The sequence below is a fragment of the Impatiens glandulifera genome, chromosome 1 (assembly GCF_907164915.1).
Source record: "Impatiens glandulifera chromosome 1, dImpGla2.1, whole genome shotgun sequence".
Taxonomy (NCBI): Eukaryota; Viridiplantae; Streptophyta; class Magnoliopsida; order Ericales; family Balsaminaceae; genus Impatiens; species Impatiens glandulifera.
This window is the reverse complement of record NC_061862.1, coordinates 63,422,576-63,494,664: the sequence shown is the minus strand read 5'-3', so window position 1 is coordinate 63,494,664 and position 72,089 is coordinate 63,422,576. Positions and strand designations below refer to the sequence as shown.

The window sequence follows — 72,089 nt, the reverse complement described above, 5'->3', positions numbered from 1 at the left end:
TGTGTTAGACTGCACGTCTAACTCCGTGTGTTAGACTGCACGTCTAACTACGTGTAACTCAATGCATCTAATGCCCAATTAGTCTAATGAATCTCATTAAGACTAAGTCTAATATAACCTGTTTTCGATACACCTCACCAAAAACGATTAGACGACATAGATTGAGTTTTATATACATTCATCATCAAAATTGAAATAGTCAAACTAATTTGACCCAACAATTTCCCCATTTTTGATGTTGATGTTAAAACTTTGCATAGGTAACAAATTAAATACGCATCATATAAAGTGTAGAGTTAAACTTATTCATCCATCTTACACAAACATTTTTCAAAACCAATATTCAAAAACACAATTCAAGAAACAGAGTTCATAAACTAACAGGGGAGAAGAAAGGAAATTATTGTTCTTCCCTTTTTACGCGTGGATCAATTGGATAGGTGAATCCTTCACCGCTCATCCCTTCACAGTCAAAAGATTTTGAAATGGAGGAAGAGGGCGACCGACACGACCAGTTTTGCCACTTCTGCCACCATGAGCGGCTCCATCACTTCGGCCACCACGAGTGCAGCTAGTGCTTCTACCACCGCGATCACTATTGCGACCTTTGCCTCTTTTAATCGGTTTGCCGCTATCATCACTAGTTTGCTTTCGCTTAGATCTGGTGCCGGTTGAAACACCATCACCTCTTCTATCTCTATCGCCTTCACCTTGAGAGATCATATTCTTTTCTTTCTCAGCAACCGCCTTGGCGTCTTCTTCTGCCTGAAACTTCCTTGCAACAGAATCAACATACTCTAATCTTTCAGCATCTGCTCTTCCCATATTTCCTTGAACTTCAATCATCTGATTTTGAATCAATCATATTCCTTCTATAACCTCACATTGAAGATCAACATTGATTGTTCTTTCAATGTCATGCAAATCGGATTGTCGCTTGAAGAGGTTCTTTTCAAATTTGGAATATGTCTTGTTAACCATATAAACTTCATACGTGTTCTTCTTTAGAGTCAACTCCATTTCCTTGTGAGATTTAAGAAGATCAGCAAATTCCTTCTTGTCTTCTTTCGGAGTCTTCATGATTTTCACCATATTAGAGTTCATTTATGCCACATTCTTCTAAAGAGTTGCCATCAACGCAGTCATGGACTTTATGAGCTTTGTACTTTCAGCCGAAGATCCTTCATTGGAAGATATTTCTTGTGAGTCTGCTTGAACAGTCTAAAGAGGACTGATTTGGGTATGAACTTGCATGGACTGCTCGGGTTCATCCTTCTCTGATTCACTTTCAGTTTTTTCTTATTCTTCTTCTAAAACATCTTCACATGCCTTGTGAACTATATCAGACAGTTTTCCTGAATCATGAAACGGGTTTAGAATATTTTCATGAATATTTGCAGCATTGATGCCAGAAAACGGTGTAGGCTTTGAAGATCTATCTTTAAATTGTTCCCCTTCAGATGAGGAACTCTTCTCCGATTCTTCGTTTCTTGAGGGTTCCCCCTCAGATCTGGCAACATCAGGCTGACTAATTTCAGCCTATTTCTCTTGCGATGCCTCTGTTTAAAGAACATGGGACTTCAACACTTCTTCTTCTTTTCGGGAAATAAGAGCTTGAACTGGCTCTTCAATCACTTCCTTTTCTTGAGCAAAAAGAGCTTGAACCGACTCTTTAACTCTTTCTTCTACGATAGACGAATTTGCTTGAATGGGTTCCACTACTTTCTCCATTACAGGTTGAGCCATTAGACGTTTTTCTTCTATTGAAAAATTTCCCATTTCAATCAAAAGAGCAACAGCTTGCTCATCTTCTTCAATATTGCAATCATCTGACAAGTCCATGATCTCATCTTCATCTGAAGAGCTTTCAAAAGGACTAGCTCCTGAGCAATTTGCTCCATGAACATAACGGGTAACAATCGAAATGTAATCCTCCATGATCATGTCCAACCTTTTCAAGACTTTCTCTTCAGCTTTAGCACTCTTCTCTAAAGGGTTGAAATTGGCTCTTCTAACCTGCAGAATAGGAAAGAGAGCTCTTCCTCTCAGGTTTGCTTCAACTAGCTCTTTTCTCTTAAGAGCTTCATACACCTCTGAAGTCTTGGCCCACTTCAAGAATCTCTTCTCATTTTTAACGAGCTTTAACCATTGACTGGTTATGTCTTTGCCTTTGATGACCCCGGTGTACTTGATAGACATTATATTCAGAACCCAAGTATCGAAGATCTCTATCTTTTCAGCAGCAGCTGCCTTGGCCTGATTCATCATAAGGTCAACAATACACGTTGCCTTAGAAATTTCCTCATCATGATCAATAACAACATCTTTCCCTTTTCCAATCACTTCTACGGGATTTGGAGAGGGTCTTGGTTCCCCCAAAACGATTTCAGCAGATTGTCTTTTGGAATGCATGATTTTATGGTAGACAGGGGTATGACAAAGAGTCTTGGCGAGGGTTCGGCTGGAACAATCTTGCCAGTCACCAAAGATTCCGTTGGGACAATATTTGGAACGTGAGGCATTTCTATTAACATAGAAGTAGCCTTCTCAGATTCACCACCAGCAGCAGAGGTAAGAGCAACACCTTGCTCTAGTTCAACAAACATTGTAGCACCCGCTACCACAAGATCAGGTTGATGAACAAGAGACGCAACCCTGTCAAAGTTTTCAGAGGTTGGACCAACTGGCTCAACAGTTGGCCCGGTAGCAGATTCCTCAATAGGAATAAGATCAGACTTATCTTGTTCCATCTCAGGAACATTGAATTTGGGCACTCCGGCTAGAGATTGAGGAGATGTTACTTTCGATGACGCTTTCATTAATTTAGACGCACGGGGCGCCTTTGATTTTTCTCTTCTCGAAACATAGGACCTTGATGATTTTCGCAACTGACTCGCCACCAGAGACAAGGGAGACATGGGTATGGTGGCAAGTTCGATTGGACCTTGCCTGACTTTGGAATCAACTATTCCAGAATCCTTCTTCGAGGAGCTCTTAAGGCTGGTAGAACTAGCCTCAGACTCGTTGACAGTTTTGGACCGTTTGGCTCTTGTAGACAAGATAGAAGCTGATGGATGTTTGGATTGAGTAACAGACCTTCCTGCTGTCTGTTGGCTTGAGGCTCCCGAGAGCGACTCTTTGTTGTTCTTCATTTTGACGAGGGTGTTAGCAACTGTGAAGACAATATACACCCTGGTCGAGTTGATCGGTTTTGAATCCTCCATCGGGACCTCCAAATGATCCAACAATCGACTTAGCTGAGCAGCAAAGTTTATGCTCTCCTTGTTCTCTTAATTGATTGCAAAACAGAGATTTTAGAACAACGTTGAGGCCCAGTTGACCTGAATTCCTTTTGAAATGGCAGACATATAGTCAAATCGATCTTGACTATATAAGTGGAAGGACCCCGCCTTCCCTTGAAGAGCTTTAGGCACAACATCATTTAACAGAATAAATTGAGGTTTGAGAGCCTTCTTGCTCCCGTTGATTCGAATCGCCGAATCATCGGCTGAGAAAAACTTTTTCATTTCTCCTGTCACCTCCGATGGCAGATGCAGGTTGAAAGTATGCCCTTTTGATGGAAGTTCAAAGAACTCCGCATAGACCGCTTTGTTGAAGGAGATTTCGGTTCCATTCACGGTTGCTACAATAGATTCGCCCACCATTGTTGCAGATTTGAAGAACTCCCTCACTTCTTTTTCGTGGAAGATGAACTCCCCCCCAAGATACTTTCCCAGACCGGAATATTCAAGGGATCTGAAATTTTCGACAGCATCTTGCTGGTCGAACGTATAAATAGAAGGAAAATCCACATGTATAGTACAATGACCAAGCGTGATTCTCTTGTTTCCCATTTTTCAGAAGAATACGAACAGTCACACAGAGAACAAAGATTTTTGAGAGAGAAGATCAAAGAAATCTAGGGTTCTTAGAAAGTTTGAGTGAGAAAAAGTTTTCAATCTCATGCAAAACTATCATTATATAGACTACCAAGAGTCATATAGGATAACCGTCGTTTTTATTAGGGGTTTGGCCCATCAATTAATATTAGACGTTCTTTCCAAAGAGTCATCATTATATTGAGGGTATATTAGTCAATCTCTTAACTTTGAAAGACACGTGTCTTCATGTTATGCGTAGATGGCTGTTTTTATGTTTTAGCAGGAAAAATAGATATCTCATCACGTGGGACAACTGTCCTTGATCAATCTAGTACACACGTAGTTAGACGTTTTTCTTACTGCATCCATCTATGAAATCTAAACGTATATTAGACATATGGGTCTATTAGACGCAAACATCTAATCACGTGTCTTCTATACGTGTAACGTCTATTAGACGTGTACATCTAATTACGCATGAACAACACGCATTAGACGTGTGTTTGGTTAGACGTGAGCATCCACTTGCTCTTGACGTAAGAACGTCTAACGTCTATTAGACCTGTATGTCTAACCGCGCAGGTTATAAACTAAGACACATAGACATAGATGCATAGAGTGTGAGAAAAAATACGTCTAAGTACACACTTTTTCTTTTAGACGACCTCATCTAATAGACCGATTAAGGCCTTTCGTCTGAGTGTATCTTTATTTTCAAAATAATTTCTCCCTCTCATTTTGTGCATGTACAAAATGAATAAACAAATATTTTGAGGTCCATAGGACCAAAATTATTTTTAATACAGAAACAAAGAAAAAACATTTAGTCTTCTGGAATTGCAAAGGCCATTGTTGATCTTCTAAGATGTATACTCAAAAGAGTATTCTCCACGCTTCTTTCCTGCAGCCCTCCTCAATTTCTTGAGTCTCTTCTTCATCTTCTCTTTCCATGAAGCAAGCCACTTCTTCTTCATCACTATCACTTGTTGAGAAGTAAGAATCACAGTGGTTTCATCTGTTCTTCTCGTCTCTTTCCATGAGAGCCTTCAGCTTTTTTTCTTTATCCTTCTTATCTTCACACTTAGGCTTTCGACATTCCGATTGCTAATGACCTGCAATGCCATAGTTATAACATTTAACATTAGATTTGAATTTCTTATTGTCATTGAAATTTGAAGAGCTTGAGTTAGAGTTGCTCTTCTTCATGAAGTCACCAAACTTCTTCACGAAGAGAGACATGGCATCGCTGCTCAGTTGCTGAGCCGCCGTCTTCACATCAGTAGCGACTGGTGACTCTTCAACAGTCACCAACACTTTGGCAATGATAAAGAATGTGGATTGATCTTCTTAAATCCTACAGTTCAGCTCGAACTCGTAGGCCTTGAAATCAGCGAACAGGTCGAATAGCGAGATCTTGTTGAGGTCTTTGGATTCTCTCATAGCCATCGTCTTTATGTCCCATTCCCTCGGAAGAGCATGCATGACCTTAATAGCAAGCTCCATGTTGCTATAGGTCTTGCCAAGGATAGATAAAGAGGAGACAATCTGGCTGAATCTGGTGTCGAACTCGTTCATTGTTTCACCGGGACTATCTACGTATTCTATGCATGGGTGAATGCAAGGCTGGAGGTGAGTTTCAACGAGGTTCTCCCTAATGTTCCAAAAGAGAATAAATGGTCTTCTCTTCTGGACCTAGAACAAGTGATATTATCTTAAACAAAAAACCATATTGGTACCTGAAGCATTGACAATGGGCAATCTGGTTGAAGCAAATGCCAGAAGGTAAGTGTTGTTGTCAATGGTCGAGCAACGGGAAGTGGATCTCAATCTAAACGACGATACGACAAGAGTGGATAGAAATGTTCTTGAACTACTAAAGGTTGTTATAGAGGAACTTCTTGCCACCATCTCTAAGCTTGAAGGAATGTCTGTCACGAATGAAGGATCACCAAAATCTGTACTAGTCGAAGAAGAGCACACTACCCAGGATGAAACTCAAACTGTTGGAATATTGAAGCCAACTTTTGAGAAGGGTCAATCGTCCAAGCCTACATGGACCCCCTCCGAGGAACGAGAACTTTTTGACAGTTATGATGTTTAGGGTCCGTGTGCTAAAGAAAATTACCTTGGACTGGGCAAACAGAGGTATAATGAAATAGCCGAACATTGCAGTATCGAATCAGAGGAAGAACATGCCTCCGAATCAACTAATAATGAATCCAAGGATGAAGACGAGAAGGATACTGCCAATTCCAACTCATCACTTACCGGAAATAAAACTGCCAAATATCCACCGGGTAAGTCTTCTGACCACAACAAAACAAGAGATAACAACATTGAAAGACCAGCTTGCACAAAAATATCTCTTCATGTCAGTTCTCATGGGGCACTTCCTCTTCAATCCCGCGCTCTAGGTTCATCCTGATCCTCTTCTGAAGAATTCATAAGGGTGAACATGGAGCAGGTTATCCAAAAGGCTCTAGCCCCATGGCAATCATCCATGGAAGCCCGAATAAATGAAGCACTCAGAGAAAGCGCATCTTCATCAAAGTCCCACGATCAAAAATTGGCACAAGTATGGGAGGAAGTAGGACGGATACAGCATACTGTCTCTAAAATGCTGTCATCCGTTGAACTCATATCATCACATCTCCATGAACTGGTTAAGTCTCATAGTGCTGTCGATGCTGAAAAGTTGAGGGAGCATGAAGAGGCTGTTCGTCAAATTCAAGAAGAGGAAAATGAGAATGTGAAGGCCGCTGAAAGGGCCAATGAAGAAGCTGCACGAAAACTCTAGAAGGAAATCAATAAAGAAACGGTCGTGCAAGTACCTACCGCCAATAAGCCTAGAGCGGCTAAACGAAAAAGAACCAAAAATTATGTGGCAGCGGAAACTGAACAAACGGTGAATGCACAACCGGAGACTGAAAATCTGGAGACTGAAAAACCGAACGATGATGAAGAAGATGAAATACCGCTGATTCGAAGGAGAGGACCCACTATATCTCAACCTCAAGTAGAGGCACCACCACAAGAAGCTGTTCCTCGAAGTGCCCAGTCAAACCAGAGAATTCGTAGAGGTGGTGGAAGCTCTGTTGACAATGATCATCCAAATGAAAGAAATGTCGAAACCAACATTGCTAGTCAACCGGTTATGGGCTTCTTAAAAAGTGGATGGCAAAAGACCTCTCACAACCGATCTCAAAAATGAAAAGAGGGAGACACTAAATCTTAATATTTTATATATCTTTTACTCACTATGTCGTTACTTTCTGAGTTTTTGGAACTGAAACAATCTGGTTTATGTTTTCGTAACTCTTTCTATTATATCGATTAAACATGAGTTCATCATGATTAATCTGTTTTTAAAATACTGATTTTGATAATCTTAAAAGTTAAGACAATTAAAAAGGGAGAAATTGAAAGAAACATTTTTCATAAAACAATATTAATTTGATAATTTATTCTAAAATATCAAAAAAGAAGAAATTGTTAGAAAGTAAAATAACTTAAGTGGCCAACTATTACAAGGTTTTGAATATTTAACTTAAATAATCAAAAATAGAGATATTGTTAGATAAATTAGATAAATAATTAGTAAGTAATTATTTATTTAAAAGAACTTAATCAAATCCATCGTTTGTGCAGGATAAAAGGAATTCAGAAAGCCAAAGAAGTTTGGTTTTTATCAAAACCGGAAATATAGAATCGGTAAAACCAAAACTGGTATTCTATTCCTTCGGTTTTACAAATCGGTATCATGTTCGGATATCTATCAAAGAAGAACAACCAGTTATATGTTCGATTCGGTAATGAGAAATTAGTTTTACCGTTCAATCAACTGACCGGTAAAACTGGTCAGTTATACGCTATAAAACGGAATCGGTAAACCGACCAGTGGTTTAACTAGTAATATCTCTGGTTTCATAAAAGTTGCGTAATCGGTCTTTCAATCGGCTATATGATCGGTTAGGTAGAAGAATTAGGTTTTACCTCTTAGTAAGATCGGTAAAACTGATCAGTTACTCTCAAAGAAGAACCGGTAATTCTTTCGGTAAAATCTTTGTTTGGTAAATTATTTCAGTAATTTGTCTAGTAATTTATTTGGTAAAATCTTCGGTTCTTATACAAGACACGATGGGGTAAAATCCACGCAACGGCAACTTCATCGGTTATTTACAGAAAGGGTAGATCGATAAAATGATCAGTACTTTAATCCGTCAAATCCTAGAAACAGAACCGATTTTACGCTAAGAAAGATTTATACTAAGAATATCCGACAGTTTCCCTTTTAGTGCAACATAAAACATTTTCGGTAATTAGAAAAGGAAGCCTACACATGATCAGATTGTTCCATTGCCATTTTAATATATGTCTAATGAAACCCTTTTGGGAAGTAGAAGCCTGCTAAAGAAGATCAGATTACCATTTTGGTATAAGTCCAACACAACCTTTTTAGGAGCAGATATCCCTCACACTATCCCAGATATCCAAATCATTAAACGACAAATCTGCATGATGATCTGCTCCTCGGAAATCATTAACTCAATTAATGGCTACGTTGACTTCTTATCAAACAAGATCAGAGGATATCCCAAGAATGTACTACAATGATCTTCAACCAATCAGATCCAAGAGACAATGTACTATCAAGGATAAATATCCGTTGAAGAAGAAGAATATGACCGTTGTCATATTCCTATTTAAGAGAACTCAGCTCAACCGGATGAACCACCTTTTCATAACGATACAACCTTTATGATAACATTTGTTCAAACTTTCAAACCTGCTCATGTTCACATATTGCTCAAGCATTTAAATTAGTGTGTGTTAGAATTTCACGTGTATTACAAGTTCATCTATTCTGGGTGAGTAGTGAGTGTTGTAAGTTGACATAGTCTGTTTCTGTTTAACAGAGTGAGCGTAATGAGAAGTCGAAAATGAGCAATAAATAAGCCTTGGGTGTTCGACACATGTACTGTAAACTATTTGAATATTTTGAGTGAATATCCTTCTCAAAGTTTGAGAAGAATGGGTAACGTAGGAGCTTTATCTCCAAACATCCATAAATCATGTGTTGTGTTTCTCTTTTACTTTGTGTCTTCCTGTTGCTGGCTAAACCGTGCATGTGTTGCTTCAACTTGAAACGAACAGTTCTGCACTTGAACTCGGTTCAAGAGTTTGTGACAACTTTCAAAGTACTGAGACCGATATTAACCTCTAATAGGGTTAGTATCAACCGACGTATTGTGTAAGCGTTCACCCTAGAGAGACCACCAGTCTCCTTCGGCGATCCCGATCCTAACAAGTGGTATCAAATCAGGTAATCTATATACTCAAGCAACCAGACGTCAACATGTCTTACAACGAAAAGGATCCACTTCTTGAAAGCGAAGACTTCGTTGATTGGAAGCTACACATGCAACTGCCTCTAACCACCATGGACGATGAAATGATGTTCATCCTCTCTAATGGACAATAAAGATTGACAAAGAAAGGAGCGAATGGACAACTGATGACAGAAGAAGGAACAACCTTGACAATATCTGTAGAAATGTCATCTACAAACCCTTGGACACAAACACATTTGCCAAGATCAGAGGATGCACTACTGCAAAAGAAGTATGGGAGACAGTCATCCAACTTCACAAAGGAAATGAGCGAACTAAGGAAAACAAGATCATGGTGGTCACCCAAAAGTTTTAAAATATCAAGATGCTCCATGGAGAAACAATGAAGGATATTGGTGATCGTTTCACAAGTGTTGTGAATGAACTCTCACTTCTTGGAAAGAAATACGACAACAAAGAAACGATTGTCAAAGCTCTAAGATCGCTTCCTATTTCTTAGGATATCAAAACCATGGTGATGAGAGAATAAAAAGGTCTTCACAAGATGAAGCTACATGATGTTTTCAAAGATCTGAAAGCATATGAGTTCGAGATGAACGCAAGAAATAAAGATGAAGCCTCAACATCAACAGTTACCAAAGCTCTAGTGACCTCCGTGGAACCGACAACTTCTGTACCTGTCAAATCGGCTGAACAATTCAGCGATGATGCGATGGCCAAGCTAGCAAGGAAGTTCGGAAATTTAATGAAGAAGAACCAACCCACCAACTCCTACAACTACAACTACTCTAACGGTAATAAAGCTAATGTTCGCTGTTTTAATTGTAATGATTTAGGTCACTACAGGTCAGAATGCCGGAAACCAAGAAGGGACAACCGATCAGAACCAAAGGGAAGATCACTAGTCAAATAGTCAAGGGAAGGAGATCCAAAAGGCACTATTAGCTGATGATGGTGGAAGTTAGTGGGCACATAGCGACTCGGACAGTGACGATGAAGGAATTAGATGTCTCATGGAAAACGAAGAAGAGGTATTCGACTTTACCCCTGAGGAGTATATTCGAGAAGAATTGATCATACTTGTGTTTTGATCGTGTCGTCTCATACTTGTGATCGTGTCCAACCCACGACCCAAGTGAGATAATATCGTAGCGTATCGTTTCGTACTAATATTGTGTTTGTTCGTGTTAATCCAACTCATTGTCCAACTTTAGTTATGTCTCAAGTTTGGTGTTGACTAGTTTAACTCCAAAATTAGGGTGGAAAAAAAGAGCATGAATTGTTATTTTAATTGGCATTACGTGATTTAGACCCTAGTCTCTCTAGTTTGGGAACCATTGACATTATAGAAATTTAGGACACTAATAATTGGATCTGGGGTGTCATTTTATCTTCTTTCTTAATGTTTGTATCAATAATATTTTTCTTAAGGTAAGAAAAATACTATTTACATACAAAAACAAAGAGAAATCATCTTTTTGTAAGATATCCAAGCATTATGGACGGTTTAGAATAAACATATATTCAAAATTCTTCCTACCACTAACTACTATGATCTGCCCATTGAGTCGTCATCACATAGACTTAGGTAATATCAAGTTAATTAATTAATTATATATATATATATATTATATATATATATATATACTTTGAGACTGAATTAGAGATGGATATCATGCATAAACGATCGTATTCGACTCGGGCAAGTTCTGTTAAACTTTTGATCATGTCGTGTAGTGTTTCAATCTTATGCGTGTCGTGTCTTGACTCACTCAAAATATTATGATCAACGGTCTCTTTCACGTCGTGTTAATTCGTGTCTACGAGTTTATTTGTGTCGTGCTAACTCGTGTTTAAATTCGTGTTTCGAGTTATTCCGAATATAGATGGTCATCGTTTCAACTTAATCGTGTAGTGTCATGTCCATTTTTATGTGTGTCATGTCATGTCTTGACAACCATGTTAATTATTTATATATATATATTAAATTATATTGTTTGTAAACATTATATAATATGATTAATAATTAATTTATTAAACTTAAATTAATTTAATAAGTTATAAAATAAATTATTAATATAAATCACAATATAATTTATAGATTATTATTTAATATATAATTTTCAAAAAGAAATTTAATTAATTTATAATATAATATATATTATAAATCACACTATAATTTAGATTAATATTTTAAAAAATTAATCATATTCTAATTTTGATGATTTATTTTAGTTTATTAAGCTTAAATTAATTTAGAAAGTTATAAAAATGAATCAAATTTTGATTATTTATTTTAATTTATTAAACTCAAATTAATGTAATTTATTAAACTAACAAATACACTCTAATCTTAATTTTAACAATTATTTTTAATAAAATCATCATTTAAAATAAATAAGTTTAAAGAATATATAAATGTATGTAAGTAAGTATAAAGTTGCATCAATTTGTAGGCCAATTATGCATTTCAATAATTGTTATAATAGATAATAACTAAACTAATTGTCTCTTAACTCAAAATAAGCAACTAAATGATTTTGGAATGTAATGTAATCATATATCATTTTAAGGAAGAATGATCACAAAGGTGACAGTAATAAAATAAACATCATTTATAATAGATTGTTTGAAAATTTCTTACGAACTATCGATAAAAGTTTGATTTACTATCATATTACAAAATCTCCAAGTTGTTTTACTTGCAAGAGAAGAGAAGTTGATTTTTTTCTATTTGTAATATCCTTCAGTCATAAGCTCCTGCTGGGATTGTTTTTAAATATGATGTTTGGTATAACCACACAGCTTCTTTCTCATCCTTTCATCACAAAGTACAAGGATACAAAGATTTACTTGGCTGCATTTGTTCGGAACATTGTTGATCCTGTTCAGAAAATGAAGGCACTAGCGGATGTGAGTTTTTTCTCTTTGCATTTTATTTATGTGAGCTACCGAGGAATGTCCCAAATGAATCATGTAACCAAATTGGTTAGCAACAAAATAGAAAAAAAAAATACCACTTAAAGTTTCGTGTGTACCTTGCTACTAATGCTGTGGATTGTTTTTTGTTTTCAGATGCTAACGATTCATTATTACTCGCTCTTCAATGGACCAGATAGTCTCTGGGCGGTATATGAAAACCTTGTACAGTGAATAATCAGTTCTCAGGTATTTATTTAAAAAGTCCATGCTTTTCAAGTTTTGGTGGTAAGCAGCAGCCATTTGGAAACATGTTGGTTTTGTATATCTTGATCTAATACAAAGATTGTCAATAATTTAATTTGACTAGCTTTGCTGGCAAAGAATATGTTGGCCCGAATGAGATCTTCGCAAGTTTGACGGATTTAAGGAGTACATTGGCTGGAGATTGGCCTCCGGAGAAGCTAGTGCATGTTGTGGAAAAGCTTCAGTGCAAAGGTCATGGGCAAGATGGAATTGCAATCCGTGCATCTGGGTCATTTATAATTGGTAATCTGTTTCTCATTTGTGGGGATGCAAAGTACGCGAATGGGAAGGTTTAAAGAGCTATTAATTATGGAACAAAATGATATTATTGGTTGCTACTTGCTACTTTATATCTAAGCAAGAGATTTATATTTTACAATAACTGTATAGTTTTTTTAAAAAATTCATACGAATAAATATCTATTGCTGGAAACTCTGTGTCTTTCACCAATTTTTGAGACTTCAATTTCTTCATTTTGGAAACAATCCATTTTTCTTATACATGTATTTAGAAGTAAAATTGTCAGAAATTTAATCGTTTTATTCGAGAATTTACAAGTATTTTTCTTTTTCTTATTTTTAATTTTAACTTTTTCTTTTCATATTTTGTCTTTTTCTTTAAACAATTTTTTCATTTTTAATATATATAAACATTTAAAAAATAAATAAATAAATTGCTACTTTTGTAATGTAAGCCCAATTTGTGTAATGTAAGCCCAAGCCAATGTCCTAGTAAAAAAGAAATACTAAAGTCTATCTAGATTCTAGACTCTTAAGGTAATTATTGGGCCAAATTTAATACATTTTTTTTTTATTAAAATAGATAAAAAATAAATTCAATATAAATAGGACTCTTATTAATAACATATGTTTAGTTGACGTAAAATCAATATTTATTTTTAAACTCCAATAATCTAGAGTTTAGTTTAATTTGAAAAATATAATAGTTATATATTATTATTAATTATATATAATTAAGTATTTTATACTTAGTAAATTAAAAAATTATATATTTAAATATAAAATTAATTAAAAATATTAAGGAGTTAATAATATTATAAAAAATTATATTTACAAAATTAATTATATTAATTTATTTAAATAAATAATATTTTTAATTTTTAATTTTTAAATATAAATTTGTTTTTTTAAAAGTAAAATCGTATAAAATCGGAAAATTGAAATTATTTTTAAACTTGTAAAATCTTATTATTGTAAATTTAAAAATTTATATATTTAAGAGTTTACTTAAAATCAGACTTATTAATTTTATGTAAAATCATAATTTTAAGAATCAATTCGAGATTTTAATCGATTTAATTAAAACATAATAATTTTATTAAGAAATGACATTAATAGGATTTTAATTTTCAACCATTTCTATATCTTTCTTTGATTATTGTATTATAAAATGAATGAACAACTGCTTAGAGAAAAATAATATTTCCTTTTCTTAATGGAAAAATAATTATATTTCTATCTTAATTAATATCTAATAAATCCTTCAAATCATTGTTCTAATAATAGTGATTTTAAAGGTTTTTTTTATAGAAAGTTTTATTTTTTGATATTATATATAAATATATATATTAAGGAAATCTATCATTTCACATTTAATTTTAAAAATATAAATAAATAAGTTTATTAAATTCAAATATTTAGTTACAATACATTGGGTACTTAGGATATTTTTTTGATATATATTGTAGTTGTTTGTTCTAAATTTGTGTTCACTTAGTTGCAATATTTATATTGAGTAATAAAATATTTTACATTTTCAAAAAACATTATCAAAATTTTTTATGTAATAAACATCTTATTCATAACTTAACCTAATATATTGAATAACAATTCTTACACACAAAATATATAATAATAATTAGTTGACTTCAAATATTGCAATTACCATTGTTAATTTTAAAAAATAATATATTTATTTTTAATTTAATATAAGATACTACATTACAACTAAAATTTGGATTGTAAATACAAAAGTGATTTTTATTTTTTAAACCAGATTTACCATCTAAAGAACTCACTAAGATATCTAAAGTAGTAAAAGTGATTTCTAAAAAAAATGAAAGATTATTTGATTCTAACTTAGAACAACGTAAAGAAAATAATAATAATAAAAACGCTAAAATATTAATAATAAGACGCCTTTAAAATAATAATAATAAAAACGTCTTAATTAATTAATAATAATAATAATAATAATAGTAGCTTACCCTACCTTATTAATTAAGATTATGTACTTAATTATGATTTTTAAAATTATATATTTATTACATTTTTAATATATATTTAATCATTTTGATTATTCATAAAATAATCTTTAATTAATTTTAAGTATAAACATTGTAATTTAAATTATCTATAATAAACTATGATTTTCAAAAATAAATTTAATTTATTTATATGATAATATATATTATAAATCACACTATAATTTAGATTATTATTTTAAAAATTAATCATATTCTAAAAATTAATGTACCAATTATAAAAAAAACTAACAAATACACTAATATTATTTTTTAATAAAATCATCATTTAAAATAAATAAGTTTAAAGAATATATATATATATATATATATATATATATATATATATATATATATATATATATATATATATATATATAATAATGTAAGGAAGTATAAAGTTGCATCAATTTGTAGGCTACATATGCATTACAATCATTATTAACTAAACTAATAGTCTTTTAACTCAAAATTAGCAACTAAATGATTTTGTAATTTAATTATGTAACCATATATCATTTTAAAGAAAAATGATGATCAAAGGTGATAGTAATAAAAAAGAACATCATTTATAATAGAATATACTATATAATCTCTAATCATGGTTATTTGAAAGATATAGTTAGTTATTAATGTGCTAATAACAATCATATTCTTGTAGTATATAACATTATAGTAAAAACTTTTAAAAAATATTTTATTAATTCACTTAGTATGTAGTCTTTGATCATTGTTACTTGAATATATATGATTATCTATTAATATGTTAATAACAATCACATTTTATCGTTTATATAATTTGTGATCACAGTTCTTGAATGATATATATGGTTAGTTATTAATTTGCTAATAATTATAATATTTTTGTCGTTTATAACATTATAGTAAGGACTTTTTAAATAATCTATTTGAATTATATATGATTAGTTACTAATTTGCTAACAACAATCATATTTTTGCGGTTTATAACATTATAATAAGATTTTTTCAAATAATCTTTTATTACGTCACTTATTATGTAGTTTTTTATCATTGATTTGTCGTTTATAACATTATAACAAGAACTTTTCAGAAAATTAATATTAGGCAACTTACTAATTAGTTGTTATTATTGTTCCTTCAATGCTATATGACATAAACATTATAACAAGAACTTTTCAGAAAATTTAATATTAGGCAACTTACTAATTAGTTGTTGTTGGGAGTGAATGCGATTGAAGTTTGGCTCAGTCCTTTTGTTTATCGATTATGTTGCACCACTATTTCACACAAAGGAGACAACCCTCTCTAGTATCCAAACACCACAAAGGAATTTGACCTGTGCCTCCCACCAAGAGAGTAATATCTATTTATATTATTAGGTCAAGTCCAATAAACGGGGTTACTAGAGATTGGGCCACAATGTTGGGCCAACTAATACCCAACCGTTGTTATTATTGTTCCTTGAATGCTATATGACTATAAATATTCTAGTAACAATCATATTTTTATCGTTAGTTAGTATATAACAACTTTTAAAATAATATATGTGACTTAATAAAAGAAATATGAACTAACCGAAATATGATTGTTATTAGCACATTAATAAGTAATCTATATGATTGAAGCTACCTAGTAGGTGACTTAATTAGTTATTAAAGGGATATTATTTATAATAGATTATTTAAAAGTTCTTATTATAAACACAAATATGATTGTTATCAAATTAATAACTAATTATATATTATTCAAATAACCATGATGAGAATCTATATAGCATGTGACTTATGATTAATAATAGATTATTTGAAAAGTTCTGACTATAATATTATAAACACAAAAATATAGTTGTTATATAGTTGTTATTAGCAAATTAATAATTAATCCATATAAATCAAGCTACCTAGTAGATGAGTTGTTGAATAAACATATTTATAATAAATTATTTAAAAGTTCTTATTATAAACAAAAAAAAAAAATATGATTGTTATAACTTATTACCACATTAATTACTAATCGTGTATCATTCAAGGAACCATTATCACAAGCTACATAGACACTGAAGTAATAAATTAGCATTATTTATAATAGATTATTTGAAAGTTCTTATTATAAACACAAAATATAATTGTTATAACTTACTAGAAAGATAGCATGTTACCACATTAATTACTAATCATGTATCATTCAAGGAACAACTATCACAAGCTACATAGACACTGAAGTAATAAATTAGCATTATTTATAATAGGTTATTTGAAAGTTTTTATTATAAACACAAAATATAATTGTTATAACTTACTAGAAAGATCCCTGTGTGATGCACACGGATAAAAATATATTGTTACAATGTCCCGCGCACATCAAATTTAGTGTTGAATTTAAAATATAAAGTGTTATTAGCCTAGTTGGTTAAAGAGTTGTATTTTTTTTTGTTAGGTTGTGACTTCGATACATACCGATAGCATTTTTTATTTTATTTTTAACCGTTTTAAGTTTATGGGCGGGTCAACCCATAATCCGACCCAAATATCCATTTACTATCATATATATATCCAAATTAACCACAATTCTCGACCCGACAATCCGAACACTTTAAAAATTAAGCATCATTATATATATATAAATTACCACATTAATAACTAACCATGTATTATTTAAGAAACAATTATCACAAACTACACTGTAATTGAAGTAATAAAATTAGCATTATTTATAATATATTATTTGAAATGTTCTAACTAAACTATTATAAAACAACACAAATATGATTGTTATTAGCACATTAATAACTAATTAGAAAACTAAAAATATAATTAAAATAAATTTAATAATAATAAAAAATAAGAATATGTATTTAATATTTAAAATTCTTAATAAATCACGTATAAAAATAGAACGCTCACATTCCACATTTTATTTACTTCGGTAAAACAACTTATTTTCTCACATATTTTTTCTGAATGAACCTCTCATCTCGTGACCTTACACTTTTACTTTGGTCAATCAAATATTTGATTCATATTATACATTAGTTAGTTAAAAAGTGGAACTTATATTGTTAAAATGTCTCGCGTTCATCAAATTTGGTGTTGAATTTAAAATATAAAGTATTATTAGTCTAGTTGGTTAAAAGGTTGTATTTGTTTTGTTAGGTTGCAAGTTCGAAACACACATATATCATTTTAAATTTTATTTTTAATCGTTTTAAATATATATAGGAGGGTCAACCCACAATCCGATCAAAGTATCCATTTACTCTCACATATATATCTAAATTAACCATATCTCTCGACCTGGCAATCCAATTTTTTTAAAAATTAAGCATCATTAGTTAGTTAAAAAGTTTAACTTATATTGTTAAAATGTCCCGCGTTCATAAAATTTGGTGTTGAATTTAAAATATAAAGTGTTATTAGTCTAGTTGGTTAAAGGGTTGTATTTGTTTTGTTATGTTATAAGTTCGAAAACACATATAACATTTAAATTTTATTTTTAACCATTTTAAGTATATATGGGCGGGTCAACCCACAATCCGAACCAAATATCCATTACTCTTACATATATTTCCAAATTAACTAGCTCTCGACCCGGTAATCCGGATACTTTAAAAACTAAGCATCATTATCTATATATATATAATGATGCTTAATTTTTAAAGTGTCCGGATTGCCGAATCGTGAGCTGTGGTTAATTTGGATATATATGTGAGATTAATGGATACTTGGGTTGGATTGTGGGTTGACCCGCCTATAAACTGAAAACGTTTAAAAATAAAATTAAAAATGCTATAGGTATGGTTCTAACTTGCAACCTAACAAAACAAGTACAACCCTTTAACCAACTAGACTAATAACACTATATATTTTAAATTCAACACCAAATTTGATGAACGCGGTGGTTTATCAATAGTTTTTAATCAGTCATAATTCTCTTTTGACTCTGTGCTATATATTTCACTATTATTAGAGAGCAATAATGGAAGAATTTCGTCATATGTATAGAGATAGGGGACATAGTTCATATGGATATAGTAAGTCTTGCCTGGGCTATTTTAATGGTAGTCTTTATATTTTCCCTTACACTCGTAGTATTGTAAAGAAGTGGACTCTAGAGGTCAAACTAATTGAGTTGAGGAATCATAAACTGTATCAATTGTTTTAGAGATCGTTCTACAATGTAAGAGTAAATAGATAATTGAGTCGGATAGTGGGTTGATCCGCTCATAAACTTAAAACGGTTAAAAATAAAATTAAAAATATTATCACATTTTTATCGTAATATTTTTTTCACGATTTTTTATATAATTACTCGTACAAATGCACGAGATACATTCAAAGGAACAATGATCAATAGCTAAATAATAGTAAGTGAAGTAATATGAGAATTAATTATAAAAAATTATTTGAAAAGTACTTAATATAATGTTATAAACGATAAAAATATGATTGTAATTAACACATTAATAGCTATATATATATATATATATATAATTCAAAGAACATAGTATATAACTTAGTAAAACAAACATTATTTAGTAACACATCAGAAGACGAAGACATATAATTATACATGAACTAGCAACTAAATAAACTTAATTATAGTGAATTGTATTAGTCAATTGTTCATCAAAATACTCATTCATTAAATGAAGCCGAACCAATTAATATCATATAACCGAATTATCATCCCAATTTTTATACAGTGCACAAGTCATTCATGCCTGTATGTTTGAACTTTTCTAAAATTCTCTCTTTTTTTTTTTTGCTAAGATTTTATAAAAAAAAAATTAATGTTGCTTATACTAACTATTTTGTAAAGATGGACTTTTGTCTTAAAAAAGAAGAAGATAGTATAATCATATTTAGTGTCAACACAAAATTCCGGACCCTCACAAGATTTTTGTAATCTAATTTATGTCAAAGTCCATTCAAAATAACAAGTTGTTAAGCACAACAAGTAAAATTTAAAAATAATAAAAAAATTACAATAAATTTTTTTAAAAGTATCAAAACTCATGTTCGGTGAGATATAAAAATATATTTATGATTAAATCCAAATTGAATTTAATTCACAACCACCTTAAAGGATAAAACAGTTAATACACAAACTTTTATTAAGCATCGGTCCTTCTAAAGTAAAAGGTGGTCAAACCCACTTGATCCATTCTTCTGACTGTGCAACATCATCTGATAAGGCAACAGAGATTTTTCCGAAAAGGAAATCCGATTTCGATAAGACTGGATATTAATCGTAGTTCAGATTCAAGTCGGTTCAGTGAGGGCGACCGCGAAAGTCACCGAATGGGCCCTATTGATAAATCGGCTTTTCCTCCTGTTTTTCCCTTGAGAAGGAAAAAACAAGGTTCACTCACTGAGTCTTTTTGCATCCGGTTAAAGCATTTTTTTCTTATAAAGTCATGATTATAACAATCTAAGAAAATTAAAATAAGTAAAAGAACATGTTGAAAATTGCATTTATTTTGTATTCCACCAAGCATAGATATATATAAACTTGTCCTGGTTTAACAATATTCACATGTATTCACTCTCTGCTAAGTCATATTATTTTCTTATCTCCCATTTATAACCTATCAATCGACTCCTTAATTCTTCTTCTAGATCTATATAGAAATCTCTTGCTCTTTTCGATATGGTGGTGCATATTCCAACTGTGCCGCCAACTTACCACCACATCAATGTAAGCGTTCAGTACGGGGATAACAGTACCTCTATGGGTAATGAATTACCCAAGTACAGCGTGCTTGTTTGTTTGGTAAACATGAGGGGAGATTTTAGTCGTTCAATAGGAGGCGAATTGATTACTGATGGGGTTGAGATTGGCCCAAAAGTTTGGATTTATTTTGAACACATTATTCAAAATGATGTGCCATCTTATGTTAATGAATGGTTCAAAATATCATACGTTCAATTGGATGCAAGGGCAGAGGTAGAGAACCGAATTAACAACTTTTTTAGGCAAAGTTGGATCAAGTGTCGCTTCTCCATGCATTGTTGGATATCATACGATATATGCAAGATCATGCATGACACTAATTCAAGGCGTCAAAAAGTGAAAGGAGAGAAACATGTGTGGTTTGTTTGGAGAAATTTAATGTTGGAGTCGAGATTAATAAGATGTTGCATTGAAACCATGTCTTTCACCATCGTTGTATTATCAATTGGATGACTAGGAGCCGTTCTTGTCCTTTGTGTCGTACACCAGTTATTTCACATTTGTATTAGCTTGCTAAAATCAAAGAGATAAATAAATCTCCTCTCATTGAATTATGTTCATTGTAATCTCTTAATTATAAATCTTTTTATTTTCAATTATCTTTGTTTGAGCAATTAATGATTATAATATTTTATCAAAAAGTTGTTTATTTATTTATGGGAAGATAAATGTATTAATAAAAAATATATATGGACTATATTTGTAAATATTTAAATACAATAAATTATGTATTAAGGAGATGCCTTTTGAACACATACCTTCATTTAATATCTCTGTAGTCTTGTTAATTTATTTAAAATTTATTTTATCTTTCGATAAAAATGATTTTTTTCTACACTAAGCCAAATATATTGGTACTGGCTTCTAATATCATCTTTTACTCAATAATGTAGTGACATCCACACATTGACATCTCTCTCCATCTAAGTTCTCTTCAAATTTTATGGTATTATTTGACATATATGAGTTACATTGGCATTTATTATGAGATAAATGATCAATGTAACAATATCAAAAGATTTTGTGAATTAAGTATCTTGTTCATAACTACATTTAGCATATTGCTTAATAATATCTTAAGAAAATAGTTTATGTAAATTTAGTTTCATTCGTAATCATTATTATTAATTAAACTTATATATATATATATATATATATATATATATATATATATATAATTCTGCAAGTAACTCAAGGTTACATAAATTGTAAGTCCAAAGTTGCATTTTATTCATTATTCAGTTAAAAGGCTCCCAACAAGTCTCATTTGTATTACGGGAGTGACCATAATGTTCTAAACAATTGTCGTCTAACTAAAAATTGTCATCTAAATGATTGTAGAAAACTTCTTACTATAATATTATAAACGACAAAATCATTTTAGTGTTATTAAGACATTAATAACTAACTGTATCTTATTAAAGGAACAAATCATCCAAAATAGCATAAAAAATAACATAATAAAATCAATACTGAAATTAGTAATTAGTGATATATGCAACGACAAGGACAATCAAACAAATTATTTTAAGTCACACGTAACTCAATTTTGGCTTAATGACAATAGTAGTTCTTAAGAGGAAAAAAATAATAAGAGTTCAAAAATTGAAGTGATTGCGAGGGTATGCAGATAGGTTAATCAACATAACAAATAATAATAATGATAATAATAATGAAACTCAATTATGGCTTATAACCATAAGCTATACTGAATTTTAATTATTCTAATTTATATATTTAAAATGTCACATAAATCTGATCAGAGTCGGCCCATGTGCAGAGTTCGACCCAACTCAACCAACACGACCAACCCGACCAACCCAACCCAAATCAACCCAACCCAACCCAACCCAACCCAACCCAACCCAACCCTTAAGCAGCCCAATTTTTAAAAAAAAGTTTTTTTTGTTCAAATATAAAATGATAAATTAGTATTAGACTTGTTTAACTAAGGCCGTTAAAATTGAAAGTTTACGTAAAATCGTTAGCTAGTTGTAACTTGTAAAATCAAGAGTTACGTGAAATCGTAAGAGTAAGAGTTTAATTTGAAAAAATAATAGTTATATATTATTATTATTATTTATATATATAATTAAGTATTTTGTTCTTAACAATTTAAAAAATTTATATATTTAAATATAAAATTAATTAAAAAATAATAATAAGTAAATAATATTATAAAAAAAATTTACTTAAAAAAATATTATATTAACTAATTTATTTGAATAAAAAATAAATTTATTTGTTTAATTTTAAAAATAATTTATTTTTTAAACGTAAAATCGTAAAATTAAAATTATTTATAAACTTGTAAAATCGTAAAATCTTATTATCGTAAATTTAAAATCGTAAAATTTACCTATTTAAGAGTTTACTTAAAATCAAACTCGTTAACCTGATGTGAAATCGTAAAATAATAAGATTTTAAGAGTTAATTCGAGATTTTTACAGCCTTGTACCAAATTTTCTAATGAGCCTGATCACTCCCAACCCAATTCAATGAAATATTATGTGCTTTACTCAAATTACTTAAATCTTGAATTTTGTTACACGTTAACGAAGAGTTTATCAATTAAATTTATTTATATATATATTAAATTATATTGTTAGTATAAATTATAAATATGATTATTAATTTATTTTAATTTAGAAAATTTAAATTAATTTAATAAGCTAAATATGTTATTTAAAAAACTAATTTGTATGTTAATATGTAAAATGTGTAGATATAAACTTTAATATATAGTTTGATAAATAATAATTTGAATGTCAATTATTTAAAATGTGTTTTAAAACTTATAAATAATTATAAAAAATAATTAATAATTTATAAAATTAAATAATTTATTAATTAAATGAGAATATAAATAGATTTAGAGAGAATTTGATAGTTTAAAAATGTTAATGTAAATGTGATTAGTTTGGAGAAAGGAATGAGAAAAATTGATAAAAATTTATTAGGTTTGTAAATGACATATTTATAAATAAATATTATTTTATAATCAAAATTAAATTATTATCATATTTATTATTTAATGTATTAATAATAATTGAAATCATAAAAATAAATAAATAAAATCAGGCATGAGATTCACATTTTTATTTATATAATTTATTTTTATTTTTATTTTAATTTATATTATTTAAGTTAATATTTTATTTTAATATGTTAGTTTTAATTATATGTATTATATTTATAAAATTAAATAATTTATAAATAATTTAATAAAAAAGTGGGTATAAATTATAAATATATATTATTATATTATCAAAAATTATTATCATACTTTTCTTATTTAATGTATTAATAATAATTAAAATTATAAAATAATTTTAAATTTCAAAAATAAATAAATAAATAAATTAAAATAGTATGTGAAATTATTAGGAGACTTATATTTATATTCATATAATTTATTTATTTTATTATATTTTATTTTAATTTATATTATTTAAGTTTATTTTAATTTAGTATGTTTTGTTTTAATTATATATTCTATTAGATAAATAATTAGTAAGTAATTATTCATTTAAAAGAACTTAATCAAATCCATCGTATCTGTAGAATAAGGAATTCGGAAAGTTAAAGAAATTTGGAAAGCTAAAGAAATTCGATTTTCATCAAAATCGGAAATATAGAATTGGTAAAACTAAAATCGGTATTCTATTCCTTCGGGTTTACAAATCGGTATTATGCTCGGATATCTATCAAAGAGGAACAACCAGTTATATGTTCGGTTCGGTAATGAGAAATTGGTTTTACCGCTCAATCAACTGACCAATAAAACTGATATGTTATACGCTATAAAACGAAATCGATAAACCGACCAGCAGTTTAACCGGTAATATCTTCGGTTTCATAAAAGGTGCACAATCGGTCTTTCAATCGGCTATATGATCGGTTCAGTAGAAGAATTTGGTTTTACCGCTCAGTAAGATCGGTAAAATTAACCAGTTACTCTCAAAGTAGAACCGATAATTCTTTCGGTAAAATCTTTGTCCGGTAAATTATTTCGGTGATTTGTCCGGTAATTTATTCGGTAAAATCTTCGGTTCTTATACAAGACACGAAATCAATAACTTCACTGGTTATTGAAAAAAAGGGTAGATCGATAAAATGATCGGTACTTTAATCGGTCAGATCAAGAAGCGAAACCGATTTTATGTTAAGAAAGATTTATATTGAGAATAACCAGTAGTTTCCCTTTTAGTGCAACATAAAAAAATTTCGGTAATTATCAAAGGGAGCCTTCACATGATCAGATTGTTCCATTGCTATTTTAATATAAGTCTGATGAAACCCTTTTGGGAAGCAGAAGCCTGCTGAAGAAGATCAGATTGCCATTTTAGTATAAGTCCAACACAGCCTTTTTAGGAGCAGATATCCCTCACACTATCCTAGATATCCAAATCATTAGAAGACAAATTTGCATGATGATCTACTCCTCGGAAATCATTAACTCAATTAATGGCTATGTTGACTTCTTATCAAACAAGATCAGAGGATATCCCAAGAATATACTACAACGATCTTCAACGAATCAGATTCAAGAGACAATGTACTATCAAGGATATATATATCCGTTGAAGAAGAAGAATATGACCATTGTCATATTCCTATTTAAGAGAACTCAACCAACTGGATAAACCACCTTTTCATAACGATACAACCTTTGCGATAACATTTGTTCAAATTTTCAAACCTGCTCACGTTCACATATTTCTCAAGCTTCCAAATCAGTGTGAGTTAGAATTTCACGTGTATTACAAGTTCATCTATTCTGTGTGAGTAGTGAGTGTTGTAAGTTGACATAGTCTATTTTTGTTCAATAGAGTGAGCGTAGTGAGAAGTCGAAAACGAGCAGTAAATAAGACTTGGGTGTTGGATACATATACTATAAACTGTTTGAATATTCTAAGTGAATATCCTTATCAAAGTTTGAGAAGAAGATGTGACGTAAGAGCTTTATCTCCGAACATCCATAAATCATGTGCTGTGTTTTTCTTTTACTTTGTGTCTTCCTATTGCTGACTAAACCGTGCAGGTGTTGCTTCAAGTTGAAACGAATAGTTCCGCACTTGAACTCGGTTAAAGAGTTTGTAACAAATTGCGAAGTATTGAGATCGATATTAACCTCTAATAGGGTTAGTATCAACTGATGTATTGTGTAAGCATTCACCCTAGAGAGACCCCTAGTCTCCTTCGGCGATCCCAATCCTAACAAGTGGTATTAGAACAACTAATCTCTATACTCAAGCAACCAGACGTCAGCATGCCTTACAGCGAAAAGACTCAACTTCTCGAAAGCGAAGACTTCGTTGATTGGAAGTTACGCATGCAACTGCACCTAACCACCATGGACGATGAAATGATGTTCATCCTCTCTGATGGACCAATAAAGATTGACAAGAAAAGGAGCGAATGGACAACTGAGGAAAGAAGAAGGAACAACCTTGAGAATATCTGCAGAATTGTCATCTACAAACCCTTGGACACAAACACATTTGCCAAGATCAGAGGATGCACTACTGCAAAAGAATCATGGGAGACAGTCATCCAACTTCACGAAAGAAACAAGAGAACCAAGGAAAACAAGATCATGGTGGCCACCCAAAAGTTTTAAAATATCAAGATGCTCCCCGGAGAAACAATGAAGGAATTTGGTGATCGTTTCACAAGTGTTGTGAATGAACTCTCACTTATTAGAAAGAAATACGACAACAAAGAAACGATTGTCAAAGCTCTAAGATCGCTTCCTAGCGCTTGGGATATCAAAACCATGGTGATGAGAGAATCAAAAGGTCTTCACAAGATGAAACTACATGATGTTTTCGAAGATTTGAAAGCATATGAGTTCGAGATGAACACAAGAAATGAAGATGAAGCCTCAGAATCTACATCTACCAATGCTCTATTGACCTCTGTGGAACCGACATCTCATGTACCTGTTAAATCGGCTGAACGATTCAGCGATGATGCGATGGCTAAGCTAGAAAGGAAGTTCAGAGAGTTCTTGAAGAAGAACCAACCCACCAACTCCTACAACTACAACTACTATAACGATAACAAACTAATGTTCTCTGTTTTAATTGTAATTTTTTAGGTTACTACATGTTAGAATGTCGGAAACCAAGAAGGGACGACCGGAAGCCAACCGATTAGAACTAAAGGGAAGATCACCAGTCAAACAGTCAAGACAAGGAGATCCAAAAAGCACTATTAGCTGATGTTGGTGGAAGTTAGTGGGCACATAGCGACTCGGACAGTGACGATGAAGGAATTAGATGTCTCATGGAAAACGAAGAAGAGGTATTCGACTTTACCCCTGAGGAGTATATTCGAGAAGACTTGATCATACTTGTGTTTTGATCATGTCGTCTCATACTTGTGATCGTGTCCAACCCACAACCCGAACGAGATAATATCGTAGCGTATTGTTTCGTAATAATATTGTGTTGGTTCGTGTTAATCCAACCCATTTTCCAACTTTAATTATGTCTCAAGTTTGGTGTTGACCAATTTAATTCCAAAATTAGGCTTGGAAAAAAAGAGCATGAATTGTTATTTTAATTGGCATTACGTGATTTAGACCCTAGTCTCTCTAGTTTGGGAATCATTGACATTATAGAAATTTTGGCCACTAATAATTGGATCTGGGATTTCATTTTACATTTTTTCTTAATTTTTGTATCAATAATATTTTTCTTAAGGTAAGAGAAATACTATTTACATACATAAACAAAAACAAAGAGAAATCATCTTTTTCTAAGATATCCAAGTATTATGGACGGTTTAAAATAAACATAAATTAAAAATTCTTCTGACCACTAACTACTATGATCTCTGCCCATTGAGTCGTCATCACATGGACTTACCTATCATTTAAGGTAATATAAAGTTAATTAATTAATTATATATATATTCTATATATACAAAATTTGAGACTAAATTAGAGAGGGATATCGTGCATAAACGATCGTATTCGACTCGGGCAAGCTGTGTTAAACTCTCGATCGTGTCGTGTAGTGTCTCAATCTTATACGTGTCGTGTCTTGACTCACTCAAAATATTATGATCAACGGTCTTTTTCACGTCGTGTTAATTCGTGTCTATGAGTTTATTTGTGTCGTGCTAACTCATATTTAAATTCGTGTTTCGAGTTATTCCGAATATAGATGGTTATCATTTCGACTCAATCGTGTAGTGTCATGTCCATTTTTATGCATGTCATGTCTTGACACTCATGTTAATTATATATATATATATATATTAAATTATACTTTTTTTTTTAAATTATATAATATAATTATTAATTAATTTATTAAACTTAAATTAATTTAATAAGTTATAAAATAAATTATTATTATAACTCACAATATAATTTATAGATTATTATTTAATATATGATTTAAAAAAAATTAATTAATCTATGATATACTATATATTATAAATCACACTATAATTTAGATTATTATTTTAAAAAATTAATCATATTCTAATTTTAATTATTTATTTTAGTTTATTAAACTTAAATTAATTTAACAAGTTATAAAAATGAATAAAATTTAGATTATTTATTTTAATTTATTAAACTTAATTAAATAACTTATAAAATAAACTATTATTATAAATCACACTATAATTTAGATTATTATTTAATATATAATTTTCAAAAAAAAATTAATTTATTTATAAAATAATATATGTTATAAATTACAATATAATTTAGATTATTATTTTAAAAAATGGATCATATTCTAAAAATTAATGTACCAACTATCAAATCAAACTAACAAATACACTCTAATCTTAATTTTAACAATTTTTTTTAATAAAATCATCATTTAAAATAAATAAGTTTAAAGAAAATACATATATGTATGTAAGTATAAAGTTGCATCAATTTGTAGGGCAATTATGCATTTCAATAATTGTTACAATAGATAATAACTAAACTAATTGTCCCTTAACTCAAAATTAGCAACTAAATGATTTGGGAATGTAATGTAATCGTATATCATTTTAAGGAAGAATGATCACAAAGGTGACAGTAATAAAATAAGCATCATTTATAATAAATTGTTTGAAAATTTCTTAGGAATTATCTAACGATAAAAATTTGATTTACTGTCATATTAATAACTAGCCGTATATCAAACAAAACCTCCAAGTTGTTTTACTTGCAAGAGAAGTTGATTTTTTCTATTTGTAATATCCTTCAAGTGAAAAGCTCCTGCTGGGATTTTTTTTTAAATATGATGTTTGGTATAACCACACAGCTTCTTTCGCATCCTTTCATCACAAAGTACAAGGATACAAAGATGGACTTGGCTGCATTTGTTCGGAACATTGTTGATCCTGTTCAGAAAATGAAGGAACTAGCGGATGTGAGTTTTTTCTCTTTGCATTTTATTTATGTGAGCTAACCAATAAAATAGAAAAAAAAAAAATACCACTTAAAGTTCCATATTTACCTTGCTACTAATGCTGTGTATTGTTTTTTCTTTCCAGATGCTAACGATTCATTATTACTCTCTCTTCAATGGACCAGATAGTCTCTGGCCGTATATGAAGATCTTGTACAGTGAACAATTAGTTCTCATGTATATATTTTTTTAATGTCCATGTTTTTTAAGTTTTTTTTGGTAAGAAGCATACGTTTGGAAACATGTTGGTTTCGTATATCTTGATCTAATACAAAGATTGTCAATAATTTAATTTGACTAGCTTTGCTGGCAAAGAATATGTTGGCCCGAATGAGATCTTCGCAAGTTTGACGGATTTAAGGAGTACATTGGCTAGAGATTGGCCTCCAGAGAAGCTAGCATGTTGTGGAAAAGCTTCAGTGCAAAGGTCATGGGCAAGATGGAATTGCAATCCGTGCATCTGGATCATTTATAATTGGTAATCAGTTTCTCATTTGTGGGGATGGAGTTCAAGCTGAGGGCTTGCCCAATTTCAAAGATCAATCTGCTATTGATTTAGAAAGTAGGAAGGTTTAAAGAGCTATTAATCATGGAACATAATGACTTTATTGGTTGCTACTTTATAACTAAGCAAGAGATTTATATTTTACAATAACTGTATAGTTTTTAAAAAAAATTCATACGAATAAATATATATTGCTGGAAACTCTGTGTCTTTCACCAGTTTGACTTCCATTTCTTTATTTTGGAAACAATATGCATCCATTATGTGTATACATTTTGTATAATTTATTTAGTCATTTAAATTTGTCGGAAAGTTAATAGTTTTTTTTTCGAAAATTTACAAAATCTTAATAAGTATAAAGTACTTTTTTATTTTAATTTTTTTTTTATCTAAAATTTTTGTTTGTTCTTAGACAATTTTTCCATTTTTAATGTACATAGACATTTTTTAAAAATAAATAAATATATTGTTACTGGTACAATCTAGTAAAAAAATATTAATAAAGTCTATCTAGACTCTTGAGACAATTATTGGGCCAAATTTAATACATTTTCATATTAAGTTAGATACAAATTAAATTCAATATACCTAGGGCAGGCCCAAACGTTAAGGTGTTCCTCCCTATTGGACTGAAATAAAGGTATTATTGTCGTAAGTCATCAAATCAATATTTGAATCACCATTGATTAAAGAAAGCGCGATAGGCACATGCGACACATCACGATCAGCACGGGCGGCACGATAGGCAAATGCGACACAACACGATCGACACTTGCGACACGCTATAGTCTTATGTCGTAAGTTAGTTATTAAGTGTTTCTAATCTAGGGTTTCTTGTGCATTGCGCCACTGGAATTTGCCCTCGATTGTAGTTTATTTGTGATCATCTCTTAGGGTTTCTGTAATTACTTATTCTATTACTCTATTTATGCGATCATGGGGGAAGGGGAAGAAAGTAATAAATCTAAAGAAGTAAGAGAGTTTATTCTAGGAGAAATTAAGAATGTTGCAGGTAAAGAGATTGAGAGGATAGTTGATGAAGTTATCTAAGAAAAGAAGGAGGAAAGAAATATTAAATCAACAGATCTTGCAGAAATTTTTGTAGATAAGAATGCAAGAAAACAGGGCAACACAGAGGGAGTATGGAAGGTTGGTTATAATGAAAGAGTCAACCTACTTGATCTTAAAACTAGATTACCAAACTCATTATACATGCTAAGAAGGGAGAAATCACAATCAGTAAAGAGAATACTCAACAAATAACTGTCCTACTCAATATTCATTATCTATAGGACTGGAAGTTGCTGAAGGAAGAATAATATGAGGAGATAGTTAAATGGTCAGTTGATGCAATGAAAGAGCTGATGAAGGCTCCCAAATCCAAGTCCACACTATCAAGAGTAATTCAACATGGAAAGTCAACGAGGTATGGAAGAATAAAGCAGAAAAGAAATATGAAGACCATGCCTACAAAGGAAAACTCTACTTGGGGGATATCTAAACCAAGGTAGAGGTACTCAACTCTCTTTTTGAATTCAAACCGCCTTCTAAAGTAGAGGAGAAATATATTGAAGACAGGAAGTTTGTAGTGGTTGGAAACTTCATTGGGAAAAACAGAGTATCATTCCCAACTACCAAAGAAGCTCTAATTAAATAGCGGGGAGAAAAGGGGTTTGAAAATTTTTCTGCAAACATACATGATCTCTACTTCCTACAATTCAAAAAGGGCTCAAATCTGAGAGAAATCTTAGAGAAAGGAAATACTTACATAGAATCAAATTGATGAAGCTGGAAAAGTGGTCAGAAGAGATGAATCTACAAAGAAAACCAAAGGAAACATCTCAAATTTGGTTCAAGTTTTGGAACATTCCAGCCCACATGTAAAATGCTGAAGCAATTAGTCATTTTGCAAGTACAATTGGGAAACCATTATATATGGACCCAATAAATGAAGGAGGAGGACACTTGTCATTTGCTAGAATTAGCATTGAAGTGCATCCTAGGAGTGTCCTGCCAATGAAAATGACAATTGTTGACATAAAAGGAAAGCACAATGTCATGGAGATCTCTTATGAATGGAAACCAAAGAGGTGTACTTTCTGTAATATTTTCCTGCATAATAAATATGACAAAGCTAAAGAAGAAGAGAAGAAAAATTAGAAAACTCAGGAAGTAGAAAAGAAAAAGAAGGAAACAGAGGAGGCTAAACTCAAAATTCAAATAATTGTAGAAGAAAGTAAGAAGCATTTTGGAAAAAATAAAAACGGTGAAGGAAAGAAAGTAAAAGGTATCAAGGTGAAGAGAAAAATAGAATTTTATGTAATGCGAAGGATTAAGATGGAAATGGAAGATGAACCTCAAGTTGTTGTTGATCAACAATCTCATTTCATCGTTAAAGTTAAAGGTTATTTGATTCTCACTTAGAACAACCTAAAATAAATAATAAAAAAATACCTTTAAGTTATAGTTATAATAATATGGTATATTCAAATATTTTGTTGAGAATGGATTTACAAATATTACAAATATGATATATTCATGATACGCAATCTTAGTACAAGGAAAGGGTATATTCAACAAAAGGAACTATATCTTTTGGTGTATAATCTTGATATTAGAAAATAATATTAACACAAAAGGAAAGTAGATCTTTTGTTATGGAAATATAATTAGGAAATATGGTAAGAATATTTTGGAAGCTCTTTGAGAGATTTTCACAAGATATTGATATTGACCTAATTGAGGCTTATTTAAAGGTGCAGTTGAGAACTTTAGAAAGCCAAGTCTTTGCCTTGAGAGCATCGCTTCCTTGTGAGTTGTGTGTAAGATTTCATTATAGAGAATCATTGTAATAATCATATAACATTCTTCAACTACTTTCTCTTCACTACTTTCTCTTCACTCCTTAGATACCTAGGTTTAGGTATTTCCACCATTGGTGGAGATACATTTTACATGTATGTACCATCTTTGATGATGATGATGTTTTTTAAGGGTTATGTAATCTGTTAGATTATAAATCTTAATTTGCAAAAACATTGTGTAACCCTTTATATGTGATATAGTGGATGATTTAAGCGGCCTAAGGGTCCCGTGGCTTTACTCTTGTCGAAGGGGTTTTCCATGCAAAATCTTGATGTGGGGTTATACATCGAGAGGATCATAATCGAGCAAAAAGAAGCTGTTACCAAGAAGGTGACAATGTTGATGAGATGATGACGGTTCCTGGATTTGGGAGTTATGAAGACTTTGCTTGTTGACAAAGCAAAATGATGGAAGACAAGACGGAGATAACTTGTAAATCAAGGTGGAGTGTTGAGAATGGATTTACAAATATTACAAATATGGTATATTCATGATACACAATCTTAGTACAAAGAAAGGGTATATTCAACAAAAGGAAACTATATCTTTTGGTGTATAATCTTGATATTAGGAAATCAGATTAACACAAAAGGAAAGTAGATCTTTTGTTATGGAAATATAATTAGAAAATATGGTAAGAATATTTTGGAAGCTCTTTGAGAGATTTGCACAAGATATTGACCTAATTGAGGCTTATTTAAAGGTGCAGTCGGGCACTTTAGAAAGTCAAGTCTTTGCCTTGAGAGCATCGCTTTCTTGTGAGTTGTGTGTAAGATTTCATTATAGAGAATCATTGTAATACTCATATAACATTCTTGATAATAAAGTTGAGAGCCTCTTGTGCTTCAAAGTGGACGTAGACCTGTTTTGGCCGAACCACTATAAATATTGTGTATGCGTTATTTAGTTTGCTTTCTTACGTTTCTGCAATTGTTCGATGTTGTTATTGTTCTTGAATTAAGGGATACTTCATCTCCTAGTATCCCAACAATGTAATGCGAAGGATCAAGATGGAAATGGAAGATGAACCTCAAGTTGTTGTTGATCAATACAATCTCCTTTTATCGTTAAAGTTAAAGGTTATTTGATTCTCACTTAGAACACCCTAAAATAAATAATAAAAAAAATACTTTTAAGTTATAGTTATAATAATAATAATAATAATAAATGCCTTAACTTATAATAATAATAATAATAATATCTTCTCTTCTAGCCTAATGATAATAAGGGAGGAATATTAACTCTAAGTTTTTGGATTTGAGTTCGTCAAACGGCGACAAATTCTGTGTGCGTCGGTTCATTCGTTCATTCGTTGTTCCATTTTTTCCTAAAAATAATAATAATAACAGCTTACCTTGCCTACCTATTGGAAAGGAATAACATAATAATCCATGGACTTAATTTTGATTTAAAAGTTACATATATATAAATAACAGCTTACCCTGCCAACCTATATTGGAAAGGACTAACATAACAATCCATGGACTTAATTTTGATTTTAAAATTACACATATATATATATATATTTAGTTATAAATATGTTAATAACAATCACATCCTTATCATTTATAAAGTTTTTGTGATCAGAATTCTTAAATAATATATATGGTTAGTTATTAATTTGCTAATAATCATAATATTTTTTTATCGTTTATAACATTATAACTAGAACTTTTTAAATAATCTATTTGAATGATATATGATTAGTTATTAATTTGCTAACAACAATCATACTTTTTATCGTTTATAACATTATAGTAATAAATTTTCAAATAATCTTTTATTACGTCACTATATAGTTTTTTATCATTGATTTGTCGTTTATTACATTATAGCAAGAACTTTTCAGATAATCTATTATTAGGCCACTTACGTAGTTGTGATTATTGTTCCTTCAATGCTATATGACTATTAATATGCTAGTAACAATCATACTTTTATTTAGTTAGTACGTAATAAATTTTCAAATAATTTATTATAAATGATGTTCTGTCACTTTTGTGATCATTTTTCCTTAAAATGATATATGGTTACATTATAAAATGATCATTTAGTTGCTAATTTTGAGTAAAAAGACTATTAGTTTAGTTATTATATGTTGTTTATAATAATGATTGCAATGCATATGTTGCCCTACAAATTGATGCAACTTTATACTTACTTACTTATATATTTTTTTTAAACTTATTTATTTTAAATGTTGATTTTATTAAAAATTAAGATTAGAGTGTATTTGTTAGTTGGTACATTAAATTTTAGAATATGATTCATTTTTTAAATAATAAAATAAATTATAGTGTGATTTATAATATATATATATTATTTTATAACTAAATTAAATTTCTGTTTGAAAATCATGGTTTATTATAGATAATTTAAATTACAATGTTGGTACTTAAAATTAATTAAAGATTATTTTATGAATTATAATCAAAATGGTGTTATATATATATATATATATATATATATATATATATATATATATATATATATTCAAGTAATTAACATTATAATGTTATATACTACAAGAATATTATTAGCACAAAATTATGATTGTTATTAAATTAATAACTAACTATATATCTTTCAAATAACCATGATGAATCTATATATAACGAACTATATATCATTCAAATAACCATGATGAATCTATATAGTATGTGACTTATGATTAATAATAAATTATTTAAAATGTTCTTACTATAATGTTTAAACAAAAATATACTTGTTATTAGCAAATTAATAATTAATCCATATAAATTGAATAAACATAATTTCTAATAGATGATTAGAAAGTTCTTATTATAAACACAAAATATGATTGTTATAACTTATTATCACATTAATAACTAACCATGCATGTATCGTTCAAGGAACAATTGTCACAAATTACACAATATCTGAATTAATAAAATTAGAATTATTTATGATAGATTATTGGAAATGTTCCTACTAAAATATAATAAAAGATCACAAAATCATATTTGTTATTATCATTTTAATAACTAATTATATATACATTTTCAAGGAACAGTGATCACAAACTACAAAGTAAGTGAAGTAATACAAGATAATTATTTATAACAAATTATTTGAAAAGTACTTAATATAATGTTATAAACGATCAAAATATAAATTAGCACATTAATAACTAAACATATATTATTCAAAGAACAATGATGACAATTTAAATATTATATGAGTTAGTAAAACAAACATTATTTAGTAACACATCGAAACGACAAAAACAATTATACATGAAGTAAATCAACTTAATTATAGTGAATTGTATTAGTCAAATTTTCATCAAAATACTCATTGATTAAATGAAGCCAACCCAATTAATAATCATATAACTGAATTTTAATCTCATTTTTTAAAGGTTACACGGGTCATTCATGCCTGTATAATATCCTAATTTTTCTAAAAATTTTCTCTTAGTTTTTGCTAAGACTTTCTAAAATAATAAATGTTGCTTAAACTAACTATTTTGTAAATATAGAATTTTGTCTAAAAAATGAAGAAGATAGTATCATCATATTTAATGTAAATACAAAATTCCGGACCCTCACAAGATTATTGTAATCTAATTTAAGTCAAAGTTCATTCACACAAAAAAAAGAGAGATAAAAAGTTAAACAATCAATATTTTAAAAAGTATCAAAACTCATGTTAGGTGAGATATAAAAATATATTTATGAATAAATCCAAATTTAATTTAATTCACAACCACCTTAAAGGGTAAAACAATTGATAAACAAACTTTTTTTAATATATTTTTTTGTATAAAGTCTTAGATTATAACAATCTAAGCAAATAAAAGTAAAATAAAATAGAACAGATTGAAAATTGCATTTATTTTGTATTCCACTAAGCATAGATATAAATAACTTGTCCTGGTTGAACAATCACATGTATTCACTCTCTGCTAAGTCATATTATTTTCTCCTCTCCCATTTATAACCTATCAATCCTCAATTGTTCTTCTAGATCTATATAGAAATCTCTTGCTCTTTTCGATATGGCGCTACATATTCCAGTTGCACCGCCAACTTACCACCACATCTATGTAAGCGTTCAGTACGAGGATAACACATCTATGGGTAATGAATTACCCAAGTACAGAGTGCTTGTTTGTTTGGTAAACATAAGGGGAGAGTTTAGCCGTTCTTTAAGAGGCGAATTGATCACTGATGGGGTTGAGATTGGCCCAAAAGTTTCGATTTATTTCGAACACGTTCTTCGACATGAAGTGCCATCATATGTCAATGAATGGCTTAAAAAATCAGACGTTCAATTGGATGCAAGGACAGAGGTAGAAAACTGCATTAACAACTTTTTTCGGCAAAGTTGGACCAAGTGTCGCTTTTCCATGCATTGTTGGGTAAAATACGATATATGCAAGATCATGCATGACACTAAGTCATCGGCGTCAGAAAGGGAAAGGAGTGAAACATGTGTGGTTTGTTTGGAGAAATTTAATGTTGGAGTTGAGATTAATAAGATGTTGCATTGCAACCATGTCTTTCATCATCGTTGTATTATCAATTGGATGACTAGGAGCAGTTCTTGTCCTTTGTGTCGTACACCAGTGATTTCACATTTGTATTAGCTTGTTAGAATAAAAAAAAGATAAATAAATCTCATGCCATTGAGTTATGTTCATTGTAATCTCTTAATTATAAACTTTTTTATTTTCAATTATTTTTGTTTGAGGAAATAATGATTATAATATTTTATCAGAAAGTTATTTATTTATTTATTTATTGGAAGATAATTAACGTATTAATAAGAAAATATATATGCACTATATTTGTAAATATTTAGATACAATGAATTATATATTAAGGAGATGTCTTTTGAACAACACGTACCATCATTTAATATCTCTATATGCTTGTTAGTTTATTCAACATTTATTCTATCTTTCTATAAAACTATTTTTTTTACACTAAGCAAAATATATTAGTACTGACTTCTAATATCATCTTTTACTCAATAATGTATTGACATTCACACATTGACATCTCTCTCCATCTAAGCTCTCTTCAAATTTTATGGTATTTACATTGGTATTTGTTATGAGATAAATGATCAATGTAACAATAACAAAAGATTTTATGAACTAAGCATCTGGTTCATAACTACATTTAGAATATTGTTTAATAATATCTTAAGAAAATAGTGATGTAAATTTAGTTGCATTTGTAATCATTATTATTAAACTTTTATGTATGTAAGTCTTCAAGTAACTCAAGGTTACATAAATTGTAGGTCCAAAGTTGCATTTTATTCATTATTCGAAAGGATAATAATCTAAATAATTGCCGTCTAACTAAAAATTGGCACCTAAATGATGGTAGAAACCTTTTTACTATAATATTATAAACGACAAAATCATTATAGTGCTATTAAGACATTAATAACTAATTGTATCTTATTAAAGGAACAAATCATCCCAAATACCAAATAGCGTAGTAAATAACATAAAAAAATCAATACTGAAATTAGTAATTAGTAATATATGTGACGATAAGTAGGGGTGGCCAAAAAATCAGATTCGAAAGACTCGATCCATTGATCTGGCCGATCCGATCCGAAAAAATCTGTATCCGATGGATCGGATTCGGATGTCGATCCGATCCGATATTTTTACCGGATTTCCGGATCGGATACGGATCGGGCAAAAAAGATTTCGGATATCCGAAGCCGATCCGGTGATTTTTAAAATTTATTAAATAAACAAACCCAAACGAAAATATAATTAAATAAATACAAACCCAACCAAAAATCTCTCTCTTCCTATATTTTCCTTCATGATTCTCTTTACAGACTCAAATAAAAATATTATTAAACAATTACAAACTAAACAAAAATCTATCTCTTCCTTTCTTTTCTTTACAAACCCAAATAAAAATACAAAATCTCCCTATTTCTTATGTTTTCTCCCATTTTCCTTTACAAATCCAAACAAAAATATGTCTCTTTAATTTGTTTTTTTTCCCATTTTCCTTTAGATCTTTTCTCAAATCGTCATTATTTATAATTGAAATCCTTAATAGAACAATTTCAATTTTCTAGCATATGAAAAAAATTAAAATATGAAAAAAATCGGATCAGCGGGTATCCGGCTGGCCGATCCGATCTGATCCGGTATTTTCGAATCGGATAGTGGTCGGATACCGAATCGGATACGGATCACAATTTTTGAAAAAATAAAGGCGGATATCTGATCCGAAATACCGGATCGTATCCGATCCGTAGGTTTGTCCACCCCTAACGACAAGGACAATCATACATATTATTTTAAGCCGCACAAATACGGTGTCCCTCTGAGAATTTGAAGCCCAATGCAAATTTAAATTTTGGGACCCTAAAATAGTAAAAAAAAAATATATGTAGATATATATATTAAATTTTAATAATATAAACTAAGATTTAAATGGTTAATATATTATAATACGGAAATAAGAGATTAAAAAGGAGATAAAAAAGTTATATATATATATTCCATCATATATATTTAATATTAAAGTAGAGAAATAAAATAAAAAATAAGATTAATAATATAATATTATTAAATATTAAAAAATTAGGGTCCTATAAAGGTGAGGACCTATGCGAGTGCATTGATTGATTTAGCGAGCTCTGCCCACAAATGTAACTCGATTATGGCTTAATGTCAATAGTGGTTCTTAAGAGAAAATAATAAGACTTCAAATCTCACCTAAAATGCTTAATTAAATTGAAGCATAATAATAATAAAACTCAATTATGGCTTATAACTATAGTGTATACTGCATTTTAATTATTCTAATTTATATATTTAAAATTTCACATGTATCTGATTAGGGTCGGCCCATGTGCAGAGTCAGAGTCAGACCCAACCCAACCTAAGCAGCCCAATCTTAAACAAAAAAAAAAGGTTTTTTTTTCAAATATAAAATGATAAATTAGTATTAGATCTGCCAAACTGTCTGAAGGGCCTGATCACTCCCAACCCCATTCAATTAAATATTAAATGTTTTATTTAAATAATAAATGTGTAAAATTAAAATTTTATTCAAAATTATAAAAAATTATTTAAATAAATAAGTGGAGATTCATTATTCATAACGTTGTCACTCATGCTTATGAGCTTAAGCCTTCACACATGAACTATTAAAAAAAAATAGTTTAAAAATATATATTAATTATATATTACTATTATATATATATATAATTAAATTAATTAAATAAAAACAAATAAATGACATTAAAAAATATTTAAAAAATTAATTACATTTATTTGAGTAAACAATATTTTTTTTTAATGAAAGATACTAATTACACACTTCATCATTACATTCACTACTAGACATTTAGTCTCCTTGCCCAAGGTCGGGCCCTAAGTTTAGGGAGCTATGAGAAAAAAAATCTTTCTTACTTATATTTAATTTGTATTTTTTTTAATGTTATATGTCAATATTAATAATTTTGTATTATATTTAATATAAGTAATTTAGTTTAGTTAAAGATATAATACTTTCTAATAGGTTTAGGTTCAAATCTTGTTAAGGTATTTTTTTTATAAATTTGTTGGGTCCTAAGATTGAGGGGTCCTATGCGGCTCTATTCGTTGCCTTATCATATAGTTGGTCCTAACTAGAGTTGGGCACTGTTCATAAACAGTCATATTTGACTCGGGCAAGTCGTGTTAGACATTCAATTGTGTCGTGTTATGACTAAATCTTATGCGCGTTGTATTGTGTCTTGACTCACTCAAAACATTATAATCCACAGGCTCTTTCGTTTCGTGTTAATTCGTGTTCACGAGTTTATTCATATTGTACTAACTCGTGTTTAAATTCGTGTTTCGTGTTATTCCAACTATAGATGATAATTGTTTTGACTCAATCGTGTTGTATCAATGCTCATTTTCCTGTGTGACATGTCGTGTCTTGACTACTCATGTTAATAATTTATATATATATATATTAAATTTTATTATTAGTAAAAATTATAAAATATGATTATTTATTTATTTTAATTTATAAAACTTAAATTAATTTAATAAGTTAAATGTATTATTTAAAAACCTAATTAATATGTTAATATATAATATGTGTCGATATAAATTTTAATATATAATTTTATAAATAATAATTTGAATGTCTATTATTTAAAATGTGTTATAAAACTTATAAATAATTATCCAAAAAAATAGTTAATAATTTATAAAATTAAATAATTTATTAATTAAATGAGAATATAAATAAATTTAGGGAGAACATGGTGGTTTATAAATGTTAATGTAAATTTGATTAGTTTGAAGAAGGGAATGATAAAAATTGATAGCAATTTAATGGATTTTTAGTTGACATATTTATAAATATATATTATTATATAATCAAAATTAAATTATTATCATATATTTATTATTTAATTTATTATTTAATGTATTGATAATAATTTAAATGATAAAATAATTTAAAATTGTAAAAATAAATAAATTAATTAATTAATGAAAAAATATAGAGAGAATAAGTATAAGACTCACATTTTTATTTATATAATTTATTTTTTATATTTATATTTTATTTTAATTTATATTATTTAAGTTAATATATTATTTTGATATTTTAATTTAATATGTTTAGTTTTAATTATATTATATATATATATATATAATTTATAAAATTAAATAATTTATTAATAATTTAATGCAAAAGTGGGTATTAATTATAAATATATATTATTATATCATCAAAAAATCATTATTATACATTTATTATTAAATGTATTTATAATAATTAAAATTATAAAATTATTTTAAATTTTAAAAATAAATTAATTAATTATTTAACAAAAATAATATGAGAGAACTAGTAGGAGACTCTCATTTATATTCATATAATTTATTTATTTTTATTATATTTTATTTTAATTTATATTATTTAAGTTTATTTTAATTTAGTATGTTTAGTTTTAATTATATATACATTTATAAAATTAAATAATTTATTAATTGAATGATAATATAAATAGATTTAGAGAAAATGTTAATGTAAAATTGAGTAGCTTAGGTTATGTGACTAATTGTGTTTATGTCGTTTTGTGTGCATACTCGTGCTCGTGTCATGTTTACACTCGTGTTGTGTTTGTGTCGACTCGTGACTGTGTTACAATCGTATAAACTCATAATCGTGTTGTGATTGTGTCGTCTCGTACTTGTGTTATGTCCAACCTACAACCCGAACGAGATAATATCGTATTGTATCGTTTCGTACTAATATTACGTGTTAATCTAACCCATTTTCCAACTTTAGTTATGTCTAATATTTGGTGTTGTCTAGTTTAATTCCAAAATTATGTGGAAAAAAAGAGCGTGAATTGTTATTTTAATTGGCATTACATGATTTGGACCTTAGTTTTTAGTTTGAGAATCATTGATATTATAGAAATTCAGGACACTAATATTTGGGTATGGGTTTCATTTTACCTTTTTTCTTAATGTTTAGATCAACAATATTTTTTTTAAGGGGAGAAAAATAATATTTACCTACAAAAACAAAGAGAAAACATATTTTTTTAAGATATCAAAGTATTATGGGCGGCTTAAATTAAACGTAAATTAAAATATCTTCCGACCACTTGCTACTATGATCCGCCCATTGAAAACACTATGTCGTCGTCACATAGACTGACATATCATTTAAGGTAATATCAAGTTAATTAATTAATTATATATATATATATTCTATATATACAAAATTTGAGACTGAATTAGAGCTGGTTATCGTGCATATATGATCGTATTCGACTCGGGCAAGTTGTGTTAAACTCTCAATCATGTCATGTAGTGTCTCAATCTTATTCATGTGGTATCGTGTATTGACTCACTCAAAATAGATGAGTGGTAGGAGGAGAGAATTTGGAAAAGGAAATGAGGGAGGGAATGACGTGTCACCACATCACTGACTGTAAAAATGATAAAAGATGTATATATATATATAGAGAGAGAAAATTTATTGTTTTTTTTTTCAGCGAATCAGATTGTGGCACAAAATTCCCTCTCAAATTCCTTCTCCTAAATTCCTTTCTCCCAATCATTTATCCTCAAAATATTATGATGGTCTCTTTCACGTCGTGTTAATTTGTGTCCACGAGTTTATTTGTGTCGTGTTAACTCGTGTTTAAATTCGTGTTTCGAGTTATTCCGAATATAGATGGTCGTCGTTTCGACTCAATCGTGTAATGTCATGCCCATTTTCATGTGTGTCATGTCATGTCTTGACACACCCATGTTAATTATTTATATATATATATATATATATATATATTAAATTATATTATTTGTGAAAATTATATAATAGGATTATTACTTAATTTATTAAACTTAAATTAATTTAAGAAGTTATAAAATAAATTATTATTATTATTATTATTATATATCACACTATAATTTATAGAATATTATTTAATATATGATTTTTAAAAAATTTAATTTATTTATAAAATAATATATATTATAAATCACACTATAATTTAGATTATTATTTTAAAAATTGAATCATATTCTAATTTATATTATTTATTTTAATTTATTAAACTTAAATTAATTTAACAAGTTATAAAAATGAATCACACTATAATTTAAATTATTTATTTTAATTTATTAAACTTAAATTAATTTAATAATTTATAAAATAAATTATTATTATAAATCACAATATAATTTAGATTATTATTTAATATATAATTTTCAAAAAGAAATTAAATTTATTTATAAAATTATATATATTATAAATCACACTATAATTTAGATTATTATTTTAAAAAATAAATCATATTCTATAAATTAATCTACCAATTATCAAATTAAACTAACAAATTCACTCTAATCTTAATTTTAACAGTATTTTTTAATAAAATCATCATTTAAAATAAATAAGTTTAAAGAAAATATATATATATACAAGGAATATGAATGTAGATATTATATAATTGTATATATAGTAAATTAAATTGACTGTTTGGTTGTATAGTTTTTATATTTGCAATAATATTTAGTAATAATTTATATATTGGATGCGTACAATGTTGTACCTATATATATATATATATAAAAGCTTTTATAAAATTTAATTTCTTTTTATCCCTCTAATTTTAAAAAATTATTAAAATTATAATTTTTTTATTATATATTAAAATATAATAATACAGAATTATAATTAAATATTTATTTATATTTATCTAGGTTTAATTTTATAATTTAAATAATAATAATAATTAATCAATTACTTATTTTTAAATGATTGTTAAATTTTTATATATATTTTATCTCTGTAAACATAAATTATATTAAAAAAAATTAAATGTTACAATTTTATATCTAATAAAATATAATAATTCTTTTATAAAACAAATAATGTTAATTAAAAAAATAATAGTCATATATACAATTAATTTATAAAATTTTATTTTATTACATTATTAATAAATGGTATTTGGAATTAATTACATAAATCAGTGATATTATTATTATTAATTAATATAACTTATATCTATATAAATTATTTTTGAAACTAATTTATAATTATACCATTTAATTACAAATATTATTTTTTTTTATAAAATTATTATTATTATTATTATTTTATTTTATACAAACAATTACTATTTTTCAATTACACAAATATTTTAATAATACATAAAATTTAAAACTTTTTATTAAATATTAATTAAAATATATAAATAAGTTTTATTTATATAATTATATAAATTAAATTATAATAAATTATATATAAACCATATAATATTATTTTTATTTTAAATATACATTATTATATATATTTTTTTATTATTTTCAATATAAATAATATTACGAACTACCTATAAAATAAATATTAAAAAAAATAATTTATATAAATATAAGGATAAAATAGTCTTTTACTCTTTTTACTATTTTCTTATACCACCAATCAAACACAAAAAATAAATCTATATAATTTATACCCCTACCCAAAAACAAATAATATATATAATTTATACCTTATAATACTTACTTACAATTTATATCTCTTTACAACTTATATCTATATAATTAGTAACTTGTACCAAATACTACCTCATAGTACACAATCTTACTGTAAGAAAGGGTATATTCAATAAAAAAGAATATATATATTTTTTTATGTATAATATTAATATTAAGAAATAAAATTATTACAAAAAGAAATTAGAATTTTTTATGGAAATAAAATTAGGAAATATGGTAAGAATATTTTGGTAAGTCTCTTTTAAGAGTTTTAGACAAGATATTGATATTGACCTAATTGAGATTTATTTAAAGGTGCAACCAGGCACTTTAGAAAGCTAAGTATTTCCTTAAGAGCATCGCTTCCTTGAGAGCATCGCTTCCTTGAGAATTGTGTGTGAGATCTCATTATGAGAGAAACATTGTAACATTCTTGATAATAAAGTTGAGAGCCTCTTGTGCTTCGAAAGTGGATTTAAGACTGTTTTGGACGAACCACTATAAATCTTGCATATGTGTTCTTTAGTTGATTTCTTTCTTTTACGCAATTGTTTGATGCTTTTATTGTTCTTGCATTAAGGGATACTTCATCTCATGTATCTCAACAAGTGTTATCAGAGTGAGGATGTTCGAGAGGAGAGGAAACTGTAGAGCTTGCATGATATTTCGAGAGTTCTTGACAAGCTCTAGGGAGGTTTCCAAAATATGTCCAAGTTGTAGTTCTTGTTGTTATGAATGTGTTACGGTTTAGTTGTAACTTTGAATTTATGGGTTCTTGATTTCAAGAATCGAGTTCTTCATCTCTAGGACCGGGTGAGAAATATATAAACAAAGGGCAGCGGAAGAGTTTTGTAGTGGAGAATTTGAGATGAAGGAAAAAGAAAAATCAATGGTGAGAAAAGAATATTGCTGGTCTATACCAAACAGTCCAAAACAAAGGTTCAAAACATAAAATAAAATAGGGGTGAAGAAATTTCACAAGAGAATTCAAATATTCATTTTCATGACGCCTTGGGGAAGAGATATCAGCCTTATATAGTTGTTGTCTTACCCCCACAATATTAAGGATTATTGTTTTAACAACTAACAAAATTCAGTTTGAGAAATAACTAAAAATATAATTAAAACTGAATATTAAACAAAAAACAGAAATTCAAGCCCAAGTGTTCCATAGGACCGATGGAGGGTGCTAGAATTATTCTAGGACCGTAGCATTAATTGGAGACCGCAACATTATCTCCTCCTTCAAAGTTTGTCTCCCTCGACGATAAGACCGTGGCCTGGTCAGCCTCTAATTCGTAGCCCCCTTCAAAGAGAACTATTTTCTCTTGCTTCGGTCGGATTTCAGTAGGTCCAGCAAGGGTCAGAGCATAGGACCGCAATCATTTATAATCATTTGATAACATCTTTTCAGTAGTGGAGCTGGTCGGATCCTTGTCGTCTTTAGTACTGCCAGGTTAGTCGCCACTCCGCCCATGTTGGAAATTCCTGTGCACCTAAAGTTGAGTTTTCTGTTGTTGAGAGCTGACCCTTGTTGCTGTAATGTCGCCAAGACATGGAGCAGATATATAAAAAACTTCTTCCAGCTCCGATTATACTCTATAGTATCTTCAAAAACCCAGGCCAAGTCATTTTTCCGAACCAGCATCACAGGAGCAACAAAAGAACCATAACTTCTAATTATTCTCCTAACTTGTGGTCGGTCTTCAGGTTGGTGGAATAGAGTATTGAAGACTTCAAATAATTGCTGGAGATCTTCAGGAATTTATTCCAACGTCACTGTCGCAAGTGAAATAGTTTGGCCTTCATGCTGACTTTTTATTTGCACCCTAGCAGCAATACTACATTTTCCAAGGTCTTTTCCAGCCGGTTATCCTGCATTATATTGACTTGTGCCCAAGGGATACCCTACAAAACCGTGGTTTTTTCTTGCTTCTCATAAGAGAGTCAGCTTTTTGAAATTCCAAGATGAGGGACCTAAAGTAATCATCCATTCAATGCCCAACACAATATCATATCCTTCCATGGAAATTACCTTCATTTGTGTTTGGTAGTCATTGCCTTCCATCGACCATTTCAATTTTTTACAAATGCTAGAGCATAAACAATTGGATCCATTAACCACTCTAACTGATTGAGCCTGGGTTGCCATGCTTTTGTGGCATATTTTCTCCAAAATCCTGCTATTGATAAATTTATGTGTGTTTCCTGTATCAATCAAGATCACCACCGACAGGTTCCCGATCTTGCCAAGAATCTGGAGCGTTTGAAAAGTTTTAGAACTGGTCAATGCATGTAAGAATATGACTGGTTCATCCCCTTCCCTAAGAAACAAAGGTAGATCATCAAAAATAGGTTCTTGAAGGGGTTCTTGGACTTCTTGATGATTAGCTGAGACCATGAATAATTTGGATTTGCACCTATGGTTGGGCTCCCACCTTTCATTGCAAGTGTAGCATAGGCCTTTCTTCCTTTTCTCGTCCATTACAGTCGGGTCTAATTGCTTAATTTGGCCCTAGTTTATTCTTGAAGAAGACGCATGGGGAGAATTCTTGATGTCGGTATTCCGGTTGGTGCTCGACCATGCTGTGTTAATATTGGATGGCTTGGGCAGCAGCGACGATACAACGTTGTACAAGTTCCTGCTGCTCATTAGGGACTTGTACATTTCATCTTGGACCTTGTCCATGGCTTCGTTTATGGACCCAGGAAATCGCAGCCGAATGCAGTACACAATCTCCTCTCTCAAGCCGGACAAGTAGCAATCTATTAAGTAGCAATCTCGTATAATTTTTGAGAAATCGACATGTATTGCAAATTGTATTCTTGAACAGAACCAACCTGTTTTAGATTCATTAATTGTCTCATTGGAGTGTCATGTATAGAGGGCCCGAATTGCGTCATAAGGTCTCTCTTGAACACATCCCATATCATGACTTCCATATGGTTGCGATTTTGGAGATAAGACACATACCACATTCTTGCTTCGCAAGAAATGTGAATGGGGGCGATTTCTAGTTTAATGACATCCCTAGTCTTGTCCATCCTAAAGAATTGCTCGACGAATATTAGCCAGCCCTCCACATCGGACCCATCAAATCGAGGGAAGTCGACCTTGGTTAGCCGGGTTGGAGGAACATAGTGTGGGTAGCAATTCTGGCCAGGGTGGTGTGACCTATATGGGGAAGGACCGTGGCAAGAAGGATCATCATAGGGCCTGGTGTGGGGATCTTGGCCATTTCCAGATGCACCACTTTCAATGGCTACCAATCTTTCTTCAACGTCCATTGAAACTTGCATAGTAGTCGTTTGTTGGGATAAGCCTTCGATTAGGGTCTTAAGAGCATCCATTTCTTCCTATTGGCGGGTTTCTACAATTTGGAGAATCATCTAACTCTGATACCAAGATGTTATGGTTTATTTGTAACTTAGAATTTATGGGTTCTTAATTTCAAGAATCGAGTTCTTGATCTCTAGGACCGGGTGGGAAATATACAAACAAAGGGAAGTAGAAGGGTTTTGTAGTGGAAAATTTGAGATGAGGGTAAAAGAAGAATTAAGGGTGATAAAAAAATATTGTTGATCTATACCAAACAGTCCAAAACAAAGGTTCAAAACCTAAAATAAAATAGGGGTGAAGAACTTTCAAAAGAGAATTCAAATATTCATTTTCATGCCCCCTTGGAGAAGAGAGATCAGCCTTATATAGTTGTTGTCTTGCCCCAGAATGTTTAGGATTATTGTTGTAATAACTAACTGAATTCAGTTTGAGAAATAACATAAAATAAAATCAAAACCGAATATTAAACAAAAAAAGAAATTCAAGTCCAAGTATTCCATATGATCGATGGAGGGTGCTGGAATTATTTTAGGACCGCAACATTAATTTGGAGACTACAACAGAATGATTTTCAAATTTGAGGTGGAAGAAGTACGAGTTACTTGATGTCAAAGGAACAAATAAAAATTGAAGATTGTAGACAAGAAGACAATATATAATATATATATATGTAATAGGTAAACAATATCATGAGAAAGAAGGCAAAGTAGTAAAATTTCTAAGTCTATGTTGAAGAATAAAAAAAAGGTGAAGTGCTTTCGGTGTTAATAAGGACACCTCAGAAAAAACTGTCTAAAACTAAAAAAGTATAATAGAAAAGATTGTGTTTAGAAGGCAAGAGATGGACCATTGCTGGTGAGTAGAGATATGAGAGAAAATTGTTTCTCTTCTTTTTTTTTTTGTTAATTAATGAAATGCCCTAATGGGCTTTATTTTTAGTCAAACCCAAAACCATTTGAGCTGACCCCAACAAGTATAAAGTTTGACTAGAAGAAGGTAGAGATAATGTTATGCTAGGTCAATATGTGAAGTTTGACAAAGTTGAAGTACACACAATGAAGACACAGATAGTGATTCTAGAGGAATCACAACTCTAGGTGGAAATATGTCATCAAAAGAGCACACTGCAAAGGGAGAATTTTCATGGGATCATTGAGATTTCTTCTAATGTTGGGGAGCAAGATGACCTTGGTGAAGAGGTATCTTTGGCCATAGATGAAGAAAAGAATGGTACACAACAAATCTTATTAAAGAGGCGTTTATTGATGACGATATTGTCGACGTGTTGACAAGGAAATCCTTCGGGCCAAAATTACTAGATTGCATTAAGTTGGAAGGTGATTAAGGATTGTCATATTTCTAGTTAACATGCAATATTAATGAAAGACCTAGAAGAGGAAGACCAATGAAAGACACTTATAAATTTAGGTGGAGACATCATGAAGCAAATCTCAAATGAACCAAGAAGAAATCATTGCATTATCTTTCAATGTGAGAAGATGAATAATAAGACCTTGAGTGAGATTCCTAGTCATGAAAAAAAAGAGTTAGATGGGAGGCTCGGTCAATTCAAAAATGATGATTTGGATACTTCTTTTGCTCTATCTTAATTGTTCATGCATTGTGGATCAAAATTAAGATTAATGAGATGATTGATTTGTCATCTTATTAAGAAGAGGATTTAGACCTTGAATGAGATTCTTAGTCACGAAAAGGGCTAGATGAGAGGCTCGGTTAATTCGAAGGAGAATGAGATCATTGAATTGTCATCTGAAGCGAGAAGATGAATGAGACCTTGAATGTGATTCCTAGTCACGAAAAAGGGACTAGATGAGAGGCTTGATCAATTCAAATGGAAGAACATAGACGATGTAAATTTGTTTTGCATCTTCTTAGTTTTCGATCGATATCTAACTTTGAGAAAATAGATGATGGATGTTCGTTTGGGATGTCCTCAATTTTTGATAGATGTCTGAATTTGAAAATGTAGACGATGGCGTCTTCTCGGTTTCAGTTAATATCTTATTTTGAGGAAGTAGATGATGAATGTTTATCTTGGGTGTCCTCGGTTTCAATAGATATCTAATTTTGAAGATGTAGACAATGAAAGTTTATCTTGGGTCTTCTCGGCTTTCAATTAGAATCATATTTTGAGGAAGTATGCGATGGAAGTTTGTTTTGGGTGTCCTTAGTTTTGATAGATGTCTAATTTTAAAAAATAAGAAAAGAGAGGGAGTGAATCAAGACGAATGCAGGTGTTAGGAAGAAAATCTATGTTTCTTCAACTACTTTCTCTTCACTCCCTAGATGCCTATGATTAGGTATTTCTACAATTTGTGAAGATACATTCCATATGTATGTAAAATATTTAATGATGATGTTGTTCTTGATCTATGAGATTGTAAACTCTAAAGATAAGAACAAGACAAAGAGAGGAAGACGAATCAAGATGAAGGTATGTGTTAAGAAGAAATATTTCATTTTTTCAACTACTTTCTCTTCACTCTCTAGATACCTAGGCTTGGGTATTTATACCATTGGTGAAGATACATTTTATATGTATGTACCATTTTTTATGAGATGATGTTTTTGAAGATTTATATAAACTGTTAGATTATAAATCTTAATTTGCAAAAATATTGTGTAACCTATTATATGTGATATAATGGATTATTTAAGCAGCCTAAAGGTCCCGTTGTTTTATTCTTGTCAAAGATGTTTCCCACGTTAAAGTTCGATGTGGGGTTGTACATTGAGAGGAGAATAATCGAGCAAGAGAAGCTGTTACCAAGAAGGTGACAATGTTGTTGATATGCTGGCAGTTCTTGGATTTAGGAGTTATGGGACTTTACTTGTTGACAAAGCAAATGATGGAAGATAAGACAAAGATAACTTGTAAATCAAGATGGAGTGTTGAGAATGGATTTAAAATATTACAAATATGGTATATTCATGGTACACAATATTACTTCAAGAAAAGGGTATATTCAATAAAAAGAAACTACATTGTATAATTTGATATTAAGAAATAAGATTATCACAAAAGGAAATTAGATATTTTATTATGGAAATACAATTAGGAAATATGGTAAAAAGATTTTGGAAAGTCTCTTTGAGAGTGCTAGACAAAATATTGATATTGACCTAATTGAGGCTTATTTAAAGGTGTAGTCGGGCATTTTAGAAAGCCAAGTCTTTGCCTTGAGAGCATCGTTTCCTTGAGAATTTTGTGTGAGAATTGAGATATCATTATGAGAGAAACATTGTAATACTCCTGTATCATTCTTGATAATAAAGTTGAGAGCCTCTTGTGCTTCGAAAGTGGATGTAGGCCTGTTTTGGCGAACCACTATAAATCTTGTTAATGCATTCTTTAATTGCTTTATTTCGTTTCCGCAATTGTTCAGTATTATTAATGTTCTTAAATTAAGGGATATTTCATCTCCTGGTATCCCAACCGTAAGTAAGTATAAAGTTGCATCAATTTGTAGGCCAATTATGCACTTCAATCATTATTATAACAGATAATAACTAAAATAATTGTCCTTTAACTCTGTTAATGTATATAATATAATAATATATTATATTGATATATTATTATATTATATTCTATAGTATATTATATTATATTTTTCTTATATTGTTAATGTAACTAAAGTATAAATACTTTTATTATATTGAATAAATATGCACACTATTATTCTCTTTTTCTTAATCTTCTAACATGGTATCAGAGTTTAAGCTCTAGGTTTTATGACCGTTTAAAGTTTGTATATTTATTTCTGAATATTGGTGTTCCCATTAATTCAATTTAAATGAATATGTCTTCTAAGTTTGCATTCTCTACTAGTTCTGTTGTCACAGGTACTTCATTAGAGAACATTTTCCCCAAATTTTCTCTTACAGACATTCAATCACTCTTACAAAAACTTCAATCAAATCATGGTACTACACTTCAATCAAATCATGGTACTACATCTTCTCCATTTCTATCTTCTTTAGTGTTATCCACACCAGGTACTTCTACCTCATGATTTTTTTATTCAAGATGTTATAACCATATGACTTCTGAATCATCTTTTCTCATATCCACTAGAAAGCCTATTATTCTGTATGTTGTTCATACTGCTGATAATACTACTTTGAATGTTCAAACTATTGATACTGCTCAAACTTCTATATTGTCCTTACCTAAAACAATTTTGTTCTAAAACTTTCGTTAAATCTTATTTCTGTTGGACAACTATGTAATCTCAGTTTTAACATAACTTTTTCGAGTAATATTTGTGTTGTGCAAGATCCTCAAACAAATAAAATCATTAGAACGAGACGTAAGGTTGGACGATTGTTTTAAATCATTTCTCTATCTCTTCCATCACAATATTTTGTTAGAGCTATCACTTCTCAAATTTGGCACTCTCGATTAGGTCACCCTTCTATAGATCGTTTGAGTTCTTTAATTTCTAGTGGTTCTTTAGACCATATTAAGACTGATACTTTTGATTTTGTTTCTTGTGAGTTTTCTAAAGGACACACTTTACCTTTCTTTCCTAATGATTCTAATTTCTTAGCACCTTTGAATATGATTCACTTTGATATTTAGGGTCCTGCACCATATAATACTAGGGGTGATTTAAAATATTATGTGATATTTATTGACGAATTTTCTCGTTATACATGGATCTATTTGATGCATAATAGGTCTGAATTATCCTCAATTTACATTCGGTTTGCTGATATGATTCAGACTCAATTTTCCTCCAAAATTAAAATCTTTCGCACTGATAAAGCCTTGGAATACAAAGACACAAAATTTATAGAATTTCTAGCACAAGAGGGAACAATTATTCAAAGATCTTGTCCTGGAACTTCTCAACAAAATGGTCGGGCAAAACGAAAACATAGACACATTCTTAATGTTGTTCGAGCCATTCTCATCTCATCTTCTTTTCCCGATAACTTTTGGGGAGAAGTAGCTTTCACCGTTGTTTATACTATCAATTGAATTCTTTCTCTTGTCATAGGTAACATCTCTCCTTTTGAACGTCTTTTTAATCGAGCATCGAATTATCAAACTCTCAAAGTTTTTGGATGTGTTTGTTTTGTTTTATTACAACCTCATGGATACAACAAATTAGAACATCGAATTCGATTATTTTGATTATTAGGTTATGGAATCGAACACAAATGATACAAGTGTTGGGATTTATTGTCTCAACGTCTTCGTATCTCTCGTCATGTATCATTTTGGGAACATAAGATGTTTCAACTATATTTAAATTTAAATTCAATGAACCTACTAATTAATTTTTTCTTTATCCTACCACACCTCTGTTTCCTGACATTTCTTGTGTAGGACCATTTAACAACTCATGTGACTCAACTCCATCTGCATTTCCTACATCGACATCTTCTTCATCTCAAAATCCGGCACATGCCTCATCTGATCATATCATTAAAGAATCTTCTTATTTTCCACCACTACCACCACCTCCTTGTCGTACCAATCGTGTAAGTCAACCTTTTGTTCGTCTTCATAACTTTCATGTGTACTCAATTATTGTCTCTCTCTATGAACCTCGTACTTTTCGTGAGGCCAACTCTAACCCTTTATGGAAGCAAGCAATGAAAGAAGAATTGCAAGCACTTACCAAGACAAAAACTTGGGACTTGGTATATTTACCTTCTCATAAGTCGGTCGTTGGTTGTAAATAGGTTTTTAAAATTAAGACACGAGTAGATGGTTCAGTTGAATGATATAAAGCTCGCCTTGTTGCTAAGGGATATACTCAGGAATATGATGATGATTATGAGAAAACGTTTGCTTTTGTCGCTCTATTGACCTCGGTTCGTAGCCTCATTGTAGTAGCTTCTAACAAAAGATGGAATCTATTTCAAATGAATGTCAAAAATGCATTCCTTAATGGTGAATAACAGAAGAAGTGTATATGCAACCTCCATCTGGGTATGATCATCCTCAAAACAAAGTTTGCAGACTCAGCAAAGCTCTTTATGGTCTCAAACAAGCTCCTAGGGAGTGGTTCGCCAAATTTAGCTACACCATTGGTAATCTTGGTTTCAAATTCAGCTCTTATGATCATGCATTGTTTTTGCGGAAAACAGATCAAGGTTGTACATTTCTTTTACTTTATGTGGATGACATGATAATTAATGGTGATGACACAAATAGAATTCGCAATCTCAAAATTTTCTACATCAACAATTTGAAATGAAAGATCTTGGACATTTATATATATTCAAGTAATTAACATTAGTGATCACAAGCTACATAGTCGAATAATAAAATATTATTTAAAAAGTTTTTATTATAATGTTATATACTATGAGAATATTATTAACACAAAATTATGATTGTTATTAAATTAATAACTAACTATATATCATTCAAAAAAATCATGATGAATCTATATATAACTAACTATATATCATTCAAATAACCGTGATGAATCTATATAGTATGTGACTTATGATTAATAATAAATTATTTGAAAAGTTCTTACTATAATGTTTAAACAAAAATATACATGTTATTAGCAAATTAACAATTAATCCATATAAATTGAATAAACATAATTTATAATAGATGGTTAGAAAGTTCTTATTATAAACACAAAATATGATTGTTATAACTTATTACCACATTAAACACAAAATATGATTGTTTTTATTCACATGTATTCACTCTCTGCTAAGTCATATTATTTTCTTATCTCCCATTTATAACCTATCAATCGATCCTCAATTCTTCTTCTAGATCTATATAGAAATCTCTTGCTTTTTTCGATATGGCGGAACATATTCCAACTGCGCCACCAACTTACCATCACATCAATGTAAGCGTTCACCACATCAATGTAAGCGTTCAGTACGAGGATAACAGTACCTCTATGGGTAATGAATTACCCAAGTACAGCGTGCTTGTTTGTTTGGTAAACATGAGGGGGGAGTTTAGTCGTTCAATAGGTGGAGGATTGATTACTGATGGGGTTGAGATTGGCCCAAAAGTTTGGATTTATTTTGAACACATTCTTCGAAATGATGTGCCATCTTATGTTAATGAATGGCTCAAAAAATCAGACGTTCAATTAGATGCAAGGACAGAGGTAGAAAACTGAATTAACAACTTTTTTCAACAAAGTTGGATCAAGTGTCGCTTCTCCATGCATTGTTGGATAAAATACGATATATGCAAGATCATTCATGACACTAAGTTAACGGCGTCAGAAAGTGAAAGGAGAGAAACATGTGTGGTTTGTTTGGAGAAATTTAATGTTGGAGTCGAGATTAATAAGATGTTGCATTGAAACCATGTCTTTCACCATCGTTGTATTATCAATTGGATGACTAGGAGCCGTTCTTGTCCTTTGTGTCGTACACCAGTTATTTCACATTTGTATTAGCTTGCTAAAATCAAAGAGATAAATAAATCTCCTCTCATTGAATTATGTTCATTGTAATCTCTTAATTATAAATCTTTTTATTTTCAATTATCTTTGTTTGAGCAATTAATGATTATAATATTTTATCAAAAAGTTGTTTATTTATTTATTGGAAGATAAATGTATTAATAAAAAATATATATGGACTATATTTGTAAATATTTAAATACAAAGAATTATGTATTAAGGAGATGTCTTTTGAACACGTACCTTCATTTAATATCTCTGTAGTCTTGTTAATTTATTTAAAATTTATTTTATCTTTCAATAAAAATGATTTTTTTCTACACTAAGCCAAATATATTAGTACTGGCTTCTAATATCATCTTTTACTCAATAATGTAGTGACATCCACACATTGACATCTCTCTCCATCTAAGTTCTCTTCAAATTTTATAGTAATATTTGACATATCCCCGTGCGATGCACACGGATAAAAATATATTATTACAACGTTCCACGTTCATCAAATTTGGTGTTGAAGTTAAAATATAAAGTGTTATTAGCTTAGTTGATTAAAGAGTTGTATTTGTTTTGTTAGGTTAGGAGTTCGAAACATACTTATAGCATTTTTAAATTTATTTTTAACCGTTTTAAGTTTATGGGTGGGTCAACCCAAATATTCATTACTCTCACATATATAGCCAAATTAACCACAGCTCTCGACCCGACAATCCGATCACTTTCAAAATTAAACATCATTATATATATAGATTAGTTAGTTAAAAATATTCCGCATTCATCAAATTTGGTGTTGATTTTAAAATATAATGTGTTATTAGCCTAGTTGGTTGAAGAGTTTTACTTGTTTTTTGTAATTCTGCAAGTAATTCAAGGTTACATAAATGGTAGGTCCAAAGTTGCATTTTATTCTGAATAAAAGGCTGAACAAGTCTCCTTTGTATTACGGGAGTGACCACAATTTTCTAAACAATTGTTGTCTAACTAAAAATTGGCACCTAAATGATTGTAGAAAACTTTGTACTATAATATTATAAATGACAAAATCATTATAGTGTTATTAAGACATTAATAACTAACTGTATCTTATTAAAGGAACAAATCATCCCAAATAGCATAGAAAATAACATAATAAAATTAGTAATTAGTGATATATGTAACGACAAGGACAATTATACAAATTATTTTAAGTCACACAAGTGTAACTCAATTTTGGCTTAATGACAATATTAGTTCTTAAGAGGAAAAAAATAATAAGAGTTCAAATCTCACATAAAACGCTTTATATTGAAGTGATTGCGAGGGTATGTAGATAGGTTAATCATCCTAACAAATAATATTAATGATAATAATAATAAAACTCAATTATGGCTTATAACCATAGGTTATACTGCATTTTAATTATGGCTTATAAATATAGGCTATACTGTATTTTAATTATTCTAATTTATATATTTAAAATTTCACATGTATCTGATCAGAGTCGGCCCATGTGCAGCGTCCGACCAATCCAACCCAACCCCTAGTAGGCCAATTTTTAAATTTTTTTTTTTATTCGAATATAAAATGATAAATTAGTATTAGACTTGCCAAACCAAGACGGTTAAAATTGAGAGTTTACGTATAATCATTAGCTAGTTACTTGAAATCGTAAAAGTAAGAGTTTAATTTAAAAAAATAATAGTTATATATTATTATTATTTATATATATAATTAATTATTTTGTACTTAACAATTTAAAAAATTTATATATTTAAATATAAAATTAATTAAAAAATAATAATAAGTAAATAATAATATAAAAAATTTCTACTTAAAAAATATTATATTAACTAATTTATTTGAATAAAAAATAAATTTATTTGTTTAATTTTAAATATAAATTTATTTTTTAATCGTAAAATCGTGTAAAATCGTAAAATCAAAATTATTTATAAACTCGTAAAATCGTAAAATCTTATTATCGTAAATTTAAAATTGTAAAAGTTTATCTATTTAAGAGTTTACTTAAAATCAGACTCGTTTACCTTATTTGAAATCGTAAAATTGTAAGATTTTAAGAGTTAACTCGAGATTTTTACAGCCTTGTGTCAAATTTCCTGATGAGCCTAATTACTCCCAACCCAATTCAATGAAATAGTATATGATTTACTCAAATTACTTAAATCTTGAATTTTGTTACACGAAGAGTTTATCAATTAAATTTATTTATATATATATTAAATTATATTGTTAGTACAAATTATAAATATGATTATTAATTTATTTTAATTTAGAAAATTTAAATTAATTTAATAAGTTGAATGTGTTAAATATGTTATTTAAAAAACTAATTAATATGTAAAATGTGTAGACATAAATAATAATTTGAATGTCAATTATTTAAAATGTGTTTTAAAACTTACTAATAATTATAAAAAAATAGTTAATAATTTATAAAATTAAATAATTTATTAATTAAATGAGAATATAAATAGATTTAGAGAAAACTGGGAGTTTGAAAATGTTAATGTAAATATGATTAGTTTGGAAAAGGGAACGAGAAAAATTGATAAAAATTTATTAGGTTTGTAGATGACATATTTATAAATAAATATTATTTTATAATCAAAATTAAATTATTATCATATTTATTATTTAATGTATTAATAATAATTGAAATTATAAAAATAAATTAATAAATAAATAAAATCAAGTATGAGATTCACATTTTTATTTATATAATTTATTTTTATTTTTTATATTTATATTTTATTTTAATTTATATTTTTTAAGTTAATATTTTAATTTAATAGGTTAGTTTTAATTATATATATATTATATTTATAAAATTAAATGATTTATTAATAATTTAATAAAAAGGGCGGGTATAAATTATAAATATATATTATTATATTATCAAAAATAATTATCAAACCTTTATTATTTAATGTATTAATAATAATTAAAATTATAAAAAAAATTTAAATTTCAAAAATAAATAAATTAATTAATTAATAAAAATAATATGACAAATTATTAGGATCCATAAATCATTAAACGAAAAATCTGCATGATGATCTGCTCCTCGGAAATCATGAACTCAATTAATGACTATGTTGACTTCTTATCAAACAAGATCAGAGGATATCCCAAGAATGTACTACAATGATCTTCAACCAATCAGATCCAAGAGACAATGTACTATCAATGAAATATATTCGTTGAAGAAGAAGAATATGACCGTTGTCATATTCCTATTTAAGAGAACTCAGCTCAACCAGATAAACCACCTTTACATAACGATAAAACATTTGCGATAACTTTTGTTCAAACTTTCAAACCTGCTCACGTTCACATATTGCTCAAGCTTTCAAATCAGTGCGTGTTAGAATTTCACGTGTATTACAAGTTAATCTATTATGTGTGAGTAGTGAGTGTTTTAAGTTGACAGAGTCTTTTTCTATACAACAGAGTGAACGTAGTGAGAAATCGAAAATGAGAAGTAAATAAGCTTCAGGTGTTCGACATACGTACTGTAAACTGTTTGAATATTTTGAGTGAATATCATTCTCAACATTTGAGAAGAAGGGGTGATGTAGGAGCTTTATCTCCGAACATCCATAAATCCTGTGTTGTGTTTCTTTTTTACTTTATGTCCTCCTATTAGTGATTAAACCGTGCTTGTGTTGCTTTAAGTTGAAATGAACAGTTCCGCACTTGAACTCGGTTCAAGAGTTTGTGACAACTTGCGAAGTATTGAGACCGATATTAACATATAATAGGGTTAGTATCAACCAACGTATCTTACAGCGAAAAGGCTCCACTTCTTGAAAGTGAAAACTTCGTTGATTGAAAGCTACGCATGCAACTGCACCTAAACACCATGGACGATGAAATGAAGTTCATCATCTCTGATGGACCAATAAAGATTGACAAGGAAATGATCGAATGGACAACTGAGGACAGAAGAAGGAACAACCTTGACAATATCTGTAGAAATGCCATCTACAAAACCTTGGACAAAAACACATTTGCCAAGATCAGAGGATGCACTAGTACAAAAGAAATATGGGAGACAGTCATCCAACTTCACAAAGGAAACGAGCGAACCAAGGAAAACAAGATCATGGTGGTCACCCAAAAGTTTGAAAATATCAAGATGCGCCCCGGAGAAACAATGGAAGAATTTGGTGATCGTTTCACAAGTGTTGTGAATGAACTCTCACTTCTTGGAAAGAAATACGACAACAAAGAAACGATTGTCAAAGCTCTAAGATTGTTTCCTAGCAATTGGGATATCAAAATCATGGTGATGAGAGAATCAAAAGGTCTTCACAAGATGAAGCTACAAGATGTTTTTGAAGATCTGAAAGCATATGAGTTCGAGATGAACACAAGAAATGAAGATGAAGCCTCATCATCAACAACTACCAAAGCTCTGGTGACCCCCGTGGAACCGGTCTCCTATACCTGTCAAATCGACTGAACAATTCAGTGATGATGCGATGGCCATGCTAGCCAGGAATTTCGGAAAGTTCATGAAGAAGAATCAACCCACCAACTCCTACAAATACAACTACTCTAACGGTAACAAAGCTAATGTTTGTTGTTTTAATTGTGATGCTTTAGGTCACTAAAGGTCGGAATGCCGGAAACCAATAAGGGACGACCGAAAGTCAACCGATCAGAACCAAAGGGAAGGTCACCAGTCAAACAATCAAGGCAAGGAGATCCAAAATGCACTATTAGATGATGATGGTGGAAGTTAGTGGGCACATAACGACTCAAACAGTGACGATGAAGGAATCATATGTCTTATGGAAAACGAAGAAGAGGTATTCGACTTTACCCTTGAGGAGTTTACTCGAGAAGACTTGATCACTACAGTCAATGACATGATCATTGAGTATATGAATCTGTCCAATCTCGTACCAATCCAGCTAAGTGCTCAAACTGGTGGAACGATTGAACTATCATTTGAGAATGAGATGCTCAAGGAGATAGTCCAATCGTTGACTGATGAAAATGAAAGAACTAAATACGTGATTGCTGCATGGAAGAGATCTGGAGATGTTGTGAGCCAGATGACAAGTCATCAAAGACTTTATAATTGCAAGTTCGGTCTAGGCTATGACAACAACAATCAAGATAAGTCTAAATCATCTAACTGCAAAAAGTTAAAACTCAGTAAAGACAAGCTTCCATTCATAAATTTTGTCAAGAGTACATCAAACGACAGTGAAGCAAGTCACGATTAAAAACTAGCAAAAGAACAAATATATGTAGGACCAACCGACAAGTCGCGATGGTTCATTCCTGAGAGAAAGAAAGTCAACCGGCCGGTTAGACAAGAATACTATAGAACGTCAGATGAAGGACATCAAAGATAATCACCACCACATAATGAGGTATTCAAAGGCAGATAGAGGGATGTCAAGCCAGATACAAGTATAACTACTAAGATAGTTACAGGGAGAATTATTCGATTAATTCGAGTATGGATTCCTAATGGACTAATTAATCGTGAAACCAATTAAATGTGGGTACCAAAAAGGTGTAAATAGTTATATTTTGCAGGCAAAACAGATTAAACGCTTGGAGGACTCGTAATGGTATTTGGACAGCGGATGCTCTAGGCACATGACAGGAAACGACAAGATGTTAACTAACATTGTGAAAAAGTCCGATTCAAAGATCATCTTCGGTGATAACTCTAAGGGCAAGACTATGGGTAGGGGTAAGATTGTCCATGGCAACTTAACGATAAATGATGTATTACTTGTTGAAAATTTATATTTTAACCTGCTTAGTAGCAGTCAAATGTGTAACATAGGATAAACTGTTGAATTTCAAAAACAAGCATGCTTACTTAAGAATCACCAAGGCAGTACTCTTTTAACAAAGCATAGTATAGGAAACATTTATAAAGTAGACTGAAAAGTTAAATGTTCTAAATTTGTATGCATGATTGCTAAGAATGATCAAAATTTGTTTTGACATAAAAGATTAAATCACTTATACTTTTAGACAATCAACTACATTTGCTCTAAGGAACTAGTTCAAGGAATTCCTAATATGAAGTTTTTAAAAGATAAAGTGTGTTCTGCTTGTTAAATGGGCAAACAAATTAAATCAATCTTTAAAAGTAAGGGAAACATTCAATCTAGCAAATGCTTAAAATTTCTTCACATGGATCTTTTCGGACCTATTAAGGTAACTAGTCTAGGAGGAATGAACTATACTATGGTAATTATTGATGACTACTCTAGATATACTTGGGTTATTTTCTTAGTTTCTAAAAATTAAGCTACTCCAAATCTGATTAAGATGCTTAGAATAGTACAAAATGAAAATTTTGTACGTGTCAATAAGATCAGAAGGGATGGAATCTAGGGTGTTCAGACGTTTTTAATATTCTAGTCTAAGTTCTCATGAAAAACCGGTTATTTTGTCCAAAAACTGGTTACTTTTGTTAAATTGGCATAATATTATTAAAGTTATTTAAGTTGAATTTATATGTATTGAATGTTAATGAAATAAAAAGTCATTAAATGTTTCAAATCGGCATTCCTAAACCGGTTATTTAATAAATCGCATTAAACACAAGTTTTAAGGTTAATCATTAAGACACAAACGATTACTTTTATTTCTTACCTCGGGAAAAGACTCATTTTCAAACAAGGTGCCAATTTTGCATATTTTGGGGGGAACGTTGGGGTCACATGTCAAAGGGTGACGGTTCATTACCCGGTTTGGAAACAGATCTTTTAACCGGCATAACTTATTATATATTTGGAAGGAATGCACGATTTTAGATTCGGACCTTATCTTGCAAACCCTAATACACTTTGCTCTACCTTCTCTCTAGAAATCATATCTTTCTTCCTCTTCGCGAAACCTTGAACTTCATCATGTGAAGAGATAATACATTGTTCAATCACATTTTGCAAGTGGATTTTGAATGCATCAAACATACAGGATCGATCGAGATGTGGGAGTTAATCAAATCCATCGAGGAGTCCAGACTGCAACATTTTCTTGACAAACCGACGATATACTATCAGGAGGCTGTTCGCGAGTTCTTCGACACAACAGAACTATTGGACGGTGCAATCAAGGCAAAAGTAAGTGAGGTAGAGTTTACTATCTCTGAGAGCCTATTCGCCGAGATCTTAAAACTTCCAACGAGGGGCCGAGACTTATCTAAGGCACTATCCCGTACCTCAACATCCCAACTCCAGACGATACTCTTCGACACATATATGTCAGTGCAGTTCAACGAGAAGAAGAAATCCTTGATGTGAGAGTACCGGGTTCTATGCGACATAACGTCCAAAGCAATTCAGGCAAAGGGAGGAAACTTTGACAATCTCACTCGATCGAAGTTCAACATGATGGGTCATGTCATGAGAGGCGACCGAATCAACTGGGGGCGTGTTCTCTTCGGCATTCTATGTGAAAGGGTCACTCCTGAGTCCACCATGAGTCTCGGATACGCGTTGCAGATCGGGAAGATTCTCACTCGTTTGAACATTCCTACTGGTCTAGGTACCCCACTTCCTAAATGCAAAATCCTAAACTCCGCTAGTACATGGAGATATTTTGTTAGGGCTTGCAAGGCTAAAGGGTCCATGTCCGAAGTACCCGTCAAACGACTGACTGTCGAAGGAGCAGCTAGCGAAGAAATTGATGACAGGTCAAGGTTTCCTAAACTAGAAGATTGAAGATAATCGCTTCAAAGATTTCAGGATGCTGCAGAATCTACCGCTAGCATTGGTAGCCAAGTCATGACTAGAAGAAAGAAAACCGGTGGGACTTCCTCAGCATAAGAGATACGTCAACCTGAGGTAAATATTTAAACTTCGTCTACTGTTAATTTTACTACTGCTGCTCAGAGAGACACTTTTGTACTACTAATTGGGCTTGCAGTTTTAGAAGCTCAACTGGTGGTATCGGACATTATACACCAAGTTGTGGTAGAAACTAATCAGATGACTAAAACCGATCGGTTAAATGTTGTTGATGAGACCAGTCGAATAGCTGAAACCGACAGGATATATATTGTTGATGAAGCTGGAAAGATGGACGAAACCGATCACGATAATGCTGACAAAATCGATCAATCATCTCCACCAAAAAAGGATTAGTCCAAAATGCCTAAAACCGACCATTCATAAATGGCTGTTACCTATCAAACTGATGAAGGAAATCAGGAGAAGATCCTGACCGAAACTGAGAATAACTCAATCTTAAATGAGATGGCAGTCAGATCGTCCTTCCAATCGTTGATGAAATACCGGATCCCGGCATAGACAATGAAGAGACTGAGAAAACTATTAACCTCATCCTTAAGGAGAATGAAGAAAAAGCGAGTGAGACTATTGACGTATTCTATGCGTGGGCGAACGCAAGGCTGGATATGAGTTTCAGCGAGGTTCTCCCTAATGTTCCAGAAGATAATAAGTGGTCTTCTCTTTTGGACCTAGAACAAGTGATATTCTCTTTAACAAAAACCACATCGGTACCCGAAGCATTGGCAATGAGCAATTTGGTTAAAGTAAATGCCAGAAGGAAAGTGTTGTTGTCAATGGTTGAGCAATGGGAAGTGGATCTCAATCTAAACGACGATACAACTAAAGGTTGTTATGGAGGAACTTCTTGCCACCATCTCTAAGTTTGAAGGAATTCCTATCACGTCTAAAGGATCACCGAAATCTGTACTGGTCGAAGAAGAACACATTACCCAGGATGAAACTCAAACTTTTGGAATCTTGAAGCCAACTTTTGAGAAGGGTCAATCGTCCAAGCCTACATGGACCCCCTCCGAGGAACGAGAACTTTTTGACGGTTATGATGTTCACGGTCCGTGTGTTAAAGAAAATTACCTTGGACTGGGCAAACAGATGTATAATGAAATAGCCGAACAGCCCAGAATCGAATTAGAGAAAGAACATTCCTCCAAATCAACTAATAATGAATCCAACGATGAAGACGAGAAGAATACTGCCAATTCCAACCCATCACTTACCGGAAATGAAACTATCAAATCTCCATCGAGTAAGTCAACTGACCACAACAAAACTAGAGATAACAACATTGAAAGACCGGTTTGCACGAAAATATCTCTTTATGCCAGTTCTCATGGGGCACTTCCTCTTCAATCCCGCGCTCTAGGTTCATCCTAACCCTCTTCTGAAGAATTCCTAAGGGTGAACATTGAGCAGTTGATCCAAAAGGCTCTAGCCCATGGCAAGCATCCATGGAAGCCCAAATAACTGAAGTACTCAGAGAGAGCGCATCTTCATCAAGGTCCCACGATAAAAAATTGGCACAAGTATGGAAGGAAGTAGAACGAATACAGCCTATTATTTCTAAAACGCTGTCATCCCTTAAACTCATGTCATCACAGCTCCATGAACTGGTTAAGTCTCATAGTGTTGTCGATGTTGAAAAGTTGAGGGAGCATGAAGAGGCTGCCCGTCGAATTCAATAAGAGGAAAATGAGAATGCGAAGGCCGCTAAAAGGGTCAATGAAGAAGCTGAACGAAAACTCCAGGAGGAAATCAATAAAGAAATGGTCGTGCAAGTACCTACCGCCAAGAAGCCTAGAGCGGCTAAACGAAAAAGAACCAAAAAGTCAATGGCAGCGGAAATTGAACAACCGGTGAATGCACAACCGGAGACTGAAAATCTGGAGACTGAAAAACCGAACAATGATGAAGAAGAATATGAAATACCACTGATTCGAAGGAGATGACCCATTATATCTCAACCTCAAGTAGAGGCACCACCACAAGAAGTTGTTCCTCGAAGTGACTGGTCAAACCGGAGAATCCGTAGAGGTGGTGGGAGCTCTATTGACAATGATCATCCAAATGAAAGAAATGTCGAAATTAACATTGCTAGTCAACCAGCTCTGGGCTTCTTAAAAAATGGATGGCAGAAGACCTCTCACAACCGATCTCAAAATGAAAAGAGGGAGACACTAAATCTTAATCTTTTATCTATCTTTTACTCACTATGTTGTTACTTTTTGAGTTTTTGGAACTGAAACAATTTGGTTTATGTTTTCGTAACTCCTTCTATTATATCAATTAAACAAGAGTTCATCATGAATAATTTGTTTTTAAAATATTGGTTTTGATAATTTTAAAAGTTAAGACAATTAAAAAGTGAGAAATTGAAAGAAACATTTTTCATAAAACAAACTGGCTTTGATAAAATATCAAAGATGAAGAAATTGTTAGAAAGTAAAATAACTTAATCGGCCAACGATTACAAGGTTTTGAATATTTAACTTAAATAATCAAAAAGAGAGAAATTGTTAGATAAATTAGATAAATAATTATTAAGTAATTATTTATTTAAAAGAACTTAACCAAATCCATCGTTTGTGCAGGATAAACGGAATTCGGAAAGCCAAAGAAGTTCGGTTTTTATGAAAACCGAAAATATAGAATCGATAAAACCAAAACCGGTATTCTATTCCTTGGGTTTTAAAAATCGGTATTATGTTCGGATATCTATCAAAGAGGAACAACCAGTTATATGTTCGATTCGGTAATAAGAAATCGGTTTTATCGCTCAATCAACTGACTGGTAAAACTGGTCAGTTATACGCAATAAAATGGAATCGGTAAACCGAGCAGCGGTTTAACCGGTAATATCTCCGGTTTCATAAAAGTTGCGCAATCGGTATTTCAATCAAAAATATGATCGGTTCGGTAGAAGAATTCGGTTTTACTGCTTAGCAAGATCGATAAAACTAATTAGTTACTCTCAAAGAAGAACCGGTAATTCTTTCGGTAAAATCTTTGTCCAGTAAATTATTTCGGAAATTTGTCTGGTAATTTATTCGGTAAAATCTTCGGTTCTTATACAAGACACAAAATCGGTAAAATCCACACAACGGTAACTTCACCGGTTATTTACAGAAAGGGTAGATCGATAAAATGATCAGTACTTTAATCGGTCAGATCCAAGAAGCGGAACCGATTTTATGCCAAGAAAGATTTATACTAAGAACAGCCGACAGTTTCCCTTTAAGTGCAACATAAATGTTTTTTGGTAATTACAAAAGGGAACCTTCACATGATCAGACTGTTCCATTGTCATTTTAATATAAGTCTGATGAAACCCTTTTGGGAAGCAGAAGACTGCTAAAGAAGATCAGATTGCCATTTTGGTATAATTCCAACACAACCTTTTTAGGAGCAGATATCCCTCACATTATCCTAGATATCCAAATCATTAGAAGATAAATCTGCATGATGATCAGCTCCTTGGAAATCATTAACTCACTTTAATAGCTATGTCTACTTCTTATCAAACAAGATCCCAAGAATGTACTACAACGATCTTCAACCAATCTGATAGAATCGGCTATATCAATAGAGACGGGGTCTGACTAATGATGAAGGCTTATGAAAAACGGTTTGATAGAATTCCTGTTAGGGATTAATATCTCTTTCTATTCTACGCAAACTTGTGTAAACACTTGAAACAGATTAAAGGCGGAATTATTTACTTGGGTTTGAAGCACAAGATGAAATATGAAAAGATGACAGAAAAGAAGAACACAACAGTTAGTTTATGAATGTTCGGAGAAACTCTTCTACGTCACCCCTTCTTCCAACCACCCGAAGGTTTCACTATATGATGAGAATCAAATACAGTTTACACACACACTTAGCTCACTATTGAACAGAACACTTTCTGTTCAATTACAAGAAGATGGAGAATATCACTTAGCTAATGGTGTTTTAATTCTAGATCTCTCTCTCAATTCACACACCTTCCATCGAAATATGTTACGGTCTATAAGACCGGTTGAAATATGTTACAGTCTGCTCATCAAAAACCTTGGTCCTAAAATAGTTTATGCACCCGTCTCTCGGCCCAAGTGTGCATATGGGCCAGTTTATGTTTTTTTATGGAATAATTCTATTTTGTTTCATTTCTCTCTTATTTCTCTTGAAACCGAATTCTGTTATGTTAGAAGTAGTTGTAACCGAATACTTTTGGGTAAACCAGCCTCTTTAAATGCTGATGCCCACCCCACTTTTTGGGGACATGAATTGAATATTTTGGAACTTGGTGCTCTAAGTTATCTCTCGGCCCTCATCCCCCTTCTTGGACTACTAGGTGTAATCTAGTGGTATTTCTCTTCACACCTTCGGCTCTTCTCTCCTTAACCTCAAATTCTCTTCTCATTCTATGTTCGTTGCGCTTGAGTATTGAATTCCACCATCGGCCCCGATCATCAAGAACCCGTTTCTTGAATTAAAGAACTCGAAAGGCTCAGTTATAGTTTAAAGCTTAACAATTGGTATCAGAGCTGACCGATTCTCAACATGGTAAAAACTCGGCAGCAATCAGAAATGGATGCGCTCAAGGCCCTTATTGAAAACCTATCCCAACAAACAGCTGTGATGCAAGCTGCCATAGACCGAAGATTTGATGCGGCTGAAGAACGTATGGAAGCCTTTGAGAGCGGGGTATCTGGAAATGTGCAAGAACCCCGCCACAGACCCTATGATGATAATTCTTGCCACGATCCTTCACCATTTAGGCCCCAACACCCTGACCAGAACCGCGACCAACACTATGCTCCTCCTAATCAGCTAACCGATGTCGATTTTCCTCGGTTTGATGGGTCGGATGTCGAGGGCTGGCTAATATCTGCCGAACAATTTTTCAGGGTGGAAAAAACTAAGGATGCCACTAAATTAGAAATTGCCACCATTCACTTTTCTGGTGAAGCAAGAATGTGGTACGGGTCATATCTTCAAAACCGAAATCATATGGAGGCCTTATCTTGGGACATGTTCAAGAGAGACCTTATGACTCAATTCGGGCCCTCTATACATGACACACCAATGAGACAGCTGATGAATTTAAAACAGGTTGGGTCGGTTCAAGAATATAATCTCCGGTACATGTCGATCTCTCAAAAGTTATTACATATGCCATGGGACTACGTCATAGATTGCTACTTGTCCGGTCTAAGGGAAGAGATTGCGAACTGCATCAGGTTGTGATTCCCGAATTCTTTAAACGAAGCCATGGCCATGGCTAAAGTCTAAGAAGCGACATATCGGTCCTTAATGAGCAGTGGTAACTTGTACAACACTGAAGCACCGTTGCTGCCCACGCCATCCAATATCAACACAGCCGGGCCGAGCACCAATACCGACTTCAAGAATTCATCATATGGGTCCACTTCAAATGCAAACTAGGGCCATGTTAAGCAATTAGACCCAGCCTCAATGGATGAAAAGAGAAAGAAGGGCCTATGCTACTCTTGCAATGAAAAATGACAACCAAACCATAGGTGTAAATCAAAGTTATTCATGGTTTCGGCCAATCAAGAAAACCAAGAACCCGACCAAGAACCTATTTTGGATGATCTACCTTCATTACTCGGCCAAGGGATGAACCAGCCATATCCTTACATGCCTTGACCAGGTCTAAAGCTTTTCAAACGCTCCAGATTCTTGGTAAAATTGGGAACCTACCGGTAGTGATCTTGATCGATACAGGCAACACCCACAATTTTATCAATAGCAGGATTTTGGAGAAAATAGACCACAAAAGCATAGCAACCCGGGTGCAATCAGTTAGAGTGGTCGACGGGTCTAATGTGTTATGCTCTAGTGTTTGCAAGGACTTGAAGTGGTCGATGGAAGTCAATGAATACCAAACAGAAATGAAGGTAATTTCCATGGACGAATATGATATTATGTTGGGAATTGAATGGCTGATTACTCTAGGCCCGTCTTCTTGGGACTTTGAAAAGTTGACCCTATCCTATGAGAAGTAAGACAGAACCACGGTCCAAAAGGGGATTCCTCGGTCGCAGACCAGTTTGATACATGGAAACCGGATGGAAAAGACCTAGGATGAATATAATGTTGCTGCCAAAATGCAAATAAAGAGTAAGCCCGAAGGCCAAACTATTTCCCTCGCGACAATGATCTTGGAAGATATTCCTAACGATCTAATTAGAAGCTATGGCTCCTTCGATGCTGCTGTTATGCTGGTTTGGGAAAAAGACTTGGCCTGGATTTTTGAGCTAAGTATGGAGTTTAATCGAAGTTGGAAGAAATTATTTTTACACCAGGCGCTGGAGACATTGCAGCAACAAATGTCAGCTCTAATCAATGAAAAACTCAACGTTGGGTGCACAGAAATTCCAGACATGGGCGGAATGGCGAGGACCCGACCAGCTCCACTACTGAAACGATTCTGCCGAAAGATTTTTAAGATGACCGGTCCTATGCGGCGAAGCTTGCTGAATATTCTGAAGCCCGACCGAAGCAATAGTTTTGAAGTTAAAGATGCGTATTAGAGGCTGACCAGTCCACGTTCTTTTCGTCGAGGGCGACGAACCTCGAAGGGGGAGATTATGTTATGGTCTGCTCATCAAAAACCTCGGTCCTACAATATTTTATGCACCTGTCTCTCGGCCCAAGTGTGCATATGGGCCAGTTTATGTTTTTTTATGGAATAATTCTGTTTTGTTTCCTTTCTCTCTTATTTCTCTTGAAACCGAATTCTGTCATGTTAGAAGTAGTTGTAACCGAATACTTTTGGGTAAATCAGCCTCTTTAAATGCTGATGCCCACCCCACTTTTTGGGGCATGAATTGAATATTTTGGAACTTGGTGCTCTAAGTTATCTCTCTGCCCTCATCCCCCTTCTTGGACTACTAGGTGTAATCTAGTGGTATTTCTCTTCTCACCTTCGGCTCTTCTCTTCTTAACCTCGAATTCTTTTCTCATTCTATGTCCGCTGCGCTTGAGTATTGAATTCCACCATCGGCCCCGATCATCCAAGAACTCGTTTCTTGAATTAAAGAACTTGAAAGGCTCGGTTATAGTTTAAAGCTTAACACATTATTACAACAGATAATAACTAAATTAATTGTACTTTAACTCAAAATTAGCAACTAAATGATTTTAGAATGTAATGTAACCATATATCATTTTAAGAAAGAATGATCACAAACGTGACAATAATAAAATAAACATCATTTATAATTGATTATTTGAAAAGTTGTTACGAACTATCTAAGAATAAAAAAATGATTTTACTATCATATTAATAACTAGCCGTATATCAAACAAAACCTCCAAGTTGTTTTACTTGCAAGAGAAGTTGATTTTTTATATTTTTAATATCGTTCAAGTCATAAGCTCATGCTGGGATAACATTTAAATGTGATGTTTGGTATAACCACACCGCTTCTTTCGCATCCTTTCATCACAAAGTACAAGGATACAGAGATGGACTTGGCTGCATTTGTTCGGAACATTGTTGATCCTGTTCAGAAAATGAAGGAACCAGCGGATGTGAGTTTTTTCTCTTTGCATTGAATTTATGTGAGCTAACCAATAAAATAGAAAAAATATACCACTTAAAGTTTCGTGTGTACCTTGCTACTAATGCTATGTATTGTTTTTTCTTTCCAGATGCTAACGATTCATTATTACTCGCTCTTCAATGGACCAGATAGTCTCTGGCCGAATATGAAGACCTTGTACAGTGAACAATCACTTCTCAGGTATATTTTTTTTAAAGTCCATGCTTTTTAAGTTTTTGTGGTAAGCAGCAGAGGTTTGGAAACATGTTGGTTTTGTAAATCTTGATCTAATACAAAGATTGTCAATAATTTAATTTGACTAGCTTTGCTGGCAAAGAATATGGTGGCCCGAATGAGATCTTCCCAAGTTTGACGGATTTAAGGAGTACATTAGCTGGAGATTGACCTCCAGAGAAGCTAGCATGTTGTGGAAAAGCTTCAGTGCAAAGGTCATGGGCAAGATGGAATTGCAATCCGTGCATCTGGGTCATTTATAATTGGTAATCAGTTTCTCATTTGTGGGGATGGAGTTCAAGCTGAGGGCATGCCCAATTTCAAAGATCAATCTGCTATTGATTTAGAAAGTAGGAAGGTTTAAAGAGCTATTAATCATGGAACAAAATAACGTTATTGGTTGCTACTTTATATTTAAGCAAGAGATTTATATTTTACAATAACTGTATAGTTTTTTTAAAAAAAAACATACGAATAAACCAGTTTGACTTCCATTTCTTTATTTTGGAAACAATATGCATCCACTATGTGTATACATTTTGTATAATTTATTTAGTCAGTAAAATTTGTCGGAAAGTTGATCGTTTTTTTGAGAATTTACGATTTTAATAACTGTAAAGTACTTTTTTATTTTAATTTTTTTTTCATCTAAAATTTGTGTTTGTTCTTAGACGATTTTTCCATTTTTAATGTACATAGACCTTTTTTTAAAAAAAATAAATAAATTGTTACCGGTACAATCTAGTAAAAAATTATTAATAAAGTCTATCTAGACTCTTGAGACAACTATTGGGCCAAATTTAATATATTTTCTTATTAAGTTAGATAAAAATTAAAAGGACAGCCGCAAACGTTAAGGCGTTCCTCCCTATTGGACTAAAATAAAGGTATTATTGTCGTAAGTCATCAAATCAACATCAGAATCACCATTAATTAAAGGAAGCGCGATCGGCACAGGTGATACATCACAATCAGCACGGGCGGCACGATAGGCACATGCGTCACAACACGATTGGCACTTGCGGCACGATATAGTCTTACGTCGTAAGTCAGCTATTAAGTGTTTCTAATCTAGGGTTTCTTGTGCATTGAGCTGCTGGAATTTTCCCTCGATTGTAGTTTATTTGTGATCATCTCGTAGGGTTTCTGTAATTACTTATTCTATTACTCTATTTCTGCTATCATGGGGAAGGGGAAGAACAAAAATAATAAATCTAAAGAAGTAAGAGAGTTTATTCTGGGAGAAATTAAGAACGTTGCAGGTAAAGAGATTGAGAGGATAGTTGATGAAGTTATCTAAGAAAAGAAGGAGGAAAATAATATTAAATCAACAGATCTTGCAGAAATTTTTGTAGATATGAATGCAGGAAAACAGGGCAACAAAGAGGGAGTATGGAAGGTTGGTTATAATGAAAGAGCCAACCTGTTTGGTCTTAAAAACAAGATTACCAAACTCATTAGTATCCTAAGAAGGGGGAAATCACAATCAGTAAAGA

General features: G+C 31.1%; 1 protein-coding gene and 1 pseudogene across 1 annotated transcript; both read left to right on the top strand.

Moving 5' to 3' along the window:
• The first annotated feature begins 36,254 nt into the window (after positions 1 to 36,254).
• Positions 36,255 to 36,845, top strand: LOC124929997 (probable E3 ubiquitin-protein ligase plr-1). Its single transcript, XM_047470371.1, has one exon. It carries the CDS (start codon positions 36,255 to 36,257, stop codon positions 36,843 to 36,845), a length of 591 nt encoding a protein of 196 aa, XP_047326327.1.
• A 33,570-nt stretch (positions 36,846 to 70,415) lies between these two features.
• On the top strand, positions 70,416 to 70,957 carry LOC124929988 (annotated as a pseudogene).
• The last annotated feature ends 1,132 nt before the right edge of the window (positions 70,958 to 72,089 follow it).

What these genes read in the sequence shown, in the direction of transcription:
- LOC124929997 (XM_047470371.1), top strand. Translation starts at nt 36,255, where the DNA reads ATGGCGCTACATATTCCAGTTGCACCGCCAACTTACCACCACATCTAT.